We start from the raw sequence: 72,089 nt of genomic DNA on the forward strand, positions 1-72,089 counted from the left end.
ATTCTAAGGTTTAGAATCTGATAAATTAAATGATGGAATTATCATTAACTGAGATGAGAAAGACTAGAGGAGAAAAGCACTGGCAAAAATCAGGAATATAGACTTGGGCATGTTGCTTTTGAAGTGCCTATTAAATATGCAAAGGGAAATACATAGTTTGGTATTGGACTACAGTTCTAGTGAAAACTGTATATTAGATTATATATCTGGTAGTTATCAACATATCAATGGTATGTGAAGCCACACGGTTTGATGTGATAATGAGGGACTAGGAAAAGATGGAGAAGAGAAGAGCTGAAGACTAAGCCCTGGAGCTTTCCAAGTTGGAGGAGGAAGAGGAGATAGCAAAAGAGAATGAGAAAGAGCATGATGAAAGGAAAACCAAGAAAAAGTATTATCCTTGAAACCAAGTTAAGAAAGGATTTGAGCAGAAAGAGTGAAAAGTTGAGTCAGATCTTCTTAACTGGTTAAGCACAATAAAGATTGTGAATTGACCATTGAAATTCACAAAATGGAGGCCATGACAATATGTCACTAAGAGGTGAAGGTTTTAATGTAAAGAGGGGCAAAGGAATAGCAAGAAAGCTATACAAGGATATGAATTTGAAGCTTTATTTTGAGCAGGGAATAGTACAGCCTTTTCATGTGCTGATGTAAAATACCTACAAGAGAGGGAAACTCAAGAAAGAGAAAAAGAGAGTTGTGTTTGAGTAGCAAGAGTGAATGGGATCCAATTCACAAGTGTAAGGGTTAGCCTTGAAAAGCACCAGTAGCCATTTTTTCTTTGATAGCAATAAGAGGGAAGGAACATACGAAACCAGGTAAAAGTAACATCAGTAGAGGTAGTGTAAAAGTAGAATCTTTTTACACCAGTTATATTTTATATCATCAACAAATAAGAAAGGTCATGAACTGAAAGTAAATAAGGAGAAGGAAATATTCATACTTTGTGAGGGGAGAAGGTATTAAATAGTTACCTAAAAAAGGAGAACAAATGCATTAGGCAAATACAGTATGCTTCTGTTAGGACTCATGCATTTAAAATGAGATTCTTTTAGCACCTTCATGTGTATTTCCATACAAGTTTAGTTGCTTAGGTGCAGATATGAAATAAGCAGAGAATTAGATTTAGCGATGGTTGGAGTTTTGTCAGACAAGGAAAATGAAGAGAGAAGAAACAAGGAAGTTGAGTGTGTGTGAGGGCAACTAGGCTGGGTAAGGTTGAAAATGATAACTGAGGGATTGAAAGAGAGAGAAAACATGAAGGTCAGTTGATTGATGGTCCCATGCAATTGAATATTAGAGGTTGGTTTACAAGATGGAAGGAAATGAAAAGATAGGAGGCAATGGTCAGAATGGATGCATGGAAATGAGATTATGGAGTGAGTACAGATACATTATATGAGCTATCAGAATGAGATCACATGAAGACTGAATTCTTGATCTTAATATTTGAGCGAGGAGATGGTTAGGTCATGATTCAACATTGGATTCATTGGTATGAAGACCTCTGGTTCTAGATACCACGAAACTCGATAAAACAGTGCAAATTCTCCCTGCTTTTCAGTCCTGCCTTGGTTGTCATTTTCTCAGGAAAACAGAAGTGGGGAGAACTGTTAGACTGAGTGAATTATCACTGTATTTGCAAGTATTTCAGTTTATGTTTTGTCCTGCTTGCTAACCCCTTGACCAATAGCTTAATAACAAAACCAACATTTGTTCTCTGGTAACATCCTTGGCTCATAATTATCTGAAGGGCTATTTTCTTTAGAAATCAGCTCATTTAGGCTTGAGTGCCTCCACTACTCTTTGATAGTCCTTTAGAAAATTATGGGTTTTGTTTTATCTGGATTTATCTTGAGGAACTATGGGAACAAAGATATTCTGCATCATTTTACATCCTATGCAGAGTGGAATTCACCATTAAGACACAAAAAGATGTTTTCAACTTCTTGATGCATGCCTCACTATAATCAGAACCTCTTAGGATGAACTTAATCAATGATTGATTGACAGAACTAAGCAAATCTTTTCCTTATGCTTCTAAATGATCATGATCACTTTTCTTTCGCTGAAACTGCACAGTACTCAGTGTATTTTTGGGTACATATAACATTCTGCCTTATTTTTATTCATCTTAGATTATTCTATGTAGAAAATCCTGACAACCTTGCCTCACAATTTAGCCTTCCATGATCTTCTTTTTTTTGGATCCAGAAGTGCTCATTACCTCATCTCCTAGTGTACCTGACACATTGTTTTGGCAATAATAATCATATTTCTAGATTCTTCATCACATTTTTCATCTGGATGCATTCATGCTTTTTTATGCTTCTTTAATGTGGCATCTGCAGTTGGAAAAATTCCTCCATGTTCAAGAACCATACAATCATATTTAATCCCTTTACGTGGCCATTCCAATTTATAATATCTAATTTTTGTTAAGTTTACATTACAGTGAGAGATTTTGGTTTGGTTTCATATTGAGCTTCTAGTCAAATAAAATACTTGGATTATCCTCATGTGGAGAAGAAAGCAGTTTAATCTAGCCATCCCCCTTTTCTGTTCTGGGGCGATAAACCAGTTGAACAAAAGGTCAAGATTTTACCCATATTGCAATTTACTTTGTTACAAAACATGATTACAGCCTATGGTATCCTATTACTTATTATGAATTTTTATATAATGTATTAAGTATTGGCACATTTTAATTGAATATTTTTAAAACATATTTTATATGCTTTATTTTGAGACCATTCTTTCTCCCTCATTTTTCTCTGCCTCTTTAGCACAAGTAAACAAAGAAGATATTTTATTTTATTTTTTTTTAAGATTTTATGTATTTATTTATTTGAGAGAGAAAGAACATGAGCAGGGGGAGGGGCAGGACAAGAGGACTCCCCACTGAGCATGAAGGCCATCCTGGGGCTCAATTCCAGAACCCTGCAGTCATGACCTGAGCCAAAGTCAGATATTTAACTGGCTGAGCCACCCAGGCACCCCACAAAGAAGATATTTTAAAATTCTATCTTTGTTCATAATGGTTGTACATCTCATAAAAGTATGATTGATTAGAAAGTTTATAGGTCTGATCTGGTCCTTTTAAAAACTGAAGTCTATTAATATCCATCCCTTCATAAAATATTTTACAGACAAGCACAGTTATTAGGAACATGTGTTCTACACTCACAGACCAGGGACTGTGAGTCTGATATAACTGCTTGCCATATATACTCATGGTCCTAGAAGTCATAAGTCAGTTGTAGGTAATAAGTAAATACATAGGCTACCAATATTATAATATTGTATGGCATATCATGTTAATCATAATTGTGAGTTTAGGGTGCTTTGTATCTGACTTTGAAATAGGCCTAAAAATTTAAATTAAAAATGTCTGCTTGTGATACCATATTACAACTTTGGATCAATCAAGTGACCAAACAGAAGTACAAACTAAACTATAGGTTTGATGAGCAAAGCAAGATAAATTTGACTATTTGGAAATTGTTATCAACTATTAACAGTAACTGGTAGTTAGACTTCCTTATATCTTTACAAAGAAATTTTTATTTATCTCATAAAGTTGCAAGATACATTTCAAGATTTTCTACCAAGAAATGGTAAAGTTAAATTGGTATCTAATCGAAGACTATGCTCAGTTGTTAGCCATTAATATATGGGTATACACATGCACACACACACACACATACACACATGTATATTCATACATATTCCTACTATTTTTTCAATGGACCTGAATAAGTTAAAGAATATATTGAAATTTAAATATAAGCTATGAAATGACTGATACAATTAGCAGGGTTTTACATATATGAATATTCTTAAGACTGTGTAACAGAAATAAAATTCAGTAATAAAGGTAAATTATGAAGTTAAAATGGTAAACTGGCTGAAATTGTCAATCATTATGCCAATTTTATTTTATGTTCATCACAAAACCCAATATTTTATTGTCTGATTTTGCAGTAATAAAATATAATAGGTATGAACTTGTAAGATGCATTAATAATTTAAAAAGTAATTTAAACATTACAGATAGGAATGTGATTTCTTTACAATAAAAGAAATTTCAAACTATTTCTTCTCTATTTCTCCTCTTTCCTTTGACAAATTCAGGCCCTTATAACTTGGTACTTCGAATGCACTTTATTATAGAACCACTTAAAGTTATTTCTTTTTTAAAAAATTAAAGTTATTTCTTATGTGCAGTAGTAGTATCTTCATCAAGCTGAACAGTGTTGTAACACGACCCGGATCCTCACCAATGTGACTGGGGTTGTGTCTGATCCTGTGAGAAAACTCCAGGAGATGAATGGCAAAAGTCTTCCTGGGCCCATGCCCGGAATAGACCTGGGAGCAGACCTGGAGTGCTTTCAGGTCCTCCTTTAGAATAGATGGATCTGATAAGTGTGAAGAATCATTAACTTGCTTCTTGTCATTTAAAGCTAAGAGATAATCATTGTTGTTCACTTGTGGCACTTGATTGCCTGCGCATAGTCCACATCCCACATGTAGGTCACATCTCACATACAGTTCACATCCTGCACATAAGTCTATATCCTGCTTGTAACCGGATCTTGGGTAAAGTATAAAAGAAGTGATTGTAAGAAATATAAATCATCTACTGATCAGCAGTCAGTAGTCCCCCTCATCGTTTCGGCTCCAATCACCAGGATCCCCACCTCATAAAGGTGACAGAGCACCAAACAAATTTTAGGCTTCAATAATTTTTCATAAATAAATGGTAACCAGATTACTTATTTTTATCTTTAACAACAACTTATTATTAAACCACTTTTTAATTTGAAGTATGCAAATTAAACTATATCACGAAATTCATGAGTTAAGTTATATTGATTGATATTTTCTCCCCATTTACGTTATTGTCCTCTTGAAGACAAGGGACATGTTAGTGTTTCAGTCAGATACAGTTGAAAGGACATTAATCTCAAAGTTACAAGACCAAGACACTAGTTTCTTTTTTTTTTTTTTAATTTTAATTCCCATATAATTAGCACATGGTGTTATATTACTTTCCAGCGTACCATAGAGGGATTCAACAACATCGTCTAATGCTCATGATGACAAGTGCACTCCTTAATCCCCATTGTGCATTGCTCTGGTAATCATCAGTTCGTTTTCTATGGTTAAGTGTCGGCTTCTTTGTTTCTCTCTTTTTTGCCTTTGCTCCATTGGTTTATTTATTAAATTCCATGTATGAGTGAAATCATATGGTATTTGTCTTTCTCTGTATGATTTTTTTTTTTTTTTTTTTTTTTTTTTTTGCTTAGCCTTATACTCTCCAGCTCCATCCAAGTACCTGCAAATGCCACAATTTCATTCTTTCTTATGGCTAAATAATTTTCCATAGCATATATATACCCCACATCTTCTTTACTCATTCATCATTCAATAGAAACTTGGGCTGCTTCTGTAATTTAGCTATCATAAACAATGCTGTTATAAACAAAGGGGTGCATGTATCTTTTTGAATTCGTGTTTTTGTATTTTGCAGGTAAATACCTAGAAGTGTGATTACTGGATCATAGGATAATTCCATTTTTAATGTTTTCAGGAACTTTCATACCATTTTCTAAAGTGGCTGCACTGGTTTGCATTCCCACTAACAGTGCAAGAGCCTCCCCTTTCTCTGCATCCTCATCAACAATTGTTGTTTCTTGTGTTGTTAATTTTAGTTACTCTGGCAGGTGTGAGTTGATGCCTCATTGTGGTTTTGATTTGCATTTCCCCAATGATGTTTGATATTGAGCATCTTTTCATGTGTCTGTTGGCCATATGTATGTCTTCTTTGGAGAAATGTATGTCCATGTCTTCTGCCCATTTTTTAATTGGATTATTTGGTTTGGGGGTACTAAGTTGTATCAGTTCTTTGTATATTTTGGATACTAATCTTTTATCAGTTATGTCATTTGCAAATATCTCCTTCCATTCAGTAGGCTGCCTGTTAGTTTTTGAAGACACTAGTTTCACCTTAACTATAGTAATATACTTAGGGAGTTTCTTAAATTCTCTGAGCCTTAATTTCTTTTTTCTAACCTAACAAAAGAAAACATAGTATCCACTTTCCTAATAACGTGATGATTGAATAAGATAATACATGGAAAAGAACTTCTTTTGCTCTAAAGTATCATGGAAAAGATGTTTGATTATTATGTTTGCAACAATAGTTTCTAAAAAAGGAAAAGAAAGGAAGGAGAGATGAGATAGACATAGAGGGAGGGAGAGAGAAAGAGTGTGAGAGACAGCAAAAAGCAACTTACTCCCTTACTTTTATAAAATTAGAGAGCATCATGATCATCTAAATCAGTATTCTAAATTGTCTCGTAAGTGGAGAAAGGAGGAGGGAAATGAGGAGGTTGAATATATCTGGGCATTTTGGTTGTCACAATACCTGGAAAGTGCTACTGTATTTATAGGGGTGGGTAGCTGGGAGCCTAAACTTCCTGTAGCCTGCAAGATAGTGCCACACAAAAGAATTATCTTATTCAAAATGCTAATACTTATGCCAAGAAAATATTTTTTAGAACTTTTCTTCATATTTGAGCTAAAGAAATTGAGTTATGTATCAGTACCTATATTTTTAAATTCTGATCAAAACCCAACATTTATAATAAACCAAATATAGTCCTACTTATATGCTCATTTGATAACATATTTTATGAAATCCAACATAACTTAATAAATTATCGATTTCTGTAAAGTAAGAACTTTCACAAACATTTAATTAATTATTGATGGATCTATATAGACCTAGCTTTATAATTTGAATTATTTCTATTCCATGTTAATTTCTGATATACTGTAGGAATATTTTAACATCATTATAGTACAAAGTTTTGAGACAAATTAGTCATGAAGCTCAGAGCCTAAAAAGAAAAGAAATTAAGATTTCTGATATTATTTAGCCCTGGGTAATTGTAAAGTTTTCTTTAAAATTAAGAAACAAGCCTATTGTCCCTGACCTCAGTATTAGTTGAGACAACTTATAAAGATTGTGGGATGAATCCAGTGACTTGTTTGCACACTAGAAGAATGTCTTTGCAAGTAGGAATTAATCCCTCCTCCCTCCAAATTAAAAAGTGCCTTCCATGGCTCAGTGTTAAAATCAATGCATCGTTATATACTATCAAATCATTCACCCTCCTTTATATTTGAACACTGTATCTTCCAAATACCTTTATGGCATTGATGTTTAACTTTTGTGGTTCTTCAGTTATGAACAGTCTTTAATCCTCTTTCTTGCCATGAATTTGAGTCTTCCTCAGGTTATAAGCAAGTAAAGATCCATATACACCATTGTATCAAGTTCCATATGATCTGGAGACAATGTATTTTGAAAATTTGTGGGTAACGTTGTAGCTTTCTAGCTTCATCCTAATGAGATGTCAGTAATAGTACCTAACAGTTTCCACTACTTTTAGGAAAGAAGACCACTAGACTAATCAATTTTCTTGGATTTCACTAATAGTTTAGGATTTGTCTCCTACCAGTCACCTTAGAGACAGATATTTTTCTTTAATTTGTTCTCCTGATACTTACTTCAAGGAAAGTGCAGCTCATTTCCATACAATTCAAACCTATTTATACAGTGATTCAGTCCAGAAAGTTAAAGGGTGGAATATAAATATTAAGGGAATATTAGTAATGTCATCAATCAGGAATAACTTTGCTTAGTTTGGTAGTTACATACTATGCAAGTTCATTTTAATTTAAAGGGGGAAATGAATAAAAATTGTAAGCCTTCTGAATGAATACAAGTGGTTTATTCTTTTATTTTGTGACATCTTGATTAAAATATTTTTATTTCTCCCAACTCCAACATTACCTAGAGCCAAGTTTAATTTTTTGGAAGAATTGCTAAATCAATCTTCCTCACTCTATTCCTTTTTTTATGTACAAATCATGAGGAGATAAAATTCAAACAAAATATTATCTGACATAGGGACTTGGTCATTTCCTCTTTGTGTTGGGTAAGTCTTTCATTTCTCATCACAGGATACAAAATTTCAGGAAAATATATTAAAAATACAACTAAAATGTTATTAGACTTATTAAATATTATATGCAGCAGATACTTTGAATTAATATAAATAATACTCATTTCATGGTTTCTATGCCTGTACCTATATTGCAAGTGCTTGCTACATTTATTCTCCAAATTGTTTCTTGCAGTGTACTTGCCTTATTTACTGCTTCTTAACTCTTTAAATTAAAAGTCTCCATACCCAAGAAACACAATTTCTATGTTGATAGCCCATTCATGGCCAGATAAACAACTTTTTCAGATGATATTTAACTTTTTAGTGGACACTTTATTAGAACCATGTCTATAAGATTACAAGTTCTCCATCTAAATGGAATTTCCTTAGTATATTCAAGGTATAGTGAAGAAAAATCATAATCTTTCCTCTGGGAATTTATTTTCTAGTTCTGGATCCACCACTAAACGAGTGACCCTGAGAATTTACTTGTCTTGATTACAAGTAATTTCTGAATGTAAGGATTTTTTAAAAATATTTATTTATTTATTTATTTATTTGAGAAAGAGGGAGAGCACATGCAAGAGCACACAAGACAGAAAATATTAAAATACTTAAAGTCCCTGGTATACTCCTTCTCATGTACATTCCCCCGTTATTCACCATAAGATTTATACTCCTGAATTGCGCGTTTTCCTCCTTTCATTCTTAACTCATGGACACATATTCCAAGAGTATTGATGTTTGTATTAATTACCATTGTTTTCATATCTTCCAAATGCAAGTACTGGAGCTATTACATAATCAAATATATATCTTTTGCCTCAGATCTTCGTAATTTCCATTTCAGGGATTCTTTGTATTATGAGGCTAAAACATTCCAGGGATGATCACTTGTATTGTCCTTGCTTCCATGTAACCAGCAATTGATGTGATTCCAGAACTCATTGGTATAGTCAGCTTCCTAAAATCACTGTCACTTCCAACTACCTTTGTTGGGTTTCCCCAATAAGAGATACTGAAATGAGAATTTGAATGAAAGCAGTTTATGTAAGAGGTGATCCCAAATCCTGGAAACCCTGGCAGGGAATGAAAAAGTGAGAGATGGAAGGAAATAAACCAATAAACAATTTGTTACCGAGCAGCAAACTCATGAGGTTAAGTTGGGCTCAATCCTTATGGGGAACCAGGCCCACAGTCAACTACTGAAGGAGGAGTATAGTATTTATCCTCTCACTCTCCACTGTCATTGACAGAGGGACATATTAACTCTCTAGTACTTTGGGCCTGCCCCATGAATGGGCTGGGAGAAAGCCTCCGGTGGAGAGCTACTGATGCTTCCTGAAGCTTGCCCTTGGCATGTACTGAAATGGTATCAAATGGACATAAGCCAGGCTCTGACAGCATCTGCTACTATCCCTTCTCTTTCTAATACACAGATCTGATCTAATCATAGTCTTGATTAAAATTGCTAAATGGTTTCTAAATTCCTATAAGAAAAATAAATCCAAATACATGTATGTGGAATTTAAGAAACAAAACAAATAAACAAAGGAAAAAAAGAGAGGCAATCCAAAAAAACAGACTTATAATTTATAGAGAACAAACTCATAGTTACCAGATGGGAGGAAGGTGGGGTAATGGGTGAAATAGGAGAAGGGGATTAAGGGTACACTTATACGCTGATGAGCACTGAGTAATATATGAAATTGTTGAATCACTACATTGTACACCTGAAGTGAATGTAACACTGTATGTTAATTACACTGGAATTAAAATTTAAGAAAACAAACCAGAAAGAAAAAAGAAAAATAAATGCAAATACTAAAATAAAATGAAGCATTAGAGAGTCTTCAAAATCACTAATCTAAGAAACAAAACAAATAAAGAAACGGTCAAAAATAAGCAGAAAAAGAATCAAAAATACAGAGAAAACTGATGGTAGCTAGAGGGGATAGGCATTGGGGGATGGGTGAAATAGGAGAAAGAGATTAACAGGTACAAAATTCCAGTTATAAAATAAATAAGTCATGGGGATGAAAAGTACAGCATGGGGAATATAGTCAAGAATATCATAATATTCTTTCTAATACACAAGATATATATAATATATCTTGATATATATTATAATATTCTTGACTATATCCCCTTGATATATATCAAGATATTATATTCTTGATATATAATTTATATAATAAGGGTGCCTGGGTGGCTCAGTGGGTTAAGCTTGCCTCTCTGCTCATCAGGAAGCCTGCTCCCCCCTTCCCCCGCCTACCTCTCTGTCTGCTTGTGATCTCTCTCTCTCTGTCAAATGAATAAATAAAACCTTTAATAAAAAAACATGTTCTAAAAAATATTATTGTAGTAAGTTTTGGGGTGGCTCAGTCAGTTAATCATCCAACTCTTGATTTCAGCTCAGGTCATGATCTCATTTCCTGGGGTCAAGCCTTGTGTCTGGCTCTGTGCTCAGCACAGAGTCTGCTTGTCCCTCTCTCTCATTTCCTCCCCCCACACTCTATCGCTAAAATAAATAATAAATAAAATCTTAAAATAATAATAATTTTGCAATAAGCTTTCATGGTGTCAGATGATGACTCCACTTAACCATACTGAGCATTTTGTAATGTATATAATGGTCAAATCACTGTTTTGTACACCTGAAACTAATATAATATAATTATATATCAACTATACTTCATTTTAAAAGTTTTAAAAATAATTTCCAAATCTACTTAATGAGGTATGGTCTAGATGTGTTGTTTTTCTCTTCACTATCCACTTTGGAATGTGCTGTTTTATTTAACTTTTAACTTTCCTTTATCCTATTACCTAAGAGATGTAAAGGTCTTTTTCATGAAGAAAGTTAGAGAAAAACCCCTATAACAATCCTAGTGCAAGTTGTGCTTTTTTCCTGTAAGAGATGATGTGGGACCAATAGACCCTATCATCTAATGATCACAAGTGATCGTGTGTATATTCAAAAATTAGAATTTTGCAGGAATCTCTATTTCCATAGTCTAGTCCAGGTCCATTATGTGATGTGTTTTATATTATTTCAGTCATTTCTATAAATTTGAATAAAATCATTCTCAATGTTTATAAAGAGAATCACTGATTCCAGTTCTCCATAAGCTGGGCATGGGGGTAAGATGGGGAGTATATTCAGTAAACTTCTCTTCCCTACCCTCACTTACTTCCTCAAATTGGTTTATAGGTCATAGTGTGTGTGTTGAAATTTCAGTCGGTTTAAGATAGTACTTCTCCTGGTAGTACTCACTACTGAGATCCCTTTGATGATGAGATAGTTTTTGTTTCTTGGATTCTGCCAGAGCACATAAAGCCCTGCTGGTTAGTCATATGATTAAGGGCACTGAAGCCATGCTGGATGACGGTGGAAAGGAATAGACCCCATATTGTCAAGATTCATTTACTGCCTTTAGTACTATTTTATGGAGGTAGGGGTTTTCAACTACTTCTTATTTTCATCTGTGGTTTTGACCACCATGAAAAGGCAATACACTGAAGTCCCTTTGGGAAAGTCACTTTGTCAAACCACTATCTAGCTTTTTGTTACATATTGTTTTGCATATTACTTCAACTTTGGATTCCTGAATGGAAGTTTTCCAACAATATTGTGCACTCTAATAGAAATATTCCACATCATTTACATATCATTTATGTTACATTTTTAAAACTAAAATATTTCCATTTATATTTGGAAGTACACAAATGAACTGAATTGGAAGTATAAAAGAGCAATACTCCAAAAGTGATACTAAATGTTTAGGATGGAGAGTGTACTGGAAACTGCCCCATGGGCCTCTTAATTCTTCAGAAGCCAACCCAAGCATTCTTTTTTATGATTTTATCTTTATTGTTCCTACATTACAAACCACAGCACCTTGCATTTCACCTCTTATATTTTCTCTAAGATAAAATCAATAAACATAGTAAAAAGGAACTTCTTGTATGGTTCTTTTATTGACAACTTTCCATGGATTTTACAAGTGTATACTATCTATTTCTTTAAAGGTAACTATATATTTCTCAATATAGGAAAAACATGTGGAAGATAGGTTATGACTAAAAATCCTTCATAAATATTTTGGTAGCAGTACATTGAAAATGTTTTTTGTGTTTTTCTGTTGGAAAGAACATTTTTAAAGGCTTTATTTGGGGTTTATGGTGTGAAGATTACATACATGTTTGTATCTACATAAATATGGTTATATTTTGGAAGAAAATAAATATAAAAATAAAATTCTTTATATGTAGGGCAAGAACATGGGGATAAAAATAATCTTTCTAAAAACTCAAAGAATATAGCAATTTAAAGATGGACAGGCTATTATCATATTAAGTTGTCTGAAAACAAAGTCCCCATGATCTATAGAAATCTAATTTGTTTCTGATTCTTAAGATTCTTGTAGTCAGTAACTAAGTCTCTAAAACTTGGGTTTTTCTCAGTTCTTTTTCTTTAGAAACCAGAGAAGAGACTGAGTGGGAAGAAAACTGCAAATAATCCTAATACCATCCCCCATCTTTGTGGGCAGACAATATAGAGAGATAAATAATTTAACAATCATTTCAGTAAAACATGTCAAGCATGGAAGGATACAACAGAGACACTAATGCCAGCCAGGATGGGAGAATGATGTGGTACATCAGAAAAGCTAATCCTGGAAGAAACACTAAGTAGATGTAGTGGGAATCAATAAACCATACTGCTATGAGCATTCTTATTTCTGCCTCTTAGTGAATAAATTTAAGAATTGGTGTCAGCTTTATAGATAAATATATATGTATGTATGTATGTATGTGTATATATATATAATATATAAATAAATATATATAAATATATAAATATATATATAATATATAAATATATATTGTTGTGTGTATATATAATATATAATATATATATTAATTATATATAATATATTTGTAATATATAATGTATATATATTTATATATATTTATTTATATATTATATATACACACATACATACATACATTTAATATATATAAATATATTAAATATATATTTAATATTTATTAATATATATTAGAGAGAGAGAGAGAGAGAGAGAGAGAGAGTGAGAGAGAGAGAACAGCTGAGTCTTATGCATGTGTTCAGGCTTAGTAGCACTGCCTAAAAGATTTCTAGCATGTTTGTCCCAATTTACACTTGTATCAGCCATATATGAGACTGTCACTTGTTCTATAAACTTGTTGCTACATGGAAGGTAAAAGGGGAAGGTAGGAGCTGTTAGAGGTAGAGTTTGGGGGTTAATAGAATGCTCCAGGCTGAGGAATAGCATATGGAAATAGCTAAGGAGAAGGGGAAACATGGCTCATTTGAGTCATCATGGTGTGTATGTTTGTGGATGGGCATTGATAGAAAATGAGACTAAAAAAGGAAGAAAGAAAGAAGAAAGAAAGAAGAAAATGAGAGTAAGTAGGACTAAGTAGTAAGCAAGCATGAGATCATAAGAGGTTTTGCATCTGAAAGGTTTGAAATTTTTCTTTTTTATGAGAATGTTGTATTTATATAATATTAATTTTCTAATTCATATTTATATATTTTTATTTATATGTCTGCTCTAGAAAGCTTATTTGTTTCTGTTTTTAATTAAACTATAGTTGACACACAATGTTACATTAGTTTCAGGTGTACAACATGGTGATTCAAGGAGTCTATACATTATGCTATGTTCACTGCAAGTGTAGCTACGATCTTCACCATACAACACTATTAAAGTACCACTGACTATACTCCCTATGCTGCATATTTCAGTCCCATGATTTACTTATTCTATAACTGGAAGCCTGGTTCTCCCACTCCCTTTCATCCATTTTGCCCATCCCCCACTCTCCTACCCTCTGACAATCCTCAGTATGTTCTCTGTATTTATGGTTTTGTTTCTCTTTTTGTTTATTCATTTTTTTGTTCTTCAGATTCCACATGTAAGTGAAATCATATGGTATTTGTCTTCCTCTGTCTGACTGATTTCATTTAACATAATACCCTCTAGTTCTCTCCATGTTGTTAAGTATGAATGATGAAGTTTAAATTTCTTTGGCTTATAAGACCCCTATCATAGAAGGGCCAAATAGTGTCAGATGAAAACCAACAAAAGAGAATTAGTTAACCAGGACTGTCTGTGGTCTGGATTTCAAAAGAGAAAAATAAGAGAGGCTTTGAGATGGGTGTGTGCTGTGTCTTCTTTATCCATTCATCTATTGATGAACATTTGGTTTGCTTGCATATCTTAACTATTGTAAATAATGTTGCAATAAACATAAGGATGCATATATCTTTTCTAATGAGCATTTTCATTTTCTGTGGCTAAGTAGTAGTGGAATTAGTGGAGTGTAAGGTATTTCTATTTAAAATTTCTTGAGGAACCTCTGTATTCATTTCCACTGTAGCAGTTTACATTCCCACCAACAGTGCATTAGGTTGCTTTTTCTCCACATCCTCACCAACACTTGTTATTTCTTGTCTTTTTGATACTAACCATTCTGACAGGTGTAAGGTGTTATCTTTTTGTGGTTTTGATTTGCATATCCCTGATAATGAGTGATGATGAACATCTTTTCATGGGCTGTTGACTGTGTCTTCTTTGGAAAAATGTTTATTCAGGTCCTCTTCCATTTTAATCAGATTATCTGTGTTTTTTTTTTTTTATGTTGACTTGTACAGGGTTTTTGTACATTTTAGATATTAATCCTTTATTGAATATATCATTTACATGTACCTTTTCCCATTCAGTATGTTGTCTTTTAGTTTGAGGTTTTTTTTTTAAGATTTTATTTATTTATTTGAGAGGGGGAGAGAGAGAGAGAGAGAGAGCGAGCGCACATGAGGACAATAGCAGGGGAAGGGGCAGAAGGAGAGGGAGTGACAGAAGCCCTGCTGAGCTGGGAGCCTGATGCAGGGCTCTATTCCAGGACCAGGAGATCTATGACCTGAGCTTATGACCTGAGTTAAAGGCAGAGGCTTAACTGACTGAGCCAAACAGGTGTCCTGTTGTCTTTTAGTTTTATTGATGGTTTCCTTCACCAAGCAAAAGATTTTTATTTTGGTGTAGTCCCAATAGTTTATTTTTCCTTAGTTTCCTTGCCTGAGTAAACATATCTAGAAAATTGTTGCTAAGGCCAATATGGAAGAAATTACTGCCTATATTTTCTTCTAGGAGTTTTACGGTTTCAGGTATCACATTTAAATCTTCAATCCATTTTGAATATTTTTTGTGTATGGTGTAAGAAAGTGGTCCAGTTTCATTCTTTTGCAGGTAATTGTCCAGTTTTCCTACACCATTTATTGAAGAGACTTTCTTTTCAAGAAGTTTAAAATTTATCCGAAAGGTAGCAGGAAATCAATAAATATGTAGAGCTTTTTAAATGTTAATTAAACTTTAATAAAGTGATTTAGAAAAAAAGGAATGAGGGATTTTTGTAAGATCACAGTAGGCAACTTTAAGGAGCCCCAAGTAATCAAAGCTGGAACATTTTGTGGGGAAGAAAACAAATATAGCATTGGATTTAAGCCCATAAAATAAAAGCCATAGAAAAATACCCATAGGTCCATATGGATACAGATAAATCATCGAATAAATAAACAGAGAAGAAGGGACAGCTCTTTCTTAGACTTGAATTCCGAATGCTACATGTAAGAAGAAAGAAGTATATAGAAAATTCACTGTTAAGCATGCACTGTGGTAATAATTGATGCAGACTAGCTTCACTGCTAGAGTCTAAAAATGGTAAAAGTTTGATAAGAAGCAGAATTTGCATAGTCTCAAACTATCTCTTCAGAAAGATTTGTGAATCACAAATGGAAAGATAGTAACTTCATGGTAGAAAAACCTGGAAACTATCTTATCCAAATGATCATGGGTAACAGAACCAGTAATAAGACATGTTGACATAATGAAGTCTTGATATGATACATAAAGGGCACAACATATCTGTGGTATTCTAGACGAAAATGTATAACCTCATTCAAATCATGAAAAACACATCAGACAAACCCAAATTGAGGACTATCTACAAAGTAACTGACTAGTACATATCAATATTATCAAGATGATAAAAGACAAAAGACTCAGAAACCATCAGAGATGGGAAGAAACTAAGAAGACAAAACAACTAAATACAATATGAAATATGACATTGGATCCTGGAACAGAAAAATGGGAATTAGTGGGAAAATTGCTGAAATATGAATAAGATTTATGATTCAGGGAATAGTATTGAGCCAATGTTAATTGTACTGATTATGATCATCGTTATGTAAAACGTTAACTTTAGGAAAAGATGGATGAGGGATGTATGGGAACTCTCTTCACTATTTTTACAAACTTTCTGTAAGTATAAGTTAATTCAAAATTAAAAACTTAAAAAATATAACTGATTCTTCATATACGAAAGGAAATAGAGATGGTCATTGCCTAAAACACAGTGATTGCAATGAATAATTGTGAAATGAGTGAATAAATGAAATAATGAAAGACAACTTATTAAATTCCCAAAAGATGAGCAGAAGCCCAAAATGCCATAGTAAAAGGGGCTAACATATTTCCTAATCATTTATTTCATAACAGAACATCTAAGTCAAACAACAAATTTCACAGCTCCTAGTTCTTTTAGAACAATAGCAACAAAACACAAAGAACAAATGAAATAGGAGTTTTATGTTGGAGAAAGTACCATGTTATCTAGGCCTCAAAGAGAAACAGAAAAAAAAAAAAAAAACAAAATTGACTAACAGAGGGAAAATTGATATGTTTAATCCCTCGGTTAAGATAAATTAGAAAAAAATGTTAATACCTATATTTAAACATTTCATAGAAAAAGAGAGATTGAGATCCAAAAATCAGTGCAAGTGCCAACTTAAAATACCCAGTAGAAAGGTAATAGAATTGTGACATCTATGTGTTTTGTCAGCATAGTGAAAAGAAAGAAAATTAAAGCAATACAGATCATAAAAGGACATTTAGGACCTCTAGTTAAAGCTGTTTATAGAAGTCTAAAATTATGATTACATAGAAGTGAGCTACCTAGTATGTTGGCTACAAGCCTTATGTTGTTATTGAGCACTTGAAAAATAGCTAGTTCAAATTAAGTTGTGTTGTAAATGTACAATACATACCATATTTTGAAGACTTAGTATGAAGGAAAGAATGTACATTCTCTTATGAAAGTATCTTGATTAAGTATTGCAATAATATTCTAGATAAGTTAATAAAATTATTAATCTCATATAATTATTTTACTTTTTTGTGTTTTGTTTTGTTTTTTACTTTTTGAATGTGGCTACTAGAAAATTCAAAATTACTTCTGTGGTATACATTTTATTTATGCTTGCATTATATTTCATTTGGATAGCACTGATACAGAAGAGGAAAGAGAGATGAGTAAGGAAGCAGTATTTTCAGCAGCACTGAGCCTAATCATTAAAACTCAAATATGTCTTTTTAAATAATTTATTAATTTTTTAAAATTTTTTCAATTTATTTATTTTCAGAAAAACAGTATTCATTATTTTTTCACCACACCCAGTGCTCCATGCAATCCGTGCCCTCTACAATACCCACCACCTGGTACCCCAACCTTCCACCCACCCCCGCCACTTCAAACCCCTCAGATTGTTTTTCAGAGTCCATAGTCTCTCATGATTCACCTCCCCTTCCAATTTACCTCAACTCCCTTCTCCTCTCTAACACCCCTTGTCCTCCATGATATTTGTTATGCTCCACAAATAAGTGAAACCATATGATAATTGACTCTCTCTGCTTGGCTTATTTCACTCAGCATAATCTCTTCCAGTCCCGTCCATGTTGCTACAAAAGTTGGGTATTCATCCTTTCTGATGGAGGCATAATACTCCATAGTGTATATGGACCACATCTTCCTTATCCATTTGTCTGTTGAAGGGCATCTTGGTTCTTTCCATAGTTTGGCGACCGTGGCCATTGCTGCTATAAACATTGGGTACAGATGGCCCTTCTTTTCATGACATCTGTATCTTTGGGGTAAATACCCAGGAGTGCAATTGCAGGGTCATAGGGAAGTTCTATTTTTAATTTCTTGAGGAATCTCCACACTGTTCTCCAAATATGTCTTTTTAATATTTATTTGTTATTTGTTCTTACATTCATACTTTCTTGTAAATTTCCACTTGCACCACCTTTTCACTTCAGAACTGTAGTAATCATCAACTACTTAGTAAGGTCTTAATTCCAAGGCGTGATCTTCTAGAGGAGCATAATAAAGTTTTTGCTAAGTATCTCATTCTATAGCCTGGCAATCCTTCAGGGTATGGGTAGGGAAAAGGTTCCTAGAGATGGACCTCATGTGGCATATTTTAATTCATACCTTTCAGTTTCCAGCATAGAATTTTGTTTCAATGTCTCTTAAAAGATCCTGTCACTTTTTCTGGACTTGCCCAGTTTCTGGGGGCTAAAGGATCAAAAGGACACAAGGGAAAAAATAATTTCCTTCCTCTTTGTATTTATATCCCATCTTCCTTTCTGTTCTGAAATCCTAATGAGACACAGCACACACCCATATCAAAGCCTCTCTTTTAGTTTTTCTCTGTTGAAATCAAGACCAGGAAGTCCTCATCAACCAACTCTTCTTCTTCTTCTTCTTCTTTTTTTTTAAGAAACATACTCTATTTTTTTTTAATTTTATTTTTTCAGTGTTCCAAGACTCATTGTTTATTCACCACACCCAGTGCTCCTTGAAATATGTTCCCTCCTTAATACTCACCACCAAGTTAACCCAACCCCCCAGCCCCTCTTCCAAAATCCTCAGTTTGTTTCTCAGAGTCCACAGCCTTTCATGGTTCATCTCCCCCTCCAATTTCCCCCAATTCATTTCTCCTCTCCATCTCCCAATGATATCCATGTTATTCCTTATTCTCTACAAGTAAGTGAAACCATATGATAATTGACTCTCTCTGCTTGACTTATTTCACTCAGCATAATCTCCTCCAGTCCCGTCCATGTTGATGCAAAAGTTGGGTATTCATCCTTTCTTATGGCTGAATAATATTCCGTTGTATATTTGGATCACATCTTCTTCATCCATTCATCTGTTGAAGGACACCTTGGCTCTTTCCACAGTTTAATGATTGTGGCCACTGCTGCTATGAACATTGGGGTACATATGGCCCTTCTTTTCACTACATCTGTAACCAACTCTCTTTTGTTGCTTTTCACTTGACCGTGCTTGGTCCTTCACGATGAAGACCTTATAAGCAAAAGAGATTTAAACTTAACAATGTCTGTTTAACATGTTTCATTTGAGTCCTATATGAATTATTATACAATCACTTTGGTCTCATTAACCCTATTCTCTGATCAAAATTGTTGAGGACCCGAAAGAACTTTTATTAATATGCATTAGAACTATCTATAGTTACCATATTAATTAAAACTAAGAAATTTTACAAAACATTTATCAATTCAGGGGCACCTGGGTGGCTCAGTGGGTTAAGCCTCTGCCTTCAGCTCAGGTCATGGTCTCAGGGTCCTGGGATCAAGCCCCACATAGGGGTCTCTGCTTGGCAGGGAGCCTGCTTCCCCCTCTCTTTCTGCCTGCCTCTCTGCCTACTTGTTATCTCTGTCTGTCAAATAAATATATAAATAAAATCTTAAAAAAATATTAATTCATTTAAAGTGACAATAATAAACTCATTAAATATTTTATAACATTTTTATGAGAAATAACATTTTAAGAATGAAAATTAGTGAGAAGAATGACATTGCTTTGTATTTTTAAAAAATCTTTTAGTTTGGGGGTGCCTGGGTGGCTCAGTTGGTTGGTACTTGGTCCAACTCTTGCTTTTGGCTCAGGTCATGATCTCAGGGTCTTCTCTGCCTCTCCCTCTCCATCTGCCCCCCACCTCATGCTCTCATGCTCTTTCTCTAAAATCAATCAATCAATCAATCAATCAATCAAAAAATCTCTCAGTCTGGCTTATAGAAGAGAGTTAGAACATTGTATCTACTTCTGCATTTGAGCTGGAGCAATGCATAGTTTTGGCTGATGTCTATGGATAAAATCTGGCTTATACAATTATGAAATTTGAGAAGGGAGGAACATGGTAACAATTTTTTTCAGACAATTGTATGTATACCTCTTCATCACTATGCTCAAAAGGGCAAGTGGCAATTTCTTAGCCATTGGAATAATGTGCAATTTGAAACCATTGTCAATGGTCTCTTTGTTCTTTGTTGCCTTATAAACTTGCATGCTCGATCTTTTTGGCCCCATAGATTTCCTTTAAGCCATATCATGGGCTCCATGGACTGCTACCCTAGACGAAAATGTAGTCTTTTTTATTTTTTTTTATTTTTTTTAAAGATTTTATTTATTTATTTGACAGACAGAGATCACAAGTAGGCAGAGAGGCAGGCAGAGAGAGAGAGAGGAGGAAGCAGGCTCCCTGCTGAGCAGAGAGCCCGATGCAGGACTCGATCCCAGGACCCTGAGATCATGACCTGAGCCGAAGGCAGAGGCTTAACCCTCTGAGCCACCCAGGCACCCCGAAAATGTAGTCTTAAATAATCTCCTCAGTTCCTTTCTTCCTGAATGCCTATGTGTCCATTGTAAAGGATATTTCCTTCAATAAAGACATAGACTAGAAAGATCTTGGTCAAAAGCAGAAAATTTTTAGCATATCATTTTTCCCATATAAATTTTCCGTCTCAGAGCAGTAGGTCTTCTGATGACCTTTTCTTTTTTTTAACTGATGTCAAGAGAATCATCTCCATGATATAGATCAAAGAGTAGAATGAGTAAGTTGTCAGATTATAAATATAAGTATAAGTGATCAATAAATAATTAATAAACATGTAAATATGGTATCACACATTTGCAGTTTTCACTGACTAATTGCCTATCTCTTGCATGTTAGCAAGTGAAAATATTGAATTAGTTGGGACTCCTGGTATGAAAAATACCAGTTAAAAATTCAGAGATTCAAAAGAGATGCAAGTACAAGAGAATTTTACTTACTGGTGAATTTTAATAAAGATGACCATATCTGATTTGATTCTCACACCTAGAAGTTTGATTTATAGATAGTCTTCTATCAAAATCATTTCATCCATAAATTAACTCTTTTAATAAAATCATGAACCTCTAGTTTATGAATTTACTCATTACCCTTCCTCAGTTTCTATGGTTTATCTTTGATATTGACATATAAATCATGCTTTTAGTTATTTTACCATTTTATATTAAACAGTAATCTTAGCATTTGTAAGTTAGCATTATTTCTCCACACTTTCTGGGGACAGAAGAGTGCAAACACAACACTTTCTTTACTCTGCTCGTTGTGCTATGCACAACTGTTAGTAAATTTTTCTTTGATTTAGCCAAGGTTTATGCAAGGTCCCCCTCAGTTCCTGCTATGGGCTGGTCGTACCAAGAGACACAGCTGCTTTGGGCTATCATATTTGATTCATTCAGCTCCCTCACCAGGCTTTTCTAATTGTAGTTGACTTCCTTTGGCATTTTTCTGCAGGGAGAGAAACTAACTAAGCTAACTCTCCAATCAAGTAGACTGTTGTGTTTCTCGTAAATTAATAAATTGGCAGTTTTATTCTAAAGTATCCTGGGATCTGCTTAGTGTGGGCCAACATCTCAAAGTCTGATCAACACTAAAGTACTGAAAACATTGTTTCTAGACTTGGATAGTGATAAATGTATTAAGGAATTTCCAATGGGTGAGAGCCCTTAGCAGCTAGATTTCTCTGTTAATGCACTTGTATATCAGAATGCCATTTACCGCTTTTCACATATATCAGAGATAACATCCATAGTTGAGATATAACAAATGTCTTGAGTTCAATCTTAGGTAGAAAAGTCACTATTTCTGTATGAGGGACAGTGTTTTTCTTTAGATAAAGTCACTATGAATAGGCTTAACTTATCTTCAGTATCAACCAGGAAGCAGACTTAATTGCTGTACTCCAGGAAGAATTAAAAAAAAATCATACTCAATGCATCATTTTTATGTTTTTTTTTTCTTTCTATATTTTTGTACTGGTTGATTTGAGGTAAATTTAAAAATCATGGCTTGAGAAGTAAACCTACTTGTCTTGAGACAAAATATAGTCAGGTTGTCCAGAGGTGAAGATAATCATGGAGATAAATAGAATGAAGTAACACTTTCCTTTTTAAACCATGATTACTGAAGACTTACAATTAATACTGGGCAATAGTTTGCAGTACACACATACTTATAATAAATAGTGTGCCAGATTTCTCTTAACACAGCCTGACATATGAGGAAAAAAATGTTATTTCCATTCTAGAGATAAGGAAACAAGAGGCCCAGAGTTGTTGCATGACTTGCTTAAGTTCATATAGCTAGTAAGATTCAGGTTGAACTGCGTCTATGTTTGTCAAGCAGGAAGACACAGATCAACAATTCAAATGCATTACAAATTACTGCTACTCTATATTGAGTTAAACTAATATATAATCAAATTACTCTCACTGCACATACTTTGGAAGAAGTATTAGATGAAGTGTCATTAGAATATTTTGGGGTTTTTTCTTGCTTTTCTGAATGTGTTGTTTTGCTAAACTGTTTAATTTATATCTCTCAGAATTTGTTCCAACAAAGTGGGGTTGCTTTATTGTTTCATCCAAATGTATATATTAAGACACAATCCAATGCTTTGGTTGGGCAAAGTGTAGAACTTCCCAAACATTACTAGGTGTTGGTAATAACACTACAAGTTATTTTCCCCTCCCTTTACATACATCAGTAAGAATTTAGATTAATTCCTTTTTGCATGACTCTCATCAAAACAGGAAAAAAGGTATGGTGCATTTATAATAGTGTATATTGTATTACCAAATATATTCTGCTTTGACAAGCACCAGTGGAAACCAACTCCCCCAATTACAATGCTATATGACTAACAAGTAGACGAATTTCTCACAGACCAGCTCCTGGCTTCATACATTTCAAACTTTGTTTCTTCTGTCCACAAACCTTTAATGCTGAGTTCCTTAGAGAACATTCATGTGACAGTAATAACTCTAGTCCTATGTATCTAGGTCAGACAGAATGGTGAGCTATAGTTTTTATGGAAGTCATTGCTGTGTGGATAATTAGAAATAACTTTTCATGGACATGGCTGAAAAGCCGTGCAGATTATCTCCCCGTAAATTCAAAGTAAATATTTCCCAACTCACCTTTACCTTAGTCATATTCCTGAAGTTTCTTTGGCTAAACCAGTGGTAACTGATAGAAGGAAAATGTGACAGAAAACGTGTCACAATGTGAAGAAACTGAACTACAAAAAGTAATCTGAATGTTCAAATTTTGCAAAAAACAGGATCATGTAGACACATTGCTTGAGGCCTTTGAAAAAATCACCAGCGAGTGCGGGAACCTGAAGCTACAGCACCCTTAGCTTCACAGAGAATCAGCTTCTGTCAGATGCCTATATCTATTCTGCTCTGTTGATGTTCTTCCATGGCTCTGCTTTTCAAGGACTATCTTATATTTTCTCATAACATAAAAGTTTCTTTATATCCAACCTATTGGCTCCTCAAATCCATAAAACACAATAATTAAGCAATCACAACATTTAACATACATGCACTCAGTTGACCTAAGTTTCAGACAGCCCTCCATGGCTAAGGGTATTCCAGCCATCCTTGGTTCCTGAAACACAGTGATTAGTGTCCTTTCCAAATTTGTTTCCCTCTGTACTATGTATCTTCTGCATGTTGCATTTCAAAAGTTCAAGGGTTGGTGAAAAATCTATTCCTCTGGTTCAGAAAAGCCCAGAGTTGCCTAATTTTCAATGATCCTCCAGCTCATTGGTGAATTGTCACCAATAATGCAACTCAGCTGCCCTTGCTAACTTTTCTGGTTATCAGATCTCTAGGCCCTGCACATACTTCTGCACAATTCCAGCCATCTGTTTATTCACTGAGGGTCTAAGTGTAACATATTATCTATATCTTTGGCTTGCCTTAGTGAATTGGCTTATTTCGTTGTCTTTGAGTATGAGAGATTGGCTACAACTGTGTTATTCAGGCAGGGCATCATTACTTCTATTATACCAGAAATAATTGGAGTTGGAGATCTCTCAGTAGTTGGAGATATGAGAGATTTCTCTGTCATATGAGAATACAGGGTAAAGGTGGCTATCTACAAACCAGTAAGACTATCTTCCCCTAGAACTGAATCTACCAACATACTGATCTTGCAGTTCCCAGACTTCAGAACTGTGAGAACTAAATGTTTGTTGTCCAAGCCACCCAGTGTATTTTGGTATCATGGTCCAAACTAAGACAACCTTGGACTGGGCATAATATTACTTCTTCCATATTCTATTGGTCAAAACAATCACAGTCCAGCCCCGATTTAAGGGCAGGAAATACAAACTTGACCTCTCCATGGAAACTGCGACTATATATATATATATATATATATATATATATATATATCCATCTTTAATTTACTACACCTTTCTTTAATAGATTTCTGAAGCCCTAAAGTTATAAAGTAATGATATCAAAATCCTTTCAAAGCCAGAATTCTTGAGGATGACTCTCTCACCAAAGACTTTAGACCTCCAGCACTAACTATGAAAGCCTTAGGTACACCCTAGTTAAGCATGAACTGTACCCATACCCAAGCACCTATAAACAAAGACATGGTTCTAGTTGTTCTGAGGGGAGTTAAACTCTGATGGGGGGAGTAATTATGCAGCTTTTCTCCTGGGAATCTCTAGAAGCAAAGTTTAAGTTTTGCCGTTTATGAAAATATATGGGAAGAACTGGAAAGGATCCAAGAAGATCAAGTGGAAAGATTAAAAGATATGAAATTGCTTCTCTGAACGAAAATGAAGTTCAGGCTATTGAGCCACAACAAAGGAAGCTATCCAAGCTTAATAGATGTCTTAAAGTGTATGAGAGGATGGCCTCAGAAGGAAATGAAGCAGTTGCTCCATTTTGAAAGTGCTGTAGCAAGAGGAAATGACATATCAAAATAGATAAAGCAGGGGTAGAATCTTTCTGTCTGCTAGAAAACCAAAAAGCTTGAAACAAGATATGTTAAAAGTAAAAGAGGCTTTATTGGTTTTGGGAGTTGGTGTATTATTATTAAAATCCACTGTTTAAATGTATAGGAAACATAAACTAAGTAGCAGAATGAAAGAGGAAGATACACACAGATGTGATGTGGTCCCTGACATTAAGTTGCTGATAGTCTATTTGGGGAAATGACAGGTGTGTGTCAAATGAATAAAGGTAACCAAAAAAATCATAAACATATATGAGCTCGCACCTGGGAAGAGCTGCCCTGATTTGGCTACCCCAGGACCATATTTATTTCCTCCCATAGAAAATTCATTCTCTCTTCCTTTTGGTTGCTTCAGAAGCTTCCCTTGCCCTTAGTCATAGAAAGAGTTATAGAAAGGGGAATAAGGGAAGGTTCTCCTGAATTCCTTACAAGCATTCTCCATTAATTGATAGGACTGCAAAACTCCCATGGGCAAGACAAGAACTGCAGAGGAGAGGGGTTGTCAGTCATTACATCAGTTATGGAAAGAATCAATAGAAAGAAATAGGGATAGAAATAGCCACAGCTGAATTGGTTTCATCATCACAAATGAAGAAGCTCCAAAGCGCACTTCAGTCTCTTTCTCTTCCTCTGAGCACACCACAGATTGAAGCTGTTGCAAAATTTTTAAGTCACAGAAGTATCCAACTACTTCCCCCCTTACTTCCCCACAACCCCTCCCATTGGATACCCTTGAATCACTACCCCAAGACTTGTGCCAAGGAAATCACCACATTTTTAGAAGCAGGAAAGACAGCAAAGCAGTTTCTCTGTTTCCACTACCAAGCTTCTGGAGGTGCAGTGGGAGGCGTGGTGCAAAGGGAGACTCTGAATGTACCAGCTTTCCCATGTAAACAGCAAGAGCTACAAGTTATTCAGTGCTCTCTGTGTACAAAATGTTCTCTGTGTACATTTTCAATTGTGAATGATAAAAATTGCCCATTTTTTAGGTTCCAAAATGTTGAGTCTTAGTAGTTTTCATATGGTTCAAATGAAAAATATATTATATTATTCTATTCTATACTATTATTATGATTTAATCATTTTACTAACTCTCAGAAGAGGATATTATTAACTTTTTTATACATAACACATTTTTATTAACATGTGATGTATTATTTGTTTCTGGGGTACAGATCTGTGAATCATCAGTGTTACACAATGCACAGCACTCACCAGAGCACGTGCCATCCCCAATGTCTATCACCCAGCCACCCCATCCCTTTCACCTCCCTCCATGCCAGCAACCCTCAGTTTGTTTCCTGAGATTGAGAGTCTCTTATGGTTTGTCTCCTCCCCAGTCCCATGTTGTTTCATTTTTCCCACCCTTTACCACCCTGGCCCCCTGCCCTGCCTCTTAAATTCCTCATATCAGAGATCATATGGTAGTTCTCTTTCTGATTGACTTATTTTGTTTAGCATAATACCCTTTAGTTCCATCCACCTCATCGCAAATGGCAAGATTTCATTTTTTGATGGCTGCATAGTATTCCACTGTATGTGTATGTGTATGTGTATATATGTGTGTGTATATATTCCATTGTATGTATATGTGTATATATGTATGTATGTATGTGTGTGTGTGTGTGTGTGTGTGTTTATAATGTGTTCTTTATCCATTCATTTGTTGATGGACATTTAGGCTCCTTCCATAGTTTGGCTATTGTGGACATTGCTGCTATAAACATTAGGGTACACATGCCCCTTTGGATCACTACATTTGTATCTTAGGGTAGATATCCAGTAGTGTGATTTCTGGATTGTAGGGTAGCTCTATTTTCAACTTTTTGAGGCACCTCCATACAGTTTGCCAGAGTGGCTGCACCAGCTTTGCATTCTCACCAACAATGCAGGAGGGTTCCCCTTTCTCCACAACCTCGCCAACGCCTCTTGTTTCCTGACTGGTGAATTTTAGCAATTCTGACTGGTGTGAAGTGGTATGTCATTGTAGTTTTGATTTCTATTTCCCTGATGACGAGTGATGTTGAGCACTTTTTTAATGTCTGTTGGCCATTTGATGTCTTCTTTGCATAAATGTCTGTTCATGTCCCCTGCCCATTTCTTGACTGGATTATTTGTTCTTTGCATGTTGAGTTTGGTAAGTTCTTTATAGATTTTGGATACTAGCCCTTCATCTAATATGTCATTTGCAAATATCTTCTCCCATGCTGTCAGTTATTTTTTGGTTCTATTGACTGTTTTCTTTGCTGGTCAAAAGCTTTTTATTTTGGAGAAGTCCCAGTAGTTCATTTTTGCCCTTGCTTCCTTTGCCCTTGGCAATGTTTCTAGAAAGATGTTGCTGTGGCTGAGGTCAAAGAGGCTGCTCTCTGTGTTTGCCTGAAAGATTTTGATGGATTCCTGTCTCACATTGAAGTCTTTCATCCATTTTGAGTCTATTTTTGTGTGTGGTATAAGGAAATGGTCCAGTTTCATTCTTCTGCATGTGGCTGCCCAATTTTCCCAACACCATTTATTGAAGAGGCTGTCTTTTTTCCACTGGATATTCTTTCCTGCTTTGTTGAAGATGAGTTGACCATAGACTTGAAGGTCTATTTATGGGCTCTCTATTTTGTTCCATTGATCTATGTGTCTGTTTTTGTGCCAGTACCATACTGTCTTGATGATTACCACTTTGTCATATAGCTTGAAGTCTGGAATTGTGATGCCGCCAACTTTGGTTTTCTTTTTCAACATTCTTCTGACGATTTGGGGTCTTTTCCAGTTCCATATAAATTTTAGGATTATTCATTCCAGTTCTTTGAAAAAGCTTGGTGGTATTTTGATAGGGATTGCATTAAATGTGTAGATCGCTTTAGGTAGCATAGACATTTTCACAATATTTGTTCTTCCAATCCATGAGCGTGGAACTTTTTTCCATTTCTTCATGTCTCCCTGAATTTCATTCAGGAGTACATTATAGTTTTCTGAGTACAGATTCTTTGCCTCTTTGGTTAGGTTTATTCCTAGGTATCTTATGGCTTTGGGTGCAATTGTAAATGGGATCAACTCTTTAATTTCTCTTTCTTCTGTCTTGCTGTTGGTGTATAGAAATGCAACTGATTTCTGTGCATTGATTTTATATCCTGAGACGTTCCTGAATTACTGATTGAGTTCTAGCACTTTTGGAGTAGAGTCTTTGGATTTTCCACATAAACTATCATATCATCTGCAAAGACTGAGAGTTTGGCTTTTTCTTTCCCGATTTGAATGCTTTTTTTTTTTTTTCTAGATTTTATTTATTTATTTATTTATTTGTCAGAGAGAGAGAGAGAGAGAGAGAGAGCGAGCGCATGCACAAGCAAGCAGAGTTGCAGGCAGAGGTTGAGAGAGAAGCAGTCCCCCCCACTCTGAGCAAGGAGTCCAATGCAGGACTCAATCCCAGGACCCCAGGATCACGACCTGAGCGGAAGGCAGTGGCTTAATCCACTGAGCCACCCAGGCATCCCCCTTTTTGTTTGTTTGTTTGTTTGTTTTCTGATTTCTGAGGCTAGGACTTCTAGTACTATGTTGAATAGCAATGGTGATAGTGGACATCCCTGCCATGTTCCTGACCTTAGGGAAAGGCTTTCCGTTTTCCCCATTGAGAATGATATTCGCTGTGGGTTTTTCATAGATGGCTTTGATGATATTGAGGTATGTACCCTCTGTCCCTACACTGTGAAGAGTTTTGATCAAAAAAGAATGCTGTACTTTGTCAAAAGCTTTTTTAGCATCTATTGAGAGTATCGTATGGTTCTTGTTCTTTCTTTCATTAATATATTGTATCACACTGATTGATTTGCAGATGTTGAACCAACCTTGCAGCCCAGAAATAAATCCCACTTGATTGTGGTAAATAATCCTCTTAATGTACTGTTGGATTCTATTGGCTAGCATTTTGGTGAGAATTTTTGCATCCATGTTCATCAGGAATATTGTTCTGTAATTCTCCATTTTGATGAGCTCTTTGTCTGGTTTTGGGATCAAGGCAATGCTGGCTTCATAAAATGAGTTTGGAAGTTTTCCTTCCATTTCTATTTTTTTTTTTGGAACAGGTCAGGGGAATAGGGACTAATTCTTCTTTACATGTTTGGTAGAATTCCCTGGGAATTCTCATCTGGGAGCTGCTCCTCCCCCCACAGTCTGTCTTCCTGTTGCTTGGGATTCACTTCTCTGCACGTTCTACCTTCCAGAAAGTGGTCACTGTTCTGTTCATAGAATTGTTGCTATTCTTCTCTTCGATCTCCTGTTGAGTTTATAGGTGTTCAGAATGGTTTGATAACTATCTAGCTGAATTCCTGGGACTGGATAAAATTTAGACCTCCTACTCCTCTGCCATCTTGCTCCCTCCCCATACATAACACATTTAACAAAACTGAAGCCCTAAGAGTTTAAATTAAGCAGGTGCTGAATATCACCCAGTTCTTAAGAAAAGGAGCCAGTGTAGGGGCACCTAGGTGGCTTAGTAAGTTGAGTGTCTGATTCCATTTCAGCTCAGGTCATGATCTCAGACTTCCAACTCAGTGGGGAATCTGCTTCAGCATTTTCTCTCTCCCTCTGCCCCTCCCCCTGCACACATTTTCTCTCTCTTTCTTTCTTTCTAAAATAAACAACTAAATCAATTAAAAAAAGAAAGAAGACAGGAAGGGAAGAAGGAAGGAAGGAAAGAAAGAAAGAAAGAAAAAGAAAAGGAGCCAGTATATTAAGAGTTTTGTTCAATTCCAAAACCCTATCTATTATCCCCATTATACCTTGTGTCTTATTGATATCCAATGATATTTGAAGTCAAGTGTGTTTTACTTTGCATACTTTTGGAAAACCTTGCTCTTATCTTAGCATAATTTCTACACTGTTTTTTAATTGTAGAATCGTACTGGAATTAAAAATTTAAATTCTATACAGTATTTGTGAATATAATCTCCTAAAGTTAGACACTCCCTTATGCAAGGAGTTATACAGGTCCTTCCAAATGAGTCCAACCAATAATTAAGACAATGAAAGAAAAAAAATTGGCCACCGATATTGAAAATTTGGATTCCTGGCTGAACTAGGATATATGATTATAAAATAGAGATGTATCCTGTCTGCTTGGACTCAGATCATTATCAGTTTATTTGGTTAAGATGGTGTCTGTAGGTGACTATGTACTGGCATTCCGGAAGAGCAGGAGAGATCCAAGCTATAAGCAACAGAAAGTTACAGGCAATGTATTTCTGAGAGCAGGAGAGGCCCATACAAATATATCTAGTTCTTAATATAAAAAAAGAATGTGACTGGGGTTGGTGGAGTTAAGGGAGCAGTTCTAACTGTACATAGTATGTAGAAGTCCCATTAGACAACATTTCATTAGGAGAGGGCAATGTCCTCTTCATCTTTGAATCCCTAACACAATGGCTTGTTCATAATGGGTGCTTAGTACATGGATGATGAATTGAATTGGTTTCTAGGCAGCAAACTGTTCATGACAGCAGAGGTTAAAAATTAACTACCGTACATACACTGTAAGTTCCAAAGGCTTGGTGAGATATGTGAGAGAAGAGAGAGGAATTAGGAACCAAGTGCCAACTAGTTCACGTATCTGTTCCTTGCTCCACATGCCTCTTAACTGAATAAAATGTTATGAGGATGATGAAATAGGAAATCCAGCTTCTACCTGTTATAACTGAGTTTCAGTTTAAGTTACAGTGGTGGCTAAAGAGAAGATAAATTTGTAGTGCTGACACTCAGAAACAATGACTTACTTATTTGGACAATATAGCATTTAAAATTATTTACATAAAGCCAAAACTTTCATGTCACACTTTAAGGCCAGGTTATGGTTCTCAAAAATGTTGCTATGAGTAGAGGTAAACCAGATCTGCTAAAAGCTTTGAAGCTTAATTTGAAGAAAAGCATTTTATGGAAATAAAATTTTCTATATATGAAAAAGAATTCAGCAAGATTATTAGATCATTTTAGAGATTACTGCCCCTTCTAATGACATAAACCCTTAGTTTCAAAAAAAGCTTTCTTAGTAATACCTGGCTTCATGTATGTATGCTCACATATATGATGCTTGTTCATTAAAATAAACATGTTTTGGTAAATAAAAGCAGGGTTAAAAATAATAAAACTAATAATAAAGGTAGGGTTTTTTCCATAACCAAATATATAATCCTGAATTCTCTAGGTGTCTTATTAATAGAAGGGACATAAACCAATAATTTTATTACCAAGGTTGTTATTTAGTGCTAGAACAAACAAATTCAGAAACATAACAACAGGGGCAAAGAAGCAGCACTGATAACTTGACAATATCTTGATATCTCATACAATACTGGTCTAATTTATCCCTATATTGGTTTTTCTTAAAAGAGTAGTTCTTTCAATTTAAGCTGTGCCCCACTTTTTTTCTTAAGTGAGAAGCAAAAGAAAGAACAAGTATCATAACATTTCACTTAACAGAAATTACCTCTCTTCAGGAATTTGCCAGGATTGAAGTGATTTTTAAAGAAAGTGTGTCCCCAAATTACTAGTTGTATAGATAGCTGTATTCCTAAAGAGGAAATTTTACCTTTCTGCTCCTTGGCAACAATTTTGTTCCAGTCTTTTAGGATGAGAGGTAATGCTATTATTCTGGTAGTTGAGAGGGCCCACCAACCCATTTCCAGTCTCCCCTTTATCCACTATGATAAATTCTATACAGTAGAAGAAAAATCAAATAGCTCCTAAGGAATCCTGATGTAGCATAGAAGTCCATGGTGTGTGTGTATTTGTGTGTGTGTGTGCACATGCATGCATGAGCCAGTGTGTGTGCACTTCAATTATGATAAAAACTTACCCACTCAATCTCATGCTAAAAATAACTTTCATTTGCTTTTCTTTGTAACTCATTGGAACTCAAAATTTTCAGACAATATACAGATATGTTGAAGTTAAAGTGTTGAAAGCACAGACCAGTGTCAATTACTTATAATATGAGACAGCCTTTTTATCTTTCTTAGGTAAATAAATATACAAGCTATTAAAATACAGAAGCCATTAGAGCAAAATTGAATGAAATGTCTACTTGTTGAGAAAAAAATAAAAAACATATTGTATGAGAAAGTCATTGCCTAGAAAGTAATATATTAATGTGTATTTAAAAGATTTGTTCTTGTTATTCAGCTCTACATTAGCATATTTGAAACTACTTTGTATTACAAGTAAATGAGTAGTGTACCTGCCACTTAAGATAGCATTTCCAGTATGGTTTTCCTCTTACAAGTAAATCTCTCTCTCTAGCAAAGTTATCTAAATTGATTTATGATCTTCAAATTGCATATTGTATTACATTTTATTTCAGTCAATTCTACGTTAAAGAGTGAATGTCCAAGACATGAGAGATCAATGCATTTGCAATATAGCAATTAAATATTGAAAAAGTCATATCCCAGTATCAAATGGTCAAATTACAGAAAAGGCTAGAAAGATAAGAGAAGTGCATCTATGGTTCTCTCACAGCCAATAGAAATCTTTTTGCAATAAACTTCTTTGGCACAAAGTTAAAAGCCTTTGCAGACAAGAGTTTCCAAATGAGAGAAAATCATTTTTAAGCAATATATACATTTAAGAGGAAAGAATGTTAAGCAATAAAAACCACCGGAGTAGCGTGTGTGTGTGTGTGTGTGTGTGTGTGTGTGTGTGTGTAGAGATAAAAAGAGGGGGAGAAGTGTGTCCAGAATCTATAAAGAACTTAGCAAACTCAACACCCAAAGAACAAATAATCCAATCAAGAAATGGGCAGAGGACATGAATAGACATTTCTGCAAAGAAGACATCCAGATGGCCAACAGACACATGAAAAAGTGCTCCATATCACTCGGCATCAGGGAAATACAAATCAAAACCACAATGAGATATCACCTCAGACCAGTCAGAATGGCTAAAATCAACAAGTCAGGAAATGACAGATGCTGGCGAGGATGCGGAGAAAGGGCAACCCTCCTCCACTGTTGGTGGGAATGCAAGCTGGTGCAGCCACTCTGGAAAACAGCATGGAGGTTCCTCAAAATGTTGAAAATAGAACTACCCTATGACCCAGCAATTGCACTACTGGGTATTTACCCTAAAGATACAAACGTAGTGATCCAAAGGGGCACGTGCACCCGAATGTTTATAGCAGCAATGTCCACAATAGCCAAACTATGGAAAGAACCTAGATGTCCATCAACAGATGAATGGATCAAGAAGATGTGGTATATATACACAATGGAATACTATGCAGCCATCAAAAGAAATGAAATCTAGCCATTTGCAACAACATGGATGGAACTAGAGCGTATCATGCTTAGCAAAATAAGTCAAGCAGAGAAAGACAACTATCATATGATCTCCCTGATATGAGGAAGTAGTGATGCAACATGGGGGCTTAAGTGGGTAGAAGAAGAATCAATGAAACAAGATGGAATTGGGAGGGAGACAAACCATAAGTGACTCTTAATATCACAAAACAAACTGAGGGTTGCTGGGGGGAGGGGGGTTGGGAGAAGGGGGTGGGGTTATGGACATTGGGGAGGGTATGTGCTTTGGTGAGTGCTGTGAAGTGTGTAAACCTGGTGATTCACAGACCTGTACCCCTGGGGATAAAAATATATGTTTATAAAAAATTAAAAATTAAAAAAAAAAGAGGGGGAGAAGAGAAAGGGAGAGTCTCATTTGAGACCAGGTAAATCCCTCAGGCTATATAATTTTATGTGTTTCATTAGAAGAAACCAGTTCGTACTTCTATTTCTACAGAATAATAAACAGGTAGCAAAAATATAAATATATGCAAACAAGTAAACAATTGAAAAGGAGAAATTAACCCCTGCATATGTTATCTATCAACACTTCATATTCATCCTTTAATTACTTGATGTTTGGAGATTATTCAACATAACCAAAAGCTGCATAATCAAATACAGTTAATTACTAGGAAGGCTTCTAAATTGAATCCTGGTATAACATTTCTGGTAGACATGGTGATGTGATACTCAGATCACTATGGAAAGAGAAGATTTGCTGCCCAGCTTTTGGGAGGGAGACAGCAGAGAGCTTCCAGCTGTCAGCTTCTTCTGGTTTTGCCTCATCTGCCTTACTTTAGGTACACCCTTCTGAGGACAGTCCAGATTCAGTTAAGAGTATTTTAGCCCCAAACAGGACACTATAATGACCAGGTGCTGTTACAGAGCCCCCACCAATTTAATCTAGTCCATCAAGCATACATCTCAGTTTGACTTCATCCCTTGCCTGATCCTCCTTCTTCTCCCTTAACAGATGTTGATTCCTAATATATATCTTGCACGACCAACTGTCTTACATTTGCTTCTGAACAACTTAGTCAGCAACAGTTGGCACCAGGAGTGAACTGAGAAAGCTGCAATAAGATGGTGTTTTGGAAATAGATCACTCACCACCCAACTTACTATGAGGACTCCTGGTAGCAAGTGGAGCATGGTAAATTCTTGGCATAAGATGGCTGTTGAGCTATTAAGATTTTCACTGGAGGTGAATTAAGCTGGTGTACCAGTGAGAGGGACTTCCCTAGCAGGTACAATGTACTAGGTATATGATAATCATGGAGGAAATATTATATAAAAGGATAAAGGAGCACAGCAAAAAATGGAACTAACCTACCCAAACGTCCATCAACAAATGAGTGGATAAACAAAATGTGATGTGTCAATACAATTTAATATTATTTGAGACTTAAAGAAATAAAGTAGTGATTCATGTCATCCCATGCATGAACCTTGGAAAAATTATACTGTGAAAAAGGCTAGTGACAAAAAAACACATATTATTCTATTTATATCAAATGTCTAAAATAGGCAAATTTGTACAGACAGAAATTTAATTAATGGTTTCATAGAACTGAGGATAGATGGGTATGGATTTCTTTCAGGGAGGCAAAATACGAAGTTTGATCACCATGATGGTTGTATAACACTGTGAATATACTAAGCAATACTGAATGCAGATTTTTAATTATGTGTGTTATATGGTATATGAACTATATCTTAACAAAACTGTTAAAAAATTAAACTCACCCTGACCTAGGAATGCGAGTTTCTCTCATGGAAAGAAAAATAACAATGGGATTGGATGGTTATCACTAAATGCCACTGTTAAATTACAAAATGATATCAAGCAGCCAAGGGAGAATAAGAGACAATTCAAAGCCAGGTGTGAAATCCCACATACTTCTTTGGTAGCATATAAAGCAAGAGATGGATAACACATAGAGGCCTTGGAAAAACACAAAAGCTCCAGAAATAAGAGATAAACCCTACCAAGATGCGGGACCAGCCATATCCTTAACATTTTGGAAATCCTCCGGTCGGGGTAAGCTAGGATATTCCCTCCAGTGTAAGAGACAAGCAGGTCTCTCCAGGTTCTAAAAACAGCATTTTCCACACTTTGTAATACTGCTCCCACCTAAAGATTGTGTGGCATGAGAGGCTCCCAGCTTTGAACAGGAACTGGAGTACAGTAGGGCTCTGCAGCAGTCCCATGCTGCAGTGCAAACAGTCTTTCTGCTTAGGCCATAAGAGTTGGCAGACATTGTCATGCTGAAAATATCAATAATGGGAAAAGATGCTTTGTGAAAATTGTGGCAAGCCCTAGTAAGAGAATCATAACACAGGCTCATGGGGTTCTGGAACAAAGCCTTGTCATCAGCAAAAAATAATTATATCCTTTTTGAAAAACGACTTCTGGTGTGCTACTGGCCTCTGATGGGCATAGAATGATTGTCCATAGGACACTAAGTGACCATATGGCCAAAACAGCTCATCATGGGTATAAAAGTCACCAAATCATAAGGTTGGAAAATTCCAGTGAAAATCTAGTGTCTGATGGCTTTGTACATCCAGAATGGAGCATGAATAAATGTAACAACTGCAAGCAAGCTGGATGACAGGTAACCCAACACCCCCCCACACCACCATGAGAGCTCACCACCCTCTCTCAGCTTACACCTATAGCTACACAGCAGAATGCTATATTATCTGCTGAGGGAAGAGAAAAAAGGCCAAGACTTATTTACACTTAGATTGGTTTGGTATGTGGGCACAAGTTGAAAAGTGAATGGAAAATGAATTACAGCCTCAATGTTGTGTTCAGATGATGGTAAAGAAAAATCCTCCCAATGAGCAGAGCTTTAGGGAGTTTATCTGGTTATCCTTTTCATGTGGAAAAGGAATATTCCATGTTTAAAGTATATATAGACTCATGAATAGCAGCAAATAGTCTGGCCAGCTCATCAGAGGCCTACAAGGAGAAAGATTAGAAGGTTGGGAAAAAGGAGTTCTATCATAGAGGACATACCCATTCAAGAGTGGGTATAGAGTGTGAATACAAGGTATTTGTATCACATGTTAATACTCAACAGTAATCATCCACCATGATAGGGGCAATAAACAGCAAAGTAGACCATGACCTGTCCAACCAGTAATGTTGACGAGCCTTGTCATCACCCATCTCAGTCGTAAAATGATGTAGCCATGGTGAGACGGGTAGAACTTATGCATTTTCCTAATCACGTGGACTCCCACTGACCAAGACTGATCTTGCTACTGCAACCAGTAATAATTCAGTCTGGCAGCAATAAAAAAACAGTTCTTAAAATGATCCCATTCCTCAAGGAGCACAACTGATCATCTAGTGACATGTTGACCACATTGGGTCCCTTCGAGCCTGGAAAGACCAAAAGTTCATTTTCATACCAACAGGTACTTCTTCTGGGTGTGTATTTTCCTTTACTGCCTACAGATCCTCAGCTAGCACCACTGTCCAAGAATTTATAGTGTTTGATCTCCTGGCATGTGATTTCACAACATAGTAGCAGACCAAAGATCTCTTTGCAGCAAAGGTGATGTGGAAATGGCCCTTGATCACGGGATCAAATAACATATTTTATGATTCAGAATCTGTGGGCCTGTTAATATTGGACCAGCCTGGGGAAAGCACCATTGAAGGAGCAGGTTGGAAGCAACAGTCTATCCCCCAGGATTTAGTGTATACCCAGTATTAAATATCTTAATATGATACTGTGTCCCGAGTACATATGAATACCTGGGAACCAAACACTGGAATCAGGGGTTTCCATTCATTTACCTTTATTTCCAGTGACCCACTAGGGTCTTTTGTTCCCCCCTCTTTCTACAACTCTGCACTCTGAGTAGTTAGACAGCCTTTTCTCAAAAGAGGGCACAATTTCCCTAGAAACACAGCAGAGTCCCACTAAATTATAAGCTCCACAAGAAAAGGAGTCACTGAGCTACAAGGTAGGAGTAATTGACTCTGATCATGAGGAGAAAGTAGGGCTGTTAACACAATGGGAGTATAGAAGATTATGTGTGGAATCCAAGTGATCCATTTGTATACTTCTTGGTATCCCCTTTCCCAACTATGAATGTAAAGAAACAGGTATGGCCACCGGGTTCCTAGAACAGCAGAGTGTTTAGGTACTCAAGGACCTCAGGGGTGAGGATCTGGGTCATACCACCAGGTAACTCACTAAGGCAGACCAACATAGGTGGTAGCTGATGATGAGGTTATACAAAAAGTGGAAGAAGGAGATGAAGAGCAGTTGTGGTCCAGAGCCCAATTGCAGCACCAGGGTCTATAGTTTGTCTCATGAACCTCCTTCTTCTAAGATTCTGCTCAAAGAGAGATGCTCCCAGGATTTCATAGGAGCTGTTCCCAAATATGCATAAAGATATGGATCTGAGTGACAAGAGGGTGTGGACTGGTAGACTTGGAGATGTGCCACCCAGATCCACTTTCAAAGAAGGACTTGCTGCTCAGCCATGGGGTACATCAGCAGGCAGCCTCCAGCTCTCGGCCTCTTCATGGTCTCTCAGCTGCAGAGAACTTCCCTATCAGTGGGCACATCCTCCCCAGAACAGTCCACATCTCTCACTCATCTTGCACAGCAGGAATATAAAGGCCCAGTGACCTACAACCCAACCCAAGACGTTTTAGAAGGCATTACTCACTTTGGAGGTTCCTGATTCATAGTTCAATTGCTTCCCCTCCTTGTCTCCAATAAGCATCTTGTCTCCTAACTGTCTCAGGAACTGTTTCTGGAGAATTCAGTCTGGGACACACATTTAATAGGAATTTCTATTCATACTCAGACATACTTGTAGTAATAATACATACCATTATATTCTTTTCAATTGATTAAATATTCTCCTAGAATATGAAAATGCCATTACTACTTAGTCTAAATTCAACTTTAAAAGGCGCTTTTAATCATTGCAATATTACCAAAGCTAAATTTTCACATATTTACTGTCTTTCAGGTATCAGAAAGAACCATGAAAGTTGTTTGATAACCAGATAATCTAACAAAAAAATACCTATAACATTTTGGCCATGCAAGTTGATAGAAATAGCTTTGGTTCAGAAGAATTTACATATGAGGGTTTTTTTTTTAAACTGTCTTTATTCTTTTCTACACCTTTGAATTGAATACTTGAAAATATTTCATAATTGCTTGCACGTTCAAACAACAAGGTTTACATTTCAGTTGGTTGATTCTATTTTAATTTTTTCCTGTACTAATGATTTGAATAATTTCAAAGCCATTTACCAAGGGAAAAATAAAATAAAGTTAATATATTTATGTGATATTTAGAGCTGGGTATTTTCAGAGGTAAGACAAAATTATAATGGTGTTTAAATTCTCCCTCTTTTTTTCTTTTCTCACCAAAGTTCCTCTTGCACTCCCTTTAAAGGACGCATTTGGCAAATGAAAAGCACAGATGACCTGTCCCACCACATGTTCCTAATAGCTGCATCTGGAGTTGATGCTATTTTCTTGGATACATTAGTATTCAGCTGTGTGAAAAATATCAACTGCCTGGGATTTCTAAGCTTTATAAACTTGCTTGGGTGATTTAGCACTTCTAGTCTTCAGCTCTTTGTCATGTTCTATGGCACTTCAGTCAGAATTCTCCCTCTAAGTAAAATTTTATGATAGAGAAGGGGATGTTTTATCATATCACAGCTTGCATTTTCAACTTTTCTGCATGAGTGGGAATGATAATTTGGAAATAATCGACAAACCACTGGACCATTTCTCAGAATCAGGAATGGTGGTGGCATAATAACCAAATATTTGTATGAATAATCAAATATTACATGTCCAAAGTCAATCATCCAACATTATTAATACAAAAATAAAATAGCTTGCATTAATATTTCACATTACACTTAACAAAATGCTTGTACATGGGTCCTATCAATTGAGCCTTAGTCACAGCATGTGATCTTGTTTGGGCAGTTTTTAGTATCTGTTTTATAGAAGGAGGTACTGGGGCCCAGAGAAACTACAATTTAAACAGAGCAAGTTTAATATAAATAACTGTTAAGCTGATAAAGATAACTGATAAAAGAATAAGCATAAGATGTAAGAGAACTTTATATGATAACCCAGGGCTGGGTTATAAGGAGGTACAAACTGGGGACAGAATCTCCTTCCCAAGGCTGACTTCATGGGAGAAGCTGGGGTTGCAGCTTACTGGTTGGCAAAAAATAGTGTGCGGGTTCCTCTGGGCCACAGCTGGTCTGTAGTCGCTGATGAAGCAGGCAAACAACATCTGGTGGGTGGCTGCCAAGGTTGGCCGAAAAGAGGGCAGAGGGGTGTGGGGCAGGATGGGCATCAGTGCGGAAAGGAGGCCTGGAGCTTGTGATGTTAGTGTTGCCAGGGCCATGAAAGGTGATCACTAGGCAGGGTCACCAAGGGACCGCGCATTCTTGGCACATGGTTGGCGCGGAACACTTGAGGACCTTCTCAAACTCTCACCTCTGACCAATGGCGCCGCAACCAAAAAAGAAGTTTCTTCCTCCTGCAATGTCACTACAGCGACCTCTAGTGAGTAAGCTTAACATCATGTTCGCTCTAAAGGAGAACTGTTAAGCTGTCCATTATTGTGGAGTAGGTGTTGAAGGGTGAATTTGGAGCTCAGAAATAATAAATTAATAAGGTTCTTACCTTGGGTGGGGCAGCCTTTTTGGCATAAGGTAGTTCTTGGAGAGGGACCTGGATGTCTCTATAACAATTCCAGCTTCTGGAGAAAAGACTGCTTCCGTTCTGAAGGGAAAGTCTGAGTGGTTCACCACAGTAGCATTCACAACCATTTATCTATAAACCAGTGCTAAGAAGCTGTCTGAACTGTGCAACATGTATATCCTGTGTTACTAAAATATATTAATGGGCCTTTAGTTATTGCCCTCAGTGATGTTTCCTCAAGCCATCTTTTATTTATTGGAATTGCATTAAAATCTCTGGCCTGAATATGGAATGTATTAAACTTCAGTACTAATACTAACATCTACCAAACAGAATATTCTTTTCTATTCATAGAAAACTTTCTACAGCATTTCCTTCCTTCAAGTTACCTTTTCTACAGAAATCTTGGCATAGCTACTATGCTGCCATACACCATTATTTTCAATTAACTGGCATAAAGAGCAGTTAGCAGAACATCATCGTGTAGAGAGTTTCAAGATGCTTATGATAAGTAATCTTTTGTTCTCATGAACTGAAAAAGCAGTCACTTCTTATGTGTTGTGTATTGGAATTGCCCTATTTCATCTACTTTTCGGATTAAGGGGGAAAAACACGTTTTAGAAGAGTGATTTATTTCAGAAATTGAAGGGGATAAAATAGAGGGATATTACTTTTCTATACCAATTAATGCAATTTCCACCAAATAATGCTGCCTTCTACTGGTTAAATAATAAATATAATTACTTGTTTTCACTTCTAGAGCTTCTGCAGTCATCCGGATGATTAAGGATGCTTCTTATCCCGCAAACATGAAACTGTGGCTTGTGTTTTGCTTCTGTTCTGAATCCCTTTTGGTGTAGACACATATATATTATTTTTTTCTTTCTCTTTTGCTTGCATAATTACTTTTCTTTGGCTAAAATCTTTAGTTCTTCCATGCCACTTTGAAGAAATAGTCCAGATGTCTACCCATAATAGTAATAAGATGACTCATTTTAGTTCGGGCCAACTTACCAGGTTTAGCTCCTCAAGAAACGCTTCATTTCCACTGGTAGACCCTGAATGTTCTCTCACTCTTTCAGGCCTCTAAGCATGTTTTCACTTTTGTTTAGAATGACTTTTCCCACCTGAAATATTCTTATACATATTCAACAATCAGCTTCAGTACTTGATCCTTTATGATTTCTGTGCCAATCCCCCCCTTACCTACTCTGTACTTCCCACTGTTACCATGACATTTAGAAAACATCTGGGTTATAACTTTACTTGTGCCTTTTTGTACACTCGATTATCTCTCATCAAGTATACATATTACTTTTCGTATACTTGGGAGATTATACAAGAGCTGAAAGGAGGCCTGGAGCATCTTCATTTCTAATTTCTTTGAACAAGGGATGTAGCATATAGTGCTGTGGTCCAGACTGGGTCTACTGAGCCAGGTACATAGCTATGCTGTTGGTACTGCCTTCCCTCACTCCTCACTGGAAGATTGCCCTTGGTTAACTGGAGCCATTACGCTTGAAGACACTGTGAGGTACTATTCCCCCTTGTAGCAGCTCTAACAAATGACTTACAGATACAGTTACATAATAGCCTAGCCCCTCTTGTCTGTAGGCTAGAAAACCCCCTGTGTTGTAACTTATACTCCCCATGGGATCAAGTGGAGGCTAAACTTCTAAAACCATGCCTTTGCCTAGCTTTTACATCTGACACATCTGTTTCCCTCTCTCCCTTATAATTTTTCTCCTGAGATCACTCCCTCCATAAGTCATCTTGCCAAAGAGTCTCCATTCTTATTATGCTGAGACACAGGGGTTTGTTCCCATCTGCTATTATTTGTAAACCCTGAACAACATAGTGCAACTAAGGCATAGGGTACTCAAGAAAGGTTTGCTTAGTGGAAGGAATTGCATAATTATACTGAATACATTTAATAACTCATGCTTTTCCTGCTTCGCTGCCATTGGTGCCTGGCTTCTCTCTCTCAATCCCTGGTCCTGAGAAAACAATGATGCTTCAGTGGGTCCTGGTAGATACTTAGTTTCTGTTGGAATTATCTTAACAATTTTGAGATCCCAAGCCATATTTTTGCTTCTTGGGTTTTGAATTCATGATTTTTTAAACTCATTTTGTATCAGTTTGGGCCAGAGCTATCTGGATTATATCGTCAACATGTAAATCACACATGAGTGGATAATTTTTTAGGATGTGCAGAAAAGTAAGGAAACCATTATATTATAAATGGCTTACTTCAAAAATCAGCTTTGGTGGTCTTAAGGTTTTATCCAATCCACAAATGTGTTTTATTGGATTCATACAGTGTTCAGAATTTTTTAGACCCATTTCCAACACTTAAAAATTCCTAATTCAAGATTTCAACACATACATAATTTGGAAGATCTCTGATTATGTACCCAAATAACAACAATGGATAGGTGTTTTTTGATTCCCCATAGTCCCAGGTAACTCTGTGGTCTTACATCCAACCTGCTTCTTTTTTGAAGAGACTTGCTTGACTGCTTTTGGTTTTTTGGTTTGGGCCCATAAGAGGCACTTATGAGCATATGGGCAGGCACTATACGCAGTCCATTTCTGAATCCCTAGTATTTAGCACAGTATCTGCCAAAATAGGCACGCTGTGAATCTTCATTAAATTTACTGTTTAAAGGAGAAGGGAAATATCTTTGGGGGGAAAAAAGTCTGCTTTTCCTCCCAAAGTAAGAATCCCTGAATGCTATAAAATATCCTTAGAAAAAAGCAGCAGAGAAAGGGCAACAGTAAGAGGGCAGGAACAAATGAGAGATGTAACAGAGAGGTGTTTGGTTTCCAGTGGCAATGGCAGTGGCAGTTCCAGTATCACCCAGATGAACACAAGAGCAATTAGGAAGAGAAGTAGGAACACTGATTGACCTAGTAGTACAGCTGATTAATTCTGTATCCAGGAAGAGAGATTTAAGGACAGAAAGGAAAGCCACTGCAAGCAGAGGGACACTGATGAATTACCACAATTAACATTTCTGATAGCCTAAAGCAACTAGCACAGCATGATAAAATGTGGAACATAGAAGTTACAACAGGTGAGAGATAGAGACCTCAATTGAAGATTGAGAACTCAATCTAGATAAAGACTCTTCTGGAAAAAGCAGCACCAACATCCTATTAAGAAACAAAACAAAACAAAACAAACAAACAAAAGAATTAGTTCAAGCTTTACATCAGACATATATTGTGTATTTCTGCACTTAATTATGACTAACTTTATTTGTTAACTCTGTATGTATACAGACAGACATACACGTACACGTTATTTGCCATAGATTCTCTCAGCAAAACTTTTAATAATTTAATTTTCAAGCAAATGTTGAAAGTGTTGCCTTCAGGCATTATTAGAGAGATACATTTAAAATAGATGAACCTGAAAGTATATAGCATTTAATATCCTGGTATTGAATAGGATAGACTAGGAAGTATATAACTGACAAAAGGCACCCTGCTGTTATGTTGATTGTGTCCCCTTCCAGTTTTTGTTTTTTAATTTTATGTTCCCTCTGCTTATACTAGATTGTTTTTCTATTGTCCAGTCATCTTCGGTCATAGGTCAGTCTTACTGCCTTGAAGTCATTCCCAAGGCCCGGTTGCCTATTTAGCTCTTTATCGAGTTCTGAAGCTCTACTCTCAGGAAGAGAACCATGAGTTTCTTCCTTCTCACACACATATGACGTGATGATATAAAAGAAATACACTTGTAAGTAAGGAGGAAATTCATCAATAGGAAGAACAAGCATTGGTAGTGTGCAAGTCATTAGTGCAGTTTGCTAAGTGTTTCTGTACTTTCAGGTACATGTTAGGATTACATTTCCCTGACATTGGTTAATTATAGCATAAATTCATCGATTTGTTTGGCCAATAAAGTGTGAAACAGAAAAGAAATATACCTCTTTTGTAGCAGATTTAAGAGGTGATGAGTGCTTTCAATTCTCCTCACTCTGCAAGGCTGTCATGGAACAAATTTCATCAGTCTGGGTTCCTGAGTGTTCACAATGAGCCTTTAGTTCTCTATGTCATATAGCATGAGTGAAAAAAAAATTTTTGTTGGATTAAGCCACTGAGGCTTGGGGTATGTTTGTTACAACACCATAATGACCCTCAGACACACACAACACACACACTCTGCCTGATACTGCTGTTAAAGTTCAAACAGCTGTGGTAGCAATACTCTGCTGTGATATACAGGAAATTAAAAAAAAAAAAATTGATGTCTCAGTTCAGAATTTAACAAACACATAAACTAGAGAGAAATTTGCATACAAATAACGTAGGGCCAGATGACCCAGGACAATGAATTTCAAATTGTGCTAGGTGATCTCTAGGGATTTCTCTGAATCTCATTAGAGATCACCTGAGGGATTTGAGGTGGCGAGTTCTCTATAGACCCTAATCCAGCAAAAACATCTGTTTCTGAGATCAACTGAGATAATCTGTTTATAAATGGGGTTTCCAGATACTGCATTTGAGCAAAAGATCACATGGTGAAATAATACTGGGGAAAAAATTCTTTTGAGAATAACAGATAACATAAAATGTTGGTGACATATATCAAATTTCTCACCACTTGTTAACTATAGCATGTTCATTCATACTTCAGCATCTTTGTGTGAGCTGAAACACATCCTCTCCTTCCCAATCTCTTATTTCACAAACTGCTATGACCTCTTTAACATGTACATAAAATGTTGCCTTCTCTGTAAAATCACCCCAGATGCTTGTTTGGGAATGTACGCAGGTACACACACACACACACTAATATACGCTGTTCTTCCCTTACTGTGTTCTTCCATCATTGAATTTACCACAGTATAGTGTAATCAGTTTGTTAATCTCTCTGCTTTACTAGATTATGAGTGGCTGCCAGGGTCTAGAAAAATACAAGTAGTTTGGAATGACTAAAATAATATTTAAACGATAAAACTTAATTTTGTTTACTTAATTTGCTTTGCTATATTGTTTTCAGCAAGATGAGTAACTAAAATTCTAGGTCTTTCCCATATTCTGCCTTAAACATTTAACATGAATTCCCCATAGGCTATGAAATTAGATGTTGTCTGAATAACTAGCACAATTTTATAGTTGAATACATTTTTGTCATTTCTATGCATAAACTATAACTAATAAAGACAACCAATCTGGAATAACAGAAACTGAAGCATTTGTTCTTTATTATTTCAGATATTCCCTACCATTCCCTACTGACAGCAAGACATCTAATGAATCCTTTATACCTTTTTGTTTTGATTTTTAGAAGTTTTGCTCATGATGTAAATTCTTCTCTTTGTGTATTCAACAAAAACATTCAGTTTTCAAAATATACCAACTATACAAACTGGCATACTAGATTCCATTTATAGAGTACCTCTGGATATGAATAAAATGTTTATACAGTGTCTTGTAAAGAACTGTTATTCAGGAAAGGCTGCAACAAATAACAGTAATTTTAATATGTATCCATCTAATAAGAAAAGCAAAAAATAGTTTGGGTTTTTATTTACAAGTACTTATGGAAAGGGAAGGACCATCATTTTGTTTTCATTTCAAAATATAACAGAAAGATAATACTATCTGTACTCCTATTCCCTCCTTAGAAGAAATTCTATCATAGTTTTGGTTTTTTTTTTTTCTTAATTCTACTATAGAGAGGAACAATTAGGAACAATGAGGTGCAGTATTTTAACTTTCAGTGTTAAACAGTAAATACCTATTCCAAAAGAGCATCAGAAACCTACCTCAACTTCAAGATTGCCTTAGCCTAGACCCAAGCTTGAAGTACGTTTGTCAAAGCAGAGGGTTTAAAAACACAATTAATGTAGTGATTTATGTATTAGTTAGGTTTAGTTTTTTCCATAGAAATAAACAGATCATCAAATTTGTAAGTACATTTTTGCAGAAGGCAGTGTTCCATTTGGGGTGCTGTTTTTATAGGGCAGTGTTTTTGCAGATTTTCAGTAAGTTTGTTTGAAATATGATGACATAATTATATATGTCCCTCAAGAAAATGTAGTTATTACAAGTAACAACTTGCAATGACTAAATTCTAAAAAATCAAAATACATTTTGTTTATTCTGCATTTTAAGAGATAATACATAATTCCACTTTCTTTTTAGGCATTTCAACAAATGTTTGTGGACACCTACTGTGCATCAAGTATGGTAAGTACTGGAAACTTAAAGATCAATGTCTTTTCTACCCCCAGGAGCTCAGTAAAGAAAGAGATCAATAAAAATCTGCAATTGGGTTACATTTGCATTATAGAAGAATGTACCAGACCCAGGGGTATCTCAGTAGAGTATGGAAGAATATGGCATGCTGACAAAAATCAACTTATTCAAGATGGCTCCAGAAAAAATGTGAGGAAAATGGTAGAAGTGAGAATAGGACAGACAAGCTAAAGGAACCTTTGGGTAAGTAGTGGCCAGGGTGTGAAGTGCTATAAAGCCTTGTCACAGTGTTTGGAGGCTGATTATATCCAGTGAAGAATTTTAGGGAAAGGAGTGGCATGTCATGGTCAAGATTACTTTTGAAAGTGGTCACACTGGTGGCAGTAAATGTCATGATATATGATGGCAATGTGATAGGGGTTGACTTAATTTTTCCTTTTTCCCTTTTAATTTCCAATTTTTTTTGCACTGAATCTGTATGTTACTTGGTAATTCAAAATTCTTTATGTGGTGAAGTGGACTGAAATCTAATTGTCTGCTTTCTTTTGTAAAAAGCAAGCTTCATCAAACTGAGTTATATACATACACCTTGTTCACTACTCTAGTTCCAGTCCTGAATACATAGAAAATAAATATTTGTTGAATGAATAAATGCTAGTATGAATGGAGACAAGAGAGATTAAGGTATTTTCTTATGACCAAAAAAAAGGTTCTCTGCCTCACACTCAACCAGTATATACTGGAGCAACAGAAATGGGTTATGTACAATAAACACACCTATTTAAAAAATAGAGTAGGGATGCCTGGGTCGCTCAGTCGGTTAAGTGTCTGCCTTGGGTTCAGGTCATGATCCCAGAGTCCTGGGATCGAGCCCCACGATCAGGCCCCACATCATCATCAGGCTCCTTGCTCAGCAGGAGTCTGTTTGCTTTTCTCTAACACTCTGCCCCTCTCCCTGCTCCTTCTCTCTCTCTCTCTCTCTCTCTCAAAAATAGAAGAATAGAAGAATTGTCTATTTCAGCTTTGGAATCTTTCTAGGGAGACTACACAAGAGACTACTACCCAGTGGGTAGATAATGTTCTTTTGTTGGGCTCTACCTCTGCTTCCTAGACCACTATTCTCCTGAGCCATTGGTTCTGCCCAAAAGGTCCCTCCTTTTCTGTTCTCTTTAGCCCCCTTGAAAATTGAGCTTTGGAGAGTATATTCTCCTTGTTCAGTTTTTTTTTCAGTCTTCTTTTTGTTCATATAAAGTTTGAGAACCAAGCATGCTTTTAAATCTCAGACAGTTAGCCTCTTTCATTTCAAATTTTCTCAAGAACTTGGCCAGCTTCTTACTGTTTGATTTCAGTAAGCTCTATGTGCCAACAGTCAAACCTACAGCTCCTTGCCAAACAAAATCTTCCCAGTTGCTATTGTTCTTTGATTTTTTTTTAGTTTTACTGAGAAATAATTGACGTACATCACTGTATAAGTTTAAGGTATACAGAGTGATGGTTTAGTTTTTATATACTGTGATGTTCCTTGAGTTTTAGACCCTATCCTTATCCCTCTGAATATAATTCCTGGTACCATGAGAATATGACAATATTTTCTTTTCCTAAGACATTTTATTTAACTGAGAGGAGTTTATGGGTACTGCAATCTTCATTGTGAGACTCAGATGTGTTTACACAAAGGTAATTTGATCCATTCTCATGTTTCAGTGGTTTGCATAATGATCAACTCTTGCTTTGAAACTTTTACACAATTCTGAGATTTAATAAATCTCAGAATTGGCACAAAGCATTTCTTAAAATTTTCTATTACTGTTTGGGTTTCAGAATCACTAGCCTTTTTCAACCATACAAACCCCTGAGGGACAGAGGGAGAAAGAGAGAAGCAGACTCCCCACTGAGCAGGGAACCCAACTTAGGGCTTGATCACAGGACCCATGACCTAAGCCCGTGGCAGAATCTTAGTCCTATATGCTTGTTCAATTCTACTTGCAAATTATTTAATTATTTTGTGAGATCACCTATTTCTTAGTAATACCTTGTAAACATAACCAATAGCAACCAACACTTACTACTAACACTTTATTATTCCTTTACTTCCTTGGTGCTACAAGTTCATTATATACTTGACTTAATTTTTTTGTTATTGCAGTTGAGAGTTTACCAAATATTTCTTACTACATAATATGAACTTCTTTACTTTCATTTTCTAGTAATAACGTATTACTTCTTCACTGTGTTGTACCTTGTGAAGATAGGCATCCTTGCCTTGCTCCTGATCTTAGAGGAAAATCCTTCAATTTTTCACCATTGAGTGTGATGTTAGCTGTAGGCTTGTCATATATGGCTTTAACTATGTTTAGGTGGTTTTCTACTATTCCTAGTTTGTTCAGTGTTTTTGTCCTGAAAGGGTGTTTCAATTTGTCAGGTGCTTTTTCTGAATTTGTTGAGATGATTTTTATCCTTCATTCTGTTAATGTGGTATATCCTATTGATTGATTTTTTATATGTTGAATCATCCTTGCACTCAAGGGATCAATTATGCTCTATTATGGTATATGATTCTGTTAATGTGCTCTTTAATTTGGCATGGTGGCATCACAATTCCAGACTTCAACCTCTATTACAAAGCTGTGATAATCAAGACTGCATGGTACTAGCACAAAAACAGACAGACACATATATCAATGGAACAGAATAAAGAACCCAGAAATGGACCCTCAACTCTATGGTCAACTAATCTTTGACAAAGCAGAAAAGAATTTCTAATGGAAAAAAGATAATCTCTTTGATAAAAAGCAAAAATTGGACATCTATATAGAGAAGAATGAAACTCAACTGTTCACCATACACACAGATAAACTCTAAACGGATGAAAGACCTCAATATAAGTCAGGAATCTATCAAAATACTAGAGGAAAACATAGGCACTAATCTCTTCGGCATTGGCCACAGAAACTTCTTTCAAGACATGTCTCCAAATGCAAAGGAAACAAAAGCAAAATGAACTATTGGGACTTCATCAAGATTAAAAGCTTCTGTACAGCAAAAGAACATTCAACAAAACTAAAAGGCAACATATGGAATGGGAGAAGATATTTGCAAATGACATATCAGATAATGGGCTGGTATTTAAGATGTATAGAGAACTTATCAAACTCAACACCCAAAGAACAAATTACCCAATCAAGAAATGGACAGAAGACATGAACAGACAGTTCTCCACAGAAGACATACAAATAGCCAACAGACACATGAAAAAATGATCAACATCACTCATCATCAGGGAAATACAAATCAAAACCACAGTGAGATACCACCTCACACCAGTCACAATGGCTGCAATTAAGTCAGTGAACAATAGATGTTGGCGAGGATGCAGAGAAAGGGGAACCCTCTTACAAGCTGGTACAGCCACTCTGGAAAACGGTATGGAGGTTCCTCAAGAAGTTAAAAATAGAGCTATCCTAAGATCCGGCAATTGCACTACTAGGTGTTTATCCCAAAGATACAAATATAGTGATCCAAAGGACCACATGCACCTCAGTGTTCATAGCAGCAATAGACACAATAACCAAATGGTGGAAAGAACAGAGATGTCCATTGACAGAAGAGTGGACAAAGAAGATACACAATGGAATATTACTCAGCCCTTGGAAAGGATGAATACTTACCACTTACATTGACATGGGTGGAACTGGAGGGTACTATGCTGAGTATAATAAGCCAAAGACAGTTACCATATGCTTTAACTCAAATGTGGAATATAAGAAACACTGCAGAGGATCATAGAGGAAGGGAGGGAAAACTGAATAGGAAGTCATCAGAGAGGGAGAAAAACCATGAGAGATTCTTAACTATAGGAAACAAACTGAGGGTCACTGGGGAGCACATGTGTGGGGAGATGGGGTAATTGGGTGATGGGCATTAAGGAGAGCACATGATATGATGAGCACTGGCTATTGCACGCAACTGATGAATTATTGAACACCAAAAACAAAAATGAACTAAGCATATTCCCTTGCATAATCCTCAGATGGCCTTCACCACCATGTGACATTGAACAGACATGCTATCTATGTTTTTGCCTCAATTCCAAGTTTCAGATAGTTTCTGTGACACCAGAATTCTTTCAAAAAACATTTTCTAAAAGAGATTTGGTTGTATAAAGCAAAACTCCACTGTGTCGGTTAAGATGCCACATTCAACTTCAAGTTCCAATCCTACTGCTTTGCCATACTCCTTTAGGAACAGCTTATGTTTTTGCACATCTCTATCTCTTCCAGTCTGTTTTGTTCTCTGTTGCTTGACTTGAAGTCCTAAAGTAAGCTCTAATCTCCACAAAACACTCCAACATAAGATAAAAGAAGGAACATTTCAACAGTAGTAGAGAAAACTATGGAGAACATGATGAAGTACAGAAATCCATGATTTCACTATTGCAGTAAATACTGAGTTTTAATGAAGTTTTATAAATACATTCACAGGATAAATGATAAAGTTATGTATAAATCCAAATAGTTTTCATCTCAAAATTATAGGAAATGAAAAACTAATATTTTTTTTTACATAGAGCTAGAAATACATTTCTACTTTTCAGAATACTTGTCATTTGGAGAATGTGTCATAAGAGTGAAGTTTTAGAACTGGGAAATACATCTGTGTTCATTGGAATGGAAAAAGAAGCCAAAACAAATTAAACATATTTACCTTTTTTTTCTAAATAGAATTATGTTGCTACTGAGATATGTGGGATAACAGATTTCAGGACATCTCTTTGGAAACACTTGTTTTGCTGAAAAGATGTTATGTCTTTGGGAAAATTTTATGCAAATTTGCAAAATAGTGCTTTTCTTCTCTGAATAAATATTTCAGAAGCGTTGCTGTTTTGTACCAAGCATGTATGTGTGTGTGTGTGTGTGTGTGTGTGTGTGTGTGTGTGTGTGTGTTGTGTTTTTGTTTTTGTCTAATTTTGTATATTTCATTGGTCTTTCCATGATCATTATACTTTTTTATTGTGGTAAAAAATATAACATGATATCTACCCTATTAACACATTTTAAGGGCATAGTAAAATATTAACAATAAACACAATATTGTACAGCATATCTCTAGAACTTTTTCATCTTACATGACAAACTTCACACCCATTGGACAGCAATTCTTCATTTGCCCTGCCCCCCGCCCCAAGACCCTGGCAAGCACTTTTCTACTCTCTGGTTATATGAATTTGACTATTTTAGATTCCTCATGTAAGTGGAATCATGCAGTATTTGTCCTTCTGTGACTGGTTTATGTCCTCAAGGATCATTTAAGTAGTAGCATAAAAAGAATTGTCTACTTTTATGGCCAAATAATATTTCATTGTAAATACCTACCATAATTTCTTCATCTCATCATCTGTTGATGGACATTGTAAATAATACTGCAATAAACATGGAATGCAGGTACCTCCTCAAGATCCTGATTTCAGTTATTTTGGATAAATAACCAGAAGTGCAATTGCTGGGTCACATAGTAGTTATATATATATTTTATTTTTTTAGGAACTTCCATAGTGTTTTTGTACTTTGGATGCAACATTTTACATTCCCAACAAAAATGGGCAAGGGTCCCATATATTTCCACATCCTTAACAACTCTTGTTATTTTGTGTGTTTTTTTTCATTTTATTTAAATTCTAGTTAGTTAAAATACAGTGTAATATTAGTTTCAGGTGTACAATATAGTGATTCAGCATTTCCATACATCACCCTGTGCTCATCGCAAGTGCCCTCCTTAATCCCTATCACCTATTTCACCCATCCCTCCACCCACCTCCCCTCTGGTAATCCTCAGTGTATTCTCTAGAGTTGAACTTGTTTCTTGGTTTGCCTCTCTCTCTTTTTGCCTTTTGCTCATTTGTTCTGTTTCTTAAATTCTACATATGAATGAAATCATGCAGTATTTCTTTCTCTGATTGGCTTATTTTGCTTTGCATTATATTCTCTGGCTCTATCCATACTATTGCAGATGGCAAGATTTCATTCTTTTTTATGGCTGAATGATATTCCATTGTATGTATATGTATGGATCTTTTATATGTGTGTATGTGTATATATAATTATACACATATATATTTACATATATACAATACATACTACATCTTCTTTATTCATTTGTCTCTTGATGAACACTTGGGTTGCTTCCACAGTTTCCCTATTGTAAATAATATTGCAGTAAACAGAGCTGCATGTATCACTTTGAATTAGTGTTTTTGTATTTTTAAGGTAAATACCCAGTACTGTGATTCCTGGGCCATAGGGTAGTTCTATTTTTAATTATTTGAGAAATCTCCATACTGTTCACAGTGACTGTACCAGCTTGCATTACTGCCAACAGGGCAGGAGGGTTTTTTCTCCATATCCTCACCAACACTTTTTTCCTGTGTTTTTATTTTAGCCATTCTGACAGGTGTCAGCTGATATCTCAATGTAATTTTGATTTGCATTTCTCTGATGATGAGTGATCCTGAGCATCTTTCTCTGAGTCTACTGGCTATCTGTATGTCTTCTTTGGAGAAATGTCTGTACATATCTTATGCCAACCCTTTAATTGGACTATTTGTTTTTTGGGTACTGTGTTGTGTTAGTGTTTTTTTTTTTTATTTTCATCATAACAGTATTCATTATTTTTTCACCACACCCAGTGCTCCATGCAATATGTGCCCTCTATAATACCCACCACCAGGTACCCCAACCTCACACCCCCCCCGCCACTTCAAATCCCTCAGACTGTTTTTCAGAGTCCATAGTCTCTCATGTATCACCTCCCCTTCCAATTTCCCACAACTCCCTTCTGCTCTCTAACTCCCCATGTCTTCCATGCTATTTGTTATGCTTCACAAATAAGTGAAACCATATGATAATTGACTCTCTCTGCTTGACTTATTTCACTCAGCATAATCTCTTCCAGTCCCGTCCATATTGCTACAAAAGTAGGGTATTCATCCTTTCTGATGGAGGCATAATACTCCATAGCATATATGGACCACTTTTTCCTTATCCATTCATCCGTTGAAGGGCATCTTGGTTCTTTCCACAGTTTGGCGACCGTGGCCATTGCTGCTATAAATATTGGGATACAGATGGCCCTTCTTTTCACGCCATCTGTATCTTTAGGGTAAATACCCAGGAGTACAATTGCAGGGTCATAGGGAAGTTCTATTTTTAATTTCTTGAGGAATCTCCACACTGTTCTCCAAAGAGGCTGCACCAACTTGCATTCCCACCAACAGTGTAAGAGGGTTCCCCTTTCTCCACATCCCCTCCAACACATGTTGTTTCCTGTCTTGCTAATTTTGGCAATTCTAACTGGTGTAAGGTGGTATCTCAATGTGGTTTTAATTTGAATCTCCCTGAGGGCTAGTGACGATGAACATTTTTTCATGTGCCTGATAGCCATTTGTATGTCTTCATTGGAGAAGTGTCTGTTCATATCTTCTGCCCATTTTTTGATATGATTGTCTGCTTTGTGTGTGTTGAGTTTGAGGAGTTCATTATACACCCTGGATATCAACCTTTTATCTGTACTGTCATTTGCAAATATCTTCTCCCATTCCGTGGGTTGCCTCTTTGACTGTTTCCTTTGCTGTGCAGAAGCTTTTGATTTTGATGAAGTCCCAAAAGTTCATTTTCGCTTTTGTTTCCTTTGCCTTTGGAGACATATCTTGAAAGAAGTTGCTGTGGCTGATATCGAAGAGATTACTCCCTATGTTCTCCTCTAGGATTCTGATGGATTCCTGTCTCACGTTGAGGTCTTTTATCCATTTTGAGTTGATCTTTGTGTACGGTGTAAGAGAATGGTCGAGTTTCATTCTTCTACATATAGCTGTCCAGTTTTCCCAGCACCATTTATTGAAGAGACTGTCTTTTTTCCACTGGGTAGTTTTTCCTGTTTTGTTGAAGATTATTTGACCATAGAGTTGAGGGTCCATATCTGGGCTCTCTACTCTGTTCCACTGGTCTATGTGTCTGTTTTTATGCCAGTACCATGCTGTCTTGGTGATCACAGCTTTGTAATAAAGCTTGAAATCAGGTAACGTGATGCTGCCAGTTTTATTTTTGTTTTTCAACATTTCCTTAGCGATTCAGGGTCTCTTCTGATTCCATACAAATTTTTGGATTATTTGCTCCAGCTCTTTGAAGAATACCGGTGGAATTTTGATCGGAATGGCATTAAAAGTATAGATTGCTCTAGGCAGTATAGACATTTTAACAGTGTTTATTCTTCCGATCCAAGAGCATGGAATGGTCTTCTATCTTTTTGTGTCTTCTTCAATTTCTTTCATGAGTGTTCTGTAGTTCCTCGAGTACAGATCCTTTACCTCTTTGATTAGGTTTATTCCCAGGTATCTTATGGTTCTTTATATATAGTTCTTTATATTAGTTCTTTTTAGAATTGGATGCTAACCTCTTATCAGATATGTCACTTGAAAATATCTTCTCCCATTCAATAAGGTTGGCTTTTAGGTGATTGTTCCTTCGCTGTGCAGAAACTTTATTTTGATGTAGTCTCAATAGTTCATTTTTGCTTTTGCTTTTGCTCCTTGCCCCAAGAGACATATCTAGAAAAATGTCACTATAGCCAATGTCAGAGAGATTACTACCTGTGCTCTCTTCAAGGATTTTTATGGTTTCAAGGTCTCACATTTAGGTCTTCAATCCATTTTGATTTTTTGTGTATGGGGTAATAAATTTTCATTCTTCTACATGTTGCTGTCCAGTTTTCTCAATACCATTTGTTGAAGAGAGAATCTTTTTTGCCATTACATATCTTTCCTCCTTTGTCAGACTAATTGACCATATAATTGTGGGTTTATTTCTGTTTTGTTTTGTTTTTTTTTTCTGTTCCATTGACCTATGTGTCTGTTTTAGTGATGGTACCAATCTGTTCTAATTACTGCAGCTTTGTAATATAACTTGAAGCCTGGAGTTGTGATACATCCAGTTTTATTTTTCTCTTTCAAGATTGTTTTGGCTATTCAGGGTCTTTTGTGATTCTATACATATAGGATTGTTTGTTGTAGTTCTGTGAAAAATGCTGTTGGTATTTTGACAGGGATTGCATTAAATGCATAGATTGCTTTGGGTAGTGTAGACATTCAATGATAAAATAACTAGGAATAAACTTAACCAAAGAGGTAAAAGATCTTTACTTCAAAAACTATAAAACAGTGTTGAAAAAAATTGAAGACAACACAAAGAAACGAAATCACATTCCATGTTCATGGATTGGAATAACAAATATTGTTGAAATTTCTATACCACAAGAAGTATTTCTTTATTAACTAACATATATGTTATTATCTTATGCAACCAACAATACATAGTTACAGAAATTGACCTTTCTATTTTACTAATGTTTTGGACTTTCATTTGAAGATAGGATAAATGATTCATTCTTTCAGTTTAAAAGGCATTATACACAGCAATATTAATGGAAAACAGAAGATATTTGATGAAAGATAAGATTCAAACAATCCATACCAAAATATAAGCATTTATAAAATTTGTAAAATGAACTAATAATATTTGACAAGGATCATTTAATTCTACACTTGTCATTGAACACATTAACATTCCCTTCATCATTTTAAAACTCTCAATGTAATTCTAAATATAAATCTACCAAATATCAAATGTTGGGATTTAATATTGATGTTTTACGTCTTTTATCTCCTCCCCAAATTAGGCTTTGAAATTAAGTTGTCTCTTTTACAAAACATAGTTAAGAAGAAGCTTAAAACAAACACTGAATATATTAAATAGACTGACTTTTCTGTTAGAGCATAAAATGGTCAATTTACTTGAAGATTTACATTTAAACAGTTGTGTTATTATCCTATTATGATAGAATTTTCCAAGGGAATATAACAAAACACATGAAGGAAAGAAATACTATCTAAAGAGAAAGAATGTTTTATTTTTTTTAAAAAAGCTTTTATATAAATATATTAACTTTATATTTCATCTAGTTTATCAGTATTTTAATTTACTGCACAGTTAACAATTTGGTTTTTAAAACTTTAATATTCCCATGAAAGTATCTGATTAAAATATGAAAAAGAAACTTTCTCACAAAGCTTTTTGTGAGGATAAAACCTTACTCTTTCACTCACCTCACAGTTAGCAAATTGCTTTCACATTCAATTTCTCTTTAATTTTCATCCCCACAAGCTGTATATTAGACAGTTTGGACAGGTGAAATTATTGCCATTGTTACATTTTAGATAAATATGCTCAGGTCCAAAATTTGTACATGACTTACCCCAAGGTCACTGAGCTATCAAGTGGCAAGGCCAAAACTTGTTCTATAATTCAGGTCTTGTATAGAGTGGCCTAGAAGAGAGTTTATATTTAGAAATATTTTATTATCATAATACTTCACCTTCTTTAAAGAACCGGTAATTCGTCTTTCCTCTAACAGATTAGAGTATAAAATTCTTCTATTTTAGTTTAATTTATAAAAAATATTTCATAAGTGATAACTAAGATATTATACAGAGTCAAAACTAAAATATTATATGGAATCAAACTGTTCTGTTCCACTGATGTTTGGAAATATGAACAGCTGTTGGAATGCACAGGTGAAAAATTTCAATTTGTGTGTAAAGGAGAAGTCTAGTGACTCTAAGGATAAGAGAATTAAGTCAATTTACCTTTGCAAAGGAAAACTGCTCTGGGAATTATTTAAGGTGGTTAAATTACATAGCTTTCCCCCTACAAGCTGTCAACAATAAAGAGATTAAGACTTCATTTGCAAGCTTTATCTTTAATGCAAAATGACAGTAATTGACATTTAAAAACTGCATGGTACAAAACTCTACATGACACAGGCAGAAACTTGTACAAGATTTGGAGCCTAGCTCCTATACATATTCACTTCAATTGTCTATTACAAGATCTCGAGTGTTTTTGGTAGTTGAATGTTCTAAATATTACCCATGAGAATGCAAAAACTTTACCTGAGATAATACTACAGAAAATCAAATTATGGACACAGAGTACATATTACTTTTAACTTTTGGCCCTCCTTTAAGACTGAGAGACTGAGAACTCCTAAAAGGTAACATTATATGAATCAGTTGCCCTATTTGCATAATTTGCTTTTCAGTGCAAAGTAACAGGCTCTGACCCAGATGATCTCAAAGTGAATTGTCAGCAGGCCAATAAAAAAAATTTGAGCAGATGGATGTCATATTTCAAAATTAGGCTTTCTTTGACAATAATCATTCGTGATGTCCTAAGATAATAAGAATCATTAGGAAGAATTCATCAGGCATTTTCTTACATAAGTATGTTTACAGTTTACAGAGGCAGAGGGATGACTCACAGAAAGGAGGAAATTCCCTCCTAATTTCATGAGAGAGTTCCAGTATAAACACACACACACACACACACACACACACACACACACATCAGTTGCTTAGAGTTGAAGAATAGAATACATTCCTCCGTGTTAAGCATGTTAGAATATCTCTTATTTTTATCCTGTGTATAAGTTTGGACAATTTTCCTTTCCATTCCCAGTTTCTATATATTGTATTGCTGAAGTTGTAAAAAAGATGATCATATTTTATAAAGAACAATCTGTCTCTTCAATTAATGGCCAATGCTAAATTTGAAATTTACATCCTACACACCAGTCTGGTTACAAAATAATTAATTTGATTCAGATGTTTAATTAAGCATGACAAGGAGGCTTTAGTTTTAAGTTAAGAGAGAAAAAAATGAAAGAGTCGCCTTGGAAAAGCCTGGAGCATATTTTGCAGAGCATCTTGGAACAAACAGTTTTAACTAAAGACTTAGTTAGCCTATTCCTTTGATGACTTCATTAACAAGTCAAAGTCTTCAGACCCAGGAGGCCTATGACAGAGAATACTCTAGTAGCTAGATGCAGGACACATAGAATTTGGATTTTTTGATCAAATTGTAATAAATACCTTTAATTAAGCAGGCTTTTTCTGGGGAGTTAAAGGAAAGAAAAAAGTGCCTCATTATTTATTTTTTGAGGCATTGCTTCTTCATTCCATGTTAACTGAAATGGTCTTTTATTTATGGATATTATTATGACTTCCATAAATAGTCAATGCATACATAGTGCACATATTCCCTTTCTGTGTGCTCTATTATGTTATACAAATTCTCTTCGTTGATGTTCAAAACTATAATTACACCCAAGTCTTACTGTCTCCTCTTCACTAACACTTACATTTTGTTGTAAGCAAAGGAACAAGAGTTGAACTTATCATGGTGATTTATTTGATTTTCATTTCAGTGATAAATTTACATCTGTCCTCACACAGAATGGAGAGCAATCAGTGAACATTCACAGAACTGACATAAAAGCCAACTTAAATTTTCTAAAACACAATAATCATTAGACAACCTGCAATTGCTTTTCTTTTTTAAATTTTCATTTATAAGAATATTTTGTGTAGAATTATAGTCTCTGTTAAGAAGTCAGGAAATGTCAACTTGTCTGACAAATGTTCTCATATCCTAGATTTACAGCAGTATCTATGCTCAGGAAGAGGTTTTAAAACAGGCAGCAATTTTGTACAAACCCTTACAAAATAATCATGGATACCAAATCAAAGGCTGAATGTCATTCAGTAATATTTAACTGAAGGAAGGGAGGTGAACACCATGGAAGAAAGGAGGGACATGATATGGTGTCAAAATCTCTAGGGGAGATGTTTCAAATCTAAGAGTTCCTGAGTTTCTTTCTTTTTATCCCCCCCCCCCCCAGAAGCTGTTTTCTTTTCTTTTCTTTTTAATTTCTTTACAGTGTTCCAGAATTCATTGTTTATGCACCACACCCAGGGCTCCATGCAATATGTGAGTTCCTAAGTTCCTTATATGCTCTATGTCTCTGCCCAAGCCATATAAAGAGCAGTGAAAATCCACCGAAGCTAAGGGCAGAATATTGTATCTACTATCCGATACCAGATAGAGAAAAAAAAAAAAAAACCCACAAACAAACAAAACCCTTATAAACAATTGTTCTATTACAACAGCTATTCTCAGGACAACAGTGGGTTGTGTGGTGATCCTCTATCTTTAAAGATGTCAGAGGTTTTGAACCTAGCCCAGTCTTCCCTGCAACACTAACTCAAGGAATTTATGGGTGTATGTTAGATCCAAGAAGGTCTTCCTGGGCACTATGAATCAGACCAAGTACCTATATTTTATTATCTGGGGGGTTTATCAAGTGATGTGTAACTAGTATTGATGAGACATAGTTGCACCAGAGAATAGGAACTACTTTTTACCCTTGAAGGCTCTACGTGCCTTGCAAGGTACAGAAGTTGAAGAGTCAAAGTAGTCTGTGCCAATTCAATCTCATATACTGTGATCATACATGTTCTAAGAATGGAGGGACTGGGGCATTAGCAGTTTATAAATCAAAAGATCACTACAGTGCTTCTGTGCGTGCTGTGTTGCCTCCTGTTCAGTATCCCTTTTTACGACAAAGTAAACTTGATGTTGGGGAAAGTGCACTATGTATCCTAAGACTGACAACCCAAACTTAGACTTCTCCCTCTGGTTGATCAGAGTGTAACCTGTACACATCTATTTCATTGAGCTTCCATTTCATGTTTGAAGTGTACCTTTGGCTTTCCTGATAAAGTATGATTGTGGTATTCTTCTGCTTCTTTTACGATACTTTTGATTTTACTTCAAAAACCCCTGACCTTTCTTCCGTCTTCTAAGTGCATCAATTTACCACTGAGGTGGATGGATCAAAATTGTTAGATTTATACACATCTGGATTTTCATCCTAGCTCTGAAACTCAAGGATTATTTTATGCTGAGAAAATCAGGTAATTTCTTGGAGCATCAATTTCTTATTGGTATGCCAGGTGTTCCATATCTCATAATTTTATTTATACCACATATAAGGTTATTTTGAATGTATAAATGGATGAGTGAATGAAAACACACCTAGTAAATACATCTATATGGGGGCACTTGTCTGCCGTCAGCTCAGGTCATGATCCCAGGGTTCTGGGATCAAATCCCGAACTGGGCTCCTTGCTCAGCAGGAAGACTACTTCTCCTTCTGCCTGCCTCTTCCCCTGCCTATACTCTTTATCTCTCTCTCTGTGCCAAATGAAAGAATGAATGAATCAATGAATAAATAAAATCTTCTAAAAACACTTACATGAACCAATGTGTTACAAAAATTAAGAATAGCTGTAATCAGTCTTTGCATCTTATAGTGCCTGTGATGGGGGACACTAATATGTATTAATGGCATGTACTATACCATATATTTACATAGATTATATCACCCAAAACACCAATGTAAACACTATATTCATTTTACATAAAATCAGAAGTCCTGAGGGTTTTTGTCTGTAATGTGAACTTTATTAAATATAACTGCTAGGAATTGAGGACATTTTATCAATTTTATCAAGAGCATTGTATTAATACCATCATATGTAATCTTCTAAACAAGTCCATAAGTATTATTATCCCATTTCATAGAAAGAAATGGATATTTAGGGGCACCTGGGTGGCTCAGTGGGTTAAAGCCGCTGCCTTCGGCTCAGGTCATGATCTCAGGGTCCTGGGATCGAGTCCCGCATCGGGCTCTCTGCTCCGCAGGGAGCCTGCTTCCTCCTCTTTCTCTGCCTGCCTCTCTGCCTGCTTGTGATCTCTGTCTGTCAAATAAATAAATAAAATCTTTAAAAAAAAAAAAAAAAGAAATGGATATTTAGAATTATTAGCATGTTGTGAAGCAAATGTTGAAGTTAAAGGTTGCCTTATGCTAAAGTCTATAATCTTTCAATTAATAATGCTACCACCAATTAATTCAGTAATTAGAACATGGTATGTAAGAAATATATATTTGATGAATGCATACAAATTACTATTGTACTTTGTTCCTTTGAGGTAATATCATTTTATTATCTTACTCTGTAAAGGGGGTGCAATATCAATCAACCTGTGGATGACAGGAAAATATGTGGCTGATATGACAACTTATATTAACATCATCTCTGATAGAGAATTTCACAACATCTGGAACCACTAAAATTAGAAGAAATTTCAGAGTGTTAAAACAAAATGTAGTAAAGGAAGAAAATATTCTTATTTAAAAGACAGTATTTTTTAAAGGCCTCGTTTAGATAGAAAGAGAGCTATTATTTTACTGAATTATATGTAATTGAAACTCTGCTACAACATTGCCCATAATCTGTTGAAGAATACAATTAAAATATTGAAGGGAAAACAGGATAATAGACAGAAAGGTGTGGGATGATAGAAAGTATAATTTGTTTGACTGGCATAGAAAAAGTTGACTGATGTAACAAAGCCAAGGACAGGTGTTGGGAAAAAAAAGGACTTCAGAAGACAAAGGAAAGAAATCCTATTTGTTTGGGTTGAATTGTGTCCCCCAACAACAACAAAAAAAAATGTTAAAGTCCAAATCCCAGGAACCTTTAAATGAGACATTATTTCGAAATCAGGTCTTTGTAGATGTAATCAAGTTAAGATCAGGTTGTTAGGGTTAGTCTCAATTCAATATGACTAATATATTTATAAGAAGAAGGAAATTTTGGGCACACACAGACAGGAGAATGCCATTTGAAAACACAAGCACATTAAGAGAAGACACTTATGTGTAGACAGAGGCAAAGATTGGAGCTATACTTTTACAAGCCAAGAACATCTTGGGTTACCAAAACCTAGAAGACGAAAGGAAGGATCCTCCCCCAGAAGCTTAGGATCTTCATAGGGAGTAAGGCCCTGTCAAGATCCTTGATTTCAAACTTCCAGCCTCTAGAATTTAGAGTAAATTTCTATTGTTTTAAGCCACTAAGATTATGGTACTTCCTTAAAGCAGTTTCAGGAAACTAATATACTATTTTAATACCTTCATTGGCAGGGGGAACCCTAAAGACAAATAAATAAAAACCTCCACACTTATCTTTTCATAGGCGATAGAATATACAAAGTTGTTTTAGAGTGGGGAGTTGTGTGAAACTCTCCATTTTCACTCTGTAAATATCTTAACATGGGTATGTCCTCATTCTTGACAAAGATTTCAAGTGAGAATGAAAGCTTTTTCACTGTTTTATAAATCTGTGATAACATGATTTTTCTTTGTCTTCAACAATGAATATATTTTTTTCCTCATTGCTCTGTTTGCCAAATCTTGAAAAACTAAGAGCAAAGAAAAGTTGAGCCAACTTACATTTTCCTCTGAACTACCAAAGTTTTTTGAGGCTCACTTATTTCATAATTGCTTCAAGGGTTTTTACTTTTACTTTTTACTTTGATCTAGGGTCCTGGTCAGAGCAAACCACCAGAATACAGCAGTTTAAAAATGAATAACTTATTTATATGAGTTATTTATTGCTGTGTAACAAATTACCCCAAAACTTAATGGCTTAAACCAACAACATTTATTATCTCCCAGACAATATGAGTCATGAATCTGAAAATGATTTAACTAGACTTTAGGTTTCTCTCAAGACTGCTTACATCTATGGGCTCAACTGGGAGGAATGTGATTCCTCCTTTATTCAGGTGGTGCTGGCAGGATTAGGTTCCTCATGGGCTGCAGGACTGATGTCTTAGGTTTTCAGGAGCCGTTGACTGGAGGCCTTCCTTGGTTCCTTGCCATGTGGGCCTCTCTACAGCATCTTGATTTATGGCAGTTTGTTTTATTAAGTGAGAGGGCAAGAGAGAGTAGCAGCAAAAAACAGTACAGCACAAAGGAAGGCATACACTTTTGTAACCTATTCACATAAATCTTTTACCATATTCTATTCATTAGAATAAGATATTCTAATAATTCCAATTCTATTCATTAAAAGCAGGTCACTAGATTCAACCTATCCTCAAGGGGAGGAATTATACAAAAGCATGAATATCAGGAAATTGTGCCACTGCAAGCCACACTAGAAACTGCCTACCATATTACTGTGGGGCCAAATGATAAATATGGCTACCACCATTAAGTGATGATATATTTATTTATTGCAATAACAAATAAATAATAATAAATAACATCTCAGAAGCTAAATCAATAGGTATAATATAATAAAAAGAATTTTCAATCAATAATTAAGAAATAAGATAAGTTTTAATGAAAAAGTAAAAAAGAATGAATGAGAATTCAAAGTATTCTTGCAAATTCACATATCAATGCCAAACATTCAGCCAACAGTTTTACATATTCTGTACTGGATGAAAGCAAAAGCTTCGAAGCCATACACTCTTGGGTTCAAATCTACAATCTACCACTTAATAGTTTTGTGACTTTAGACAAGTTATTTAAAACTCTGAGTTCTTTGTCTTCTATTCTAAAGTGAGAGTTCTAATGCCTGCATATGAGATATTTAAATCTGATCTTACATGTAAGGTACTTAACCTGAATAAATAATAGCCATTGTTAGTTTTATGACGTTTACTATTTTAGGATTATCATTTGCTCTGCAATGAAAGAAACAGTTATAATTAGAACAGAAGGAGTGTTTCAGTATTAGAATATAATTACTGATATCAGGAATAATACACCAGGCAGATGTATAAGCTTCATTTACAGCAAGCGAAGACAAAAAAAATCATTGAATGTGTGAAAAATTCTGCCAATAAACAGAAAACAAAATGTGACTCAAAGTAAGCACATGGAACAAAGTTGGGAAACTGATAGTACACTAAGGTATAAAGAAATAGGATGATGAAATTTGGTAGTGATTCTAATAAAGATATCCTTCTACCTCAGGAATTAGTTTCATTGATATTCACAGGTATGACAGTTTTGTGACCTAAAGATTCAGCTTGAAATCCATGATAGATTGGTTGCCTCTATGAGTCAGTCCAATTTTTCATCTTTCCCTGTATCCACTCCACTGGAAGCTTCTCTCACTAATAAGTAGTGGGGCATAAGGATGCTGTAAACATTCTGGGTGATGGGACAGTTCCAGAGAAGGATGTCTACCCATGTCCTTTGTTTGGTTTTCCATAGATTCACTGTCTCATGAACGTAAGACTCTTCAAAAGAAAAATGGCTACACATGTCTTACTGTTTGCCAGGCATTTTCATGAACAACACACACACACTACCAACATATTATTTCTGACTTATTGAGTTAGTGATTATACCATTTGTAGAGAAAAGAAATCTAGATTTGAGAAGAGTTAAGAGATAAACCTAAACAAAAACTGACACATAGATCAATGGAAAAGAATAGAGAACCCAGAAATGGACCCAAAACTATGTGGTCAACTAATCTTCAACAAAGCAGGAAAGACTATCCAATGGAAAAAAGACAGTCCCTTCAGCAAATAGTGCTGACAAAACTGGACAGCAGCACGCAGAAGATTCTGAACCACTTTCTTACACCATACACAAAAATAAATTCAAACTGGATGAAAGTCCTAAATGTGAGACAGGAAACTACCAAATTTTAGAGGAGGACACAGGCAGCAACCTTTTTGACCTCAGTGGTAGTAACTTCCTATTAGACACATCAGCAGAGGCAAGGGAAACAAAAGCAAAAATAAACTATTGGGACTTCATTAAGATAAAAAGTTTCTGCACAGTGAAGGAAACAATCAACAAAACTAAAAAGCAGCCCACAGAGTAAGAGAAGGTATCTATCTGTAAAGGATATATCTGATAAAGGGCTGGTAACCAAAATCTATGAAGAACTTATCAAAGTCAACACTCAAAAAACAAATAATCCAGTTCGGAAATGGGTGGAAGACATGAATAGACACTTTTCCAAAGAGGACTTCCAGATGGCTAATAGACCTATGAAAAGATGCTCAACATCAGGGAAAAGAAGTCAAAACCACAATGAGACACCATCTCACGCCAGTCAGAATGGCTACAATTAACAAGTCAGGAAATGACAGATGTTGGCAAGGATACAGAGAAAGGGGAACAAGCTTGCACCCTTGGTGGGAATGCAAATGGGTGCAGCCACTCTGGAGAACAATTTGGAGTTTCCTTAGAAAGTTAAAAATAGAACTACTCTATGGTACAGCAACTGCACTACTAGGTATTTACCCAAAAGGATACAAAAATACAGAATCGAAGGGTACATGCACCCCAATGTTTATAGCAGCATTATTAATAATATCCAAACTATGGAGAGAGCCCGTGTCCATAGACTGGGGAATGGATAAGGAAGATAGGGTGTATATACACAATGGAATATTAGCCATCAAAAAGAATGAAATCTTGCCATTTGCCATGAAATCATTGGAGCTAGAGTGTATTACGGTAAGCAAAGTAAGTCAGTCAGAGAAAGACAAATATCATATGATCTCACTCATAAGTGGAATTTAAGAAAGAAAATAGATGAACAGATGGGCAGGGGAAAAGAAAAAAAGGAGACAGGGAAACGAGTCATAAGTAACTCTTAATGACAGAGAAAAAATCAAGGGTGGATGGAGGGAGGTGGGTGGGGGATGGGATAGATGGGTGATGGGTAATAAAGAGGACACTTGTGATAAGCACTGGGTGTTGTATGTAAATGATGAATTACTGAAGTCTATCCCAGAAACCAATATTGCACTGTATGTTACCTAACAAAAGTAATTTTTTTTAATGTACATTAATAAAAGAGGTCTAAAATCACAGAGCTCATAAATGGCAGATATTGGGTTTAAACATAGGTCTTCCCACTCCTAGGTAAGTGACTTTCCACTAAAATCCTTCTGCAAATAAAATGTTAGAGTTAAGATCAGATCAGATTGATCTAAAAGGTAAGCAAATAATTTAGAATAACAAACTTTTTACATGACTTTGTGTTCATTTGCATTTGAGTTATATGTGTTTCCATGTTGCAAAACAAAATTATTTTCATGGAACACAATGTAATGGGTGTTGTACACCAATTATTGCAGCTCACATGTTAAAGCCAGAAAATGCAGATTCATAAGAACAATCACTTGATCTGTTTCCTCATGTATAATGATGGGTGAGAAAATTCCATCAGAAAATTTTATTTTGTTTCTGAAATCATAAAACTCTAAAGAAAATAAAATTATATTTTCATCTCTTTTTTAAGATATTGACTGTGTCCTTTTAGAAAAAAAAGCCAGGAATGAGTAGATTATAGATCGATAAAATGCTGTGTAATGGCAGTGTAGATAACCTACAGTAAAACATTTATTAGGACTGAATAGATAAGCTAAAGTGAACTAGAATAGCTAAAACAATTTTGAAAAAAATATGTAATTGGAAGAATCATACTATTTGATCTTAAGAATTGCTATATAGCTACAATGTGATATTGACAGAGATACATAAATAGATCAATGGAACAAAAGAGCAAAAATGAACCAAAACATAGACCCACACAAATATATCCAACTGATTCTTCTGCAAAGTGTAAAAGCAATGAAATGGAAGGAAGATATTTTTTCAGCAGTGTGTGAATAATTAGATATCCCTAGCCAAAATCAAACAAAGAAAACACCTCAACCTGAACCTCACACTTCATACAAAAATTAACTCAAAAAATTACAGACTTAATGTAAAACTATCAGACTTCTAGAAGAGACCAGAAAAACAAAAACAAAAACAAACTCCTGACCTATAGTTAGGCAAAGAGTTCTTAAAGAAGACACCATAAGCACAATCTATAACAGAAAAATAAGGGTAAGTTGGGTATCACCAAATTAATTTTTGGGCTTTGCAAAAACTCTGCTAAGAGGATTAAAAGACAAGCCACAGATGAAGAATATTTGGAAATCATATATCTGATAAAGGACTCATCTGGTATTAAATGTATCAAACTGACATGTTGTATACCTCAAACGTAAACAATGTTAACTATATCTCTTTTGGAAAATATTTGCTTTGCTGATATGGGTAGCAACTTTTTGTTTTCCTCTTTATGAATGTTCCTTCTTAGAAAATGTATATAATGTTTGTAAATATGAAATCCATCTTGATATGAGAAAGACAAAATTCACATGAATGGTATGTGGAACAACAAGAAAAAAGAAAACTGATACCTTATTGACATTATTGAGTTACTATATCAATCTTTTCCCTATTTTTATAGATTTCCTCCTTCTCCTCTGAACATCTTCCCATAGGAAAAAATAATGTAGAAAATGAATGCACTGGTAATGTGAATTTTCTGTATTGTTTGAGAACATTCAATTCTGCTACAGAGGCCAAGAAGACAAATGGGGTAAATGAAACTCAAACCAAGTATTTACCATAGAGAGTAATTTAAGCAAGTACTTATGAAATACAGGATTTGTCAAGAATCTGTAATAAGTAAGCAAATGTCTTGTAAGCCATAGGCAAACTCCATTAAGATGTGTTAAATTTTGATAGTAAGTTGCAACTGGTGGAAGTGTCCCACCCCTGGTTAAAATCCTATGTGATTTTTCAGGCCTGACCAAAGGCACTTAAAATTACCTTAACTTTCAGTCCTCATGGGGGAAAGCCACCCTCCCCACACCAGATGGGTGTGCAATCAGTGCACTGCAGTCTCTGAAGGGAGCTGCAGCAGGGACTCAAGCCCCCTGGCCAGTCATGCTATTTTCCACATTTATTTTCCCAGCTCCTGCACCTTCATTCCTAGGTCTTTTTATCTAAGGCCTTGGGCAGAAGAGTCAGGAGCCTTGGCTGAGACATCCTTACAGGAATGAGAAGAGGGAAAATCTGAAGATACTTGTCCTCACTCTGACTTTTTAGCACTTTTCCACTCCTAGCTCTTCTTCCTTGTCTCCCCACACCCCCAAGCCCCAGACCCCATCTCCACCCCAGGGTCTATGAAACTACTAGAACCTTTTGTTCAGGACTCTCTCAAAAGTGAGACAACCACCATGACTATGCAGATCCACCTGATCCTTGACCTGTGTGCCATTCCATGGGGGAACATGGAACAAAGGGAGTCAGCACTTTCTCTTATTTTAAACTCTTGTTTATATCATCACAGTAACTGATTAAAGGGTTAAGTCTCATTTTTGTCTTGCTGCTTTCATCGGCCACTCTAACACCTGATAGCTTGGTCTCTCTCCTCCAACTCAGCTGAACTTCTGAAACTGGTAAAACATATAAATATGTAATATATGATGAAATCAAGTAACACATATAGAAAGGGATAGAAAGACAAAGTAATAATCATGCCAAACGTGGGCATGTGATCCCTAAATCAATCACCCACAGGTGCTACCTAATGTGGTCCCATTCTGACCCTACATGACATCTGCCTAAGTAAGGCAGGTGCATGCACATGTACACACACACACACACACACACACACACACCATCGTTCTTCCTAAGGCTAACTGGTGAGCTACAGCTATTGATCAGGCATATTGCTCCGGCATACCTCAATTAAGCAACTATGTGCGTGGCACAGAAAATTTATTTTGATTCTTTTACTCAAAACCCAATTCTTTTTATTTTATTTTATGGCCTAATTCCTTCCTTTTTTTTTTTTTTTTTTTTTTACTTTTTTAGCCCAACATGGGACTCAATCCCAGGACTCCAGGATTGTGACCTGAGCTGAAGGCAGTCGCTTAACCAACTGAGCCACCCAGGTGCCCCTTTATTTAAATTCTAGTTACTTAACATATAGTGTAATATTAGTTGTGGGAGTTGAATTTAGTGATTCATCACTTACATACAACACCCAGTGCTCAACACAACAAGCGCCCTCTTTAATACCCATCACCCATCTAGCTTATCCTCCACCCATCAACTCTCAGTTTGTTCTTTACCTTTCAGAGTCTTTTACGGTTTGCCTCACTCCCTTTCTGTTTTTTCTTTCCACTATATTCATCTGTTTTGTTTCTTAAATTCCACATATAAGTGAAATCATACAGTATTTGTCTTTCTCGGACTGACTTACTTCGCTGAGCATAATATACTCTAGCTCCACCCATGTCATTGCAAATGACAAGATTTCATTCTTTTTCAAAACTCAATTCCTGTCCTCATAACCAACTTTATGGGTAAGGCTACTGCAGTAGTAGTAGTAGTAGAGAAAAGCATAATACTAACAATTTTTTTCCTACAACAAACAGCAAGGGTACAACTGATAATCTAAAAGAAATGAAAACAAAAAAAAATAAATAAATGAAAACAATCCACATGATAACATGGATGTGAGAATCACAGCAGCATTATTTATATTATCAGTAAAGAGGTCAGTAAAGAGGAAGCACCACATGCCCTTCAACTGGGGCCAGATGAAAATAAAACACATACATATCCATACAGTGTAATACAATTCCATTGACTACAAATCCATGTTAATGGATTAGAAGATTCAATATTATTTAGTTGCCAACAGAATCAGGGAGACCTACAGATTTTTAAACATAGCTGTTAAAATCAGGTTTTTTTTTAGCAGATACTGACATGTTGACACTAAAATTCATAAATTAATGTCAGAGTTCCAGAACAGCCTTAAAAATCTTGAAAAAGAAGAACCAAGTAATAGAATAAAAATTTTCTCATTTCAAAACTTATTAGAATAGTACCAGTATTAGAATATAAATATAGCCCAACTGAACAGAACTCATAGTCCAAAATAAATGCGTATATTTGTCAACAACTGAAATCTGGCAAAGTTGCCAAAGGATTTGATGCAAAAATAATTTTTCCACAAAAGATGTTGGAATACGACACCATCATGCTAAGGATGATTGAAGGACCTTAATTCAATCCCTTCCCCAACAAAGCAATTAATGAACAATAGACAACAGGCTTACAAGTAAAGGCCAAAACATTAAAACCAGTAGAAGAAAATGGAATCCTGCATCTTTGTACTCCAGAAATATACAACGATCACTTGTATACCAAAGTGACACAACAACAAAAACATACATGCAAAAAAGAAATGAGTCTATCAAAACTAAAACCTTTTGGAGATCAAATACCAATATTAATAAAGAGCAATAGTAAATTACAGGCCCAAGAAAGTATTTGGAAATCATATATTAGATGACTGACCTGTGTTTTGAATACATAAAGAATCCTTTAAATGCAAGAACATGAATTAATAAAATTCAATGTAGGCAAAAGATTTGAATAGAAATTTCACCCAAGAAGATGTACAAATTGCCAGGAGACCTATGGAAAGATCAAAATCATTTGATTTAAAGACATAAAATGTCAAAAGCCATTTTATACCCCACAGGAAAGGGACATTTTTTTTTTTAAAGGAACAGAAAGTAACAAGTGTTTTTGAGGATGTGAAGAAACTAGAAATCTCACACCTTGCTGAAGAGAATGAAAACAATTGCAGCCATCTTGACAAGCATACTGTCAGCTTCTAAGATGTTAAAAATTGAAAAGGATTAAGTAATATTATAAAAATAGATTTCTATAAAAGAGACTGAAACATAGGCCCAACCAAAGACTTGCAAGTGAAGATATGGGAACACTACATATAATAACAAAAAAGTGTAAATATTTGGAGTGTTCTTCAACTCGTGAATGCATAAAGAAGACTGGTACATCCATAAAATGGAGTATGAGCTGAATTATGAAAAAAACAATGTTATAATACATGCTACAGGGATGATGACCCTCAAACAAGTATGCTAAGTAAAAAAAGAAATAAGTCCAAATACATTGTATGGTCCCTTTTTTGAAAACTGTCCAAAATGGCAAGCAAAAAAGATTGGATTTATGGTTAGTGGGATTGTGGCTGGAAACAAGGGTGCTGGAAACGGGCATAATGTTTTATATTTGTTGTGGTATTACTATTAAAAATTGAATTCTGGCAATGGCTACCTAACTCCGTTGCTTTACTAAAATTCACTGGATTGTTACATGTGTGAATTTTTACAAATTATATCTCAATATAGTTGTCAAAACGATCAATTCCATTTACCCATGCCAGATATGTAAAATCAGAAATTAGAAGTTAGGAATTATTGTCATTGTTAGTAACATGAAAAAGAGGAGAAGAATTTTTGCAAAATTAATAGCAGATAAGCAAGATGCATACATATTTTCTGCCTTGGTGCCTTGAGTCTATGCTGTTCTTTTTCTCCTTTCAATAGAGAGTGCACAACTTAAGATTTTTTAGAACTGCTTTTAGATATCATGCACACTCAGTAGCCTGTATGTCCAATATAATAATAATTTTTGCACAAAAGAAAAGGAACTTGTTTAAAACATACAAGGGGCTCTTGGGTGGCTCAGTTGGTTAAGTATCCAACTCTTGGTTGTGGCTCAGGTCATGATGTCAGGGTCATGGGATCGGGCCCCATGTCAGACTCCACACTTGGCCGGGAGTCTGCTTGGAATTGTCTCCCTCTTTCTCTGCCCCATCCCTGCACTTGCTGTGCACTCTCTCTCTCTCTCAAATGAATAAATAAATAAAATCTTAAAAAATAATAAAACATACAAATAACTGGAAGTATAATGGAAAAAAGTACAACTTATTTACACAGTATTTTCATTCAATTACATGATCATTGTTTCCAAATAAGACTGATCTGATTCTAACTCATTATCCGTATCTATAAAGCACACATGGATACTCATTTAGCTTAAGCATAAAATTACCAGTTGTTCTGCTTTTGTTTTTATAGTTATTATTATTGTAGTTTGTATATATTATTAATTTGCTGCCACAAATAGGGGGAGGTATGGGGATTCCTATATTTCAGGGGTCAAATTTTCTTATCTTTTCAAGTTAGTACAATAAAGATTTTACAACTTTTAAATGGAAGAGTATTTGTGAAGCTCTGGA

Source organism: Mustela nivalis (genome assembly GCF_964662115.1).
Source record: "Mustela nivalis genome assembly, chromosome: X".
Classification (NCBI taxonomy): Eukaryota; Metazoa; Chordata; class Mammalia; order Carnivora; family Mustelidae; genus Mustela; species Mustela nivalis.